The following is a 72,089-nucleotide window of genomic DNA, read 5'->3' on the forward strand; positions in this document are numbered from 1 at the left end:
TAAAATGTAAAGATGAAACTGCAATTTTCTCTCTACTGAAAATTCTTCTTCACTGCTCTGCCATTGGTAAATTCTGTTTGATTTTGAAAAAAAATAAGTGATTTTCGGTGGTGCAGCATTAGCCAGAGCAAACTAACATTGTTACTGTAAATACAAAATGGTTTCCTGACACTTCTCTGCAGTTGTTTTCACGCTAACACGTTTTTTGCGCTGGCTCCAGGTAAATGTATGATAGATTGCTCTCGGTCGGGTTGATCTACATTTTGTGCTGATGTGGTTTCACTTGCCTGGTGTTGCTGATGTTGTCTGTGGGTGAGGAGGATGTGTAACGACACACATGCACACACACGCTCGGCAGGGTCAAAAAGCCATCCACTACTAGGAGGCAGTTTTGCAATCCATGCATATTATTGTGCCTGCTGTGTGTTTCCATGATTAAGGATGCACTTGTACAAAGATCTTGTAAGGTTTCTCTTTCCATGTAAATGATCACATGTCAGTTTATACACATCCCACCAAATGAAACTAATATACAGTGTTACCCCCCCCCCCCACCCCCCCACGCACACACACACACACCCCACCCTCCATGCCAAATGATGTAGGCATGCAAATATACAGTGGTGGACCAATTCCTTTTTAGAATAACTATACAATAAAGTATGCAACAAATTGTGTAATTTTTCACTGGAATTAAAATTGTGTGGCACTTTATTTCGATTTAATGACCTTACACACACAGTAATGTGGTTGTTTTTTTTCAATCTCATGGCTACAAGGCAATATATTATATATACAAACAACCAAAAGAGATATTTCCTGTTTTTCTATTAATAACACTCATTCTTATCAGCCTTCTTCTTTCTCTCTCGCTCTCTCTCTCGGCCTCAGTGTAACTTGTCCTCCTCCTCCTCCTCCTCCTCCTCCTCCTCCTCCTCCTCCTCCTCCTCCTCCTCCTCCTCCTCCTCCTCCTCTGCTATTGAAAGCTTGATCATTGTGAAGGAAATTTTTCCCAGCTTCTCCTTCAACCGGGTGGTTTACAACCAATAAGCCTTAAAATGGCTTCATTTCCCATCAGCACCACCCGCCCCAGGGAGCATTTAGTGGAGCTGAAGGCCAATCAGGAGTCCAGGAGATCAGTAAAACCTTGGCCTGAAATCAATCCTCAGAGTTCATGAGCTCATGATTCTGGGGCACAAAGGGATTTCACTCGCTACTGATACATTCATTTTAACCAGGGTTCCTTCAGAAGGACCGACAACCTCCAATAAGTCGATATCTATTAAAAAGCCCATGATGTGACATAAATACCTACCGGAGTAAAATACTGTGAGTCCCTTTGTCTTCCAGGCAGAATCCTGTATTTTTGTCACGACTGCTGAGTTTCGGACTTCGGCTTCAATTGAGGATTATTTCCTTTACTTGGTGCGCTTGTTTTGTCTTTGATAAGAAAATAGGTTCGAACATCCAGAGGTAGATTAAAAAAATAAGGGAACAGTGTATATGAAGGCTCTTACCTGTTGCTTTAACTATATGGTAAATAATTAATGCACCCTATCAGCTGATTCAAAGCATTTCGGTGTGGGGTTCAGATCAAAAAGATAAACTGTATAAGAAGGAACGCTCCGGCCTTAAAATGGAAATTAAATTTCATGATCAGAGGTGGAGAATTGCAATGTAATATGCCGCAGGACATTCTAACCCCATCTCGGGCAAGCCACAATTTGACTCACACCTCTACCCCCGATGGTTACCCATAATCCCCTCTTGTGCGTTTGTCCATAGAAGCATAATGCTGGCATCACTTTAATTATATGTTCCACTGTGATTCAGAGGCGATTCAATGTGATTTGATTGAGATACAATGATGATGGTGATCTAGATTTATTTTGAATGAAGATAACATCATGAACACTATTGAACAATCACAGGAGCAGCTCAGTGTGAAGAGGCCAGGTGACTTGTCCTCCATCCTTGGCCACCATTTCACAAATTGGAAAATACACTGGCGGTTCTGCATCTTCCTTTATGGAGCCAAGATGGCGACCACTGGGGCGTGAGAGGTGTCCAATGTTTCACTTGACCACTTTGAGTACTGAGTCTGAGTACTCACAGTGATTGATTAATCCCATGTGAATGGACCTTATGCACTGATTTTAGTAAGTGGGACTATGAAAGGACACAAACGGAGTCACAGCAGCTGTCATTGTTGCTGGAGTGAGTGGCAGGCTTCACCACTGCTCAGCTGGATCACTGACACACTGTAAATGTCAGCATCTTCTTTTCGTGTCTACCCTGTCAAATGACCTGCAGAATAAAAAAAACAGTAACAGATCAACCTGTCTGTTACAATAATGAAGTTAAGGACTAACCTTCAGGTGAGGATACAGAAAGGTGACCGGTTTCTACATGGTCTTATGATCCTACTTCAATCAGCTATACTGTGTAACTCCCGCAGAGTCAAGTTGACTTGATATCATTCTCAGCCCTCTTAATGACTTGCTCAGTGTCTGTGTCACAACTCAATATAGAATCAATCATTCATGAGGAATAATTTTCTGGATCAGCATGGTGCCGCATGTTGAATTGGCCCTTGGACAAATCAAACTCAACCCGTGGCAGCCAGCTGAGACAGATCAGAGGAGAGTTGTGTCTCTCATTGCCGCATTCGGAGTCATTTTCGGCGACGACCCAGACATTTTCCTGACCTCGACCTTGTTCGGATAATCTCCTCTTGAATCACAGGCTTAAAGAAAGAGATTTCAACCGTGACTCCGTTAATGAGACACAGCTTCATAGAGCTGAGGTGGTTCTATGCCTGAATTGGTTTTGCACATCAATTGGTGATTCTATTAGTTTCTGACAGATGATGTTAGCTGAATATAAGCGTGACAAAATTAAAACCAAATATTTGGATAAATTATTTTTAGGGATAACTATCCTAGTGGAATATTTAAACTGTTTACAGGGTGGTTCAAATGCTCTGTTTTTCTACATAGACTAAAATACATTATTTTGGTTTACACTCCATCAGCAAAGATTCCTTTAGAAAAATACAGCTGTATCTTTTTTAATCAATCGCTAAGCCACTGGGCCTCGGGATCTATTCTCAAAAGACAGTAGATCAAACTGCTCCTTTCAATGGAAAAGACAAATCAGTGGTCGCTGAGAAGCAGGATCACCAGTTGATGCAGACCTTAGGGTCAAAGTTACAAGACTGGGTGTAAACAGATGCTGAATACATTGCATCGGGAATTTATTTTGTATTTAAGCCTCGTCGTTGAACAGCAATTTAAAAGTAATTTAAAAGTCTGATTTAGGAAGGTTTATTATAACTGAGACACATACAAAAAAAAACTGTATATCAAGGCTTTTGTTTCTGCATCTGCAATTAGCTGCATAACCATGACTTAAGACTAGGTATTTATTGCTGTGGATAATTTAACCTTTTAACGAATGAGATTGAAGAGCCATTTAAAACTACATTGCTGAAGTTGAAAGTATGAGAAATTGTTATCTAGACTTCAAAAATATACCAAGGTCTCAAGTAGATTCAACAACATTCAAGAAAGAACACTCTTGATATATATGTAGGTATGATTCCATGAGTACATGTAATCAGGCATCAGAAGATTCTTTGAGTTGTACTAATTCTACAATATTATAATTATTGAATAGCGAACACATGCTAATGCTGCTGAATGGCACAATAATAACACTGTTCAATGTTCTTTTCATTTATTTTTTTCATACATTTTACCATCCTCTGAACATTATTCATCAGAAAACATATATTCCAAATTACAAAAACACAAGAAAATCAACTTCACTGAGTCTTCAACCCGTTAACATATGGTAGCATCTGATCACATTAAGAGAGAAGAAGTATCATATATAGTACGAAGGCGTCAACAGATCTGTCACTGCTGAAACACACTGCATCAACTCAGCAAACTCCTGAGCCAGGACAGATTGATCATTTTTCTCAAATCATTAATAAGCTAACATTCTAAATGTCATCCACCACATATTAATGATGATTGAGGTCAGTGAACACGTGTGTGCTGCTGTCAGGTTTAGCAGCCATCAGTGCCGACCCTGCAGATGGACGGCCGTGAAGTAGTACAGACATTATTGTGCCAACCACCTGAAACAGAAAGAATGGGTTCATTAATGTTATGCTCAGATAATACAAGCCTGATTTCACTTGAAATGACAACCAGTGTTTTTTTTTAAAAAGCACATATGGTGTTAGCTGATGAAGAGTAAAGAATTGATGTGATTGATAGAAATGTTGTTGTACCTCTGCTGTACAAGACGATGCACTGGTATGCGCTGGTGCTGTGCACAGCGCTCCAGAAGTTGTAGTCGAAGGGGCTCTGGTCCACCCACCTCCAGCCCTGGACACACGTCACATTAAGTTTAACAACCAGCAGACTTTTATCAGACTTTTAACTGTGATGATGAATCATCTGTTTCTGGCTGTTTAGTGTAATAACCTGGAAGTAAAGTCCCCCCATCCAGGCATAGTCCTGTCCTGCCCTAAGGGCCAGCTGCTGCAGGAAGTTGTACTCAAACAAATCATGGGCAGAAGCCATGGTGGCTCCAAGACTATTGCAATGGGCCTGAAAGTGACACACAAACACACGTAGTATATATACAAGACATATATTATGTTAAGGTAATGAATGAATTTTTTTATGTTAAAGAAAGCCTGCTTGTCATTTGAGCAGCAGGTACACTCAGTTTTTTTGCTGTAAATGAATCTTTGAGTAAAGAATTTAAATAATTTTGATTAAACAATTCTATTTACCGCAGCAGCGCTCCAGGATTTGCCAGCGCTCACATACAGATAGCAGCTACTCTTGTGTCTGTCCCAACCAGCAGGACACAAGAAACGACCTACAGAGCAGAGAGAGGAGCAATGTGAAGTCATTACATTGTACAGACATAGTCTGCTTCAATGTTTCATTTGAAGACAACCAACCTTCGACTGAAGGACCCATCTCTCCAGCAGACAACATCTCAGGCTCTTGTGCTGAAGAGGAAAAACATGATCATATTATTTCACTATTAAACACAGAATATAATTATCCACTCATTCATTCATCTTTTTACCTTCAGGAACAAACTCTCCAGCTTCCTTTTCTGCCACTGCAACTGAAACAGAAAACAGGAGCTCTGTTACAGTTTGATCAGTCAAACACACAGTCGGTTGTTCAGTGCGTTTTCTATGTGAGAGCATCTTACCCAGGTTTTCCTCATGCAGCTCCGGTTTTCCTTCAACTGGTTCAACGGCTTCAACTAAGCAGAGAACAGAAGGAAATGGAAGCTTCACATCACTGGTCTATGATTTAATTTATTTACTTCATAACATATTCAAACACAAAGGTCTGCATCAGGGATTCATATGGGCTCCCTGTATCATCCTATAAACTATGGGGGGTCACAGAGGTCACGTTCATGAAAATTCCAATATGGATTCTGACCTTCAGAATAAAAGGGTTCTGTGAGGTCACATCTTGTTAATGTGATGTCAGTTGTTATTTATATACACTGAATTAATCATATGTGGATTTATAATCAGCATCATGAAAAGAGATTGATGCAACATATATCTATTCCTGCATGTTGAAAATAACACAGTAACAATCAGTAACTGATTATTAATGCTTCATATACTGTAAGATATTGTTCCCACAATAAAAAAAGGGCAAAGATAACATTTTCAATCTGTATACTGAAAAGTACTTTCACCACTTTTCCCACATTTTGTCCTCAACAATTGATTATCATTTCATTTACATCTACATTTCTGAAAAAAATTGACTTTCTGTTTATTTGAATTTTTAACTAATTTACTGTATTTATTCATATTTCATGTTGTGCAGTAAGTCATTTATCTGTTTACTTCTGATGACACGTGGAACTGCACAACTGTTTCAGAAGACATTAAACGGTGTGAAAAGTGAATCTGACCTGCTTTGGCTGTGACAGCAAGAACAACGCTGAGCACAACCGTGAGGAGGAGGAGGGTCTTCATGATGAAGATGTTGAGGACAATGAAGATTGATGAAGAGACTTAACTTCTGGAGGGAGTCAGAGACAATCAAACCAGTTAACAGGCAGAAAATAAAATAGACTTCTGTGGTATGAGACGAAGAAAGAGCAGGAGTCTTACCTGTGTGGTAGATGTGTGTTGAGGTTCTTCAGGTATCAGCTGATGCTGCAGTGATGAACAGGAGGCTGCTCTGCTCTTTATATACAAACCTGATCCTCGATAACCTTGAATCATAATAATAAAAGTTAAGCCAATAAGGAAATAGTGTTATCAACAATACTGATTGGACTGATAAAGTGATGACCGGACTGAGAGTGATAAAACATTTATGAGGCTGTGACCCAGAGAATTCCCGACAGCTCTTTCTGGAACATGTGATTGACAAAAAATAAAATTCTTACTTATGGCAAAGCATTTGACTGGGATTAAGTGTTAAGAAATTATACATTATTATGGTTCTAATAGTAATAATATTACTCTTGTTTTTTTGAAACAATAAACTTCATTCACTATTAATTGACTTTTCAAGAATATATATCCGACAATAATACTCGATAAACACGAATCAGAATCAGGTTTATAGACAAATAAGTCTAAAAATACTAGGAATTTGTGTTTGTGCAGGAATTAATATAAAAATATTACAAACACCATTGTGCATTCGGTGTAAATAAAGACTAGGGAATGAATCATGCAAAGTACAGTTATTCCTTCTTTGGCCACAGGAAGTTGAAGTGGGAGACAACAAAGGGTCCATGTGTGTGATGTGTGATACACTGTAAAAACCTTGATAAAGAAAGTGAACAGTACCAAAGTACAGTAGTAAAAACGAACCCTGATGATTCCTTTTCATCTTTAAAGTGTTTACAACCCATTTCTTCGTCATTTGTTAATTGTCTTATGTTCTCTCCCACAGTAAAACTTTACACACCAGAGCAGACACAATGACCAAACTGCAAAAGTAAAACTGTTTACTGCTTGTATTCAAGTTAATTATCTAACAAGGCTAAAGTGATAGAACAGTTTCAGTGAACGAACCAGTGCCCTAAAATATATATATAAAAAATATATAATAAAAAAGTTACAAGGAAAACTGCAAAAATTAACGTACACATGAACAAACAGTCAACTGGTGAACTGGAAATTCAATCATGAACTGAAATATACAAATTGCAGTAAATAGATACTGCAATTTGTATTGAGGTCAATCTATTTATTACAGACATGCATTCATTATGTCATTTTCTGATTATTTTAGCTGTTACACAACTGTTTTTGTGTAATGTCCTCTTCTTCTTTTAATGTTCTTATTTGTAATTACTGCATTTTTTCTTCAATTACCCTTGAAGAGCTAAAAACTATTTGTTTAGTTTTGTCTTTGTCACCATTTTGATCTGGTTATATATTTTATTATTGTTGCATTGTACTTGTATTCCTTTGTAATTCAATGTGCTGGACTGCAGATGTTGAAATGAAGACATGTTCTTAAGGGTAGTTAGAGGATTAATTCAGATTACAGAGGTTTAAGATCTGTGAATGACCGAGGCCAACTTTTGCCAAACACCTTTCTGCCAAATTTGCACGTAAAGACACTGAGCATCTTGAAATGTGTTCTTTAAAATATTATTACAACCGCATGGCTGAAGGTCGTCGACTCATCATTTTATAAAACACCTGAGCTGGTGCTGGATTTCCTGGCCAGGTTTGTTGCCATCATGCCTCCTGGAGCTCTGAGCGTCTCATTGCCGACAAATGATAGAAGCTTTGCAAAGACTGATTCATCATTTTTCAACTAATGGGAAACTGATGCTGTTGCACTCTTTGTATTTCAAAGTAACATCTCCCCCGCAGATGAGCGACGTTACGCTTTGACTAACTCTGAGCTGGCAAGCAGTTTGATTTGTTAAAAAGACGTACGAATGTAGTGAGTGGGGCGATCGTAGAGAAAAGCTGCAGCGTCACTGTGTGAGAAATAGTAGCTGGGAAATATTTTTGGGCACCGGCCAAATCTGAAGCTTTCTGACTGCGTCACTCGTCAACCTCTCACTGCCAGCAGATCGGTGGGCTGTGTACTGTTGAAGCCTGCTCAAGTTTTCACACAGACTTTTTAAAAACTCCTTGTGTTTTGACTGAATTCCTCTCTTCCCACTGTATCGCTCCTCTGACTGTGCTGCCGCCCGTCACCAGGACAGCTAATGGGGTTGTCAGCAGTTAACAGGCCTGTGATGCCGTTGTCGGGAACATTAACACAGCAACACCACCACAATTACGTGCTATCGGGCCTCGCCATGGCAACATGCAGACACAAATTAATGAATAGGACTTTAATGAGCCGGGCTGTCGCTGTGTTAGGGGAATTTTCTTTAGAATATTATTAAAGAGAATGAAAGGAAATGTATAACAGCCCAGTTGCTTTATGACAAGCATGCTGGTAGGATTGTCACCCCTTGGTCAAAAGCATATTCACAATCAGCAAAGCTACACGTATACAGCATTAATCATTAAACTTAACTATGAATATTCAAGATATCGTGAGATGTTTATGGCGGAAATGTCACAACCATGTTACACCTACATATTTCCAGCAATGTGCAATATAAACATCTATCTGTTCTGTTTATAAGCTTTAAAGCGGACGGCAAAATTGTTAGGCCCAGTGTTTTGGTAAATACCCAGACAAACATAAATGTGAATATAGGACACACACACACACATTGGGAGTATGTCAGACATTGGATTTCTTTTTTAAATGAAATCCCAGTGCTGTACACTGCATGTTTGTATTAAACCTGGTGTCAGGGAAGAGGACGACATGCTTGTGGCTCAGCCAGCTGCCGCCGCTCCTCAGTAATTTACAGGTCTGCCAGGGAGAGCTCACACAGCAAGAGGCGTACGAGTATTTAGAAATGTGGAATGAACTCCAGATCGGGAGATTGAGCCACCGGTGGATGTATGATTTGTTCCTGTTGACTTTACTGCAGGGTTTTTTTTTCTGTGGGGATATGAATATATTTGCTTTTCTAGATTTAGGACTTGGCAGAAAACCATGAGCCTGAGGTTTTTTGAGGTAGCTTATGCGTGCGTTTGTAGTAGGTGGGAGTATTTTCAGTGTTTTCATGCCTCGGAAATAATGTCTGGGTTTGTACTTTGCTCTGAGCAAATGTCATGTGCAGAATTCTTCATGCCTTTTGTGTAGCTTGTCAAGATGAACTTAGGTCAGGGTCACTGTTTATCACACTTCTGAGGATTTCATTACAGAATGCGGCAGACAGCCAACACGAATGGAAAAAGTGGGAGATAAAGTCAGAGGAATTGCACATGTTATCGTATGTTATAAAATATAATTGATATACACTTTAAGAGTAATAATAATAATAATAATAAGTAGTAGTGAAGAGCAGGAATAACCAATCAGGCTTGTAAAACATTCAAAGAGGTTTCATTATGAAGTGTAAACGATCAATAACAAGCTTAAATATTTGTGAAGAGCAGACAATAAGGATACAGAATATACCAGCAAAATATTCTGTTAAATGTCCAATTAAAATGTGAATAATTACGTTGGTCCTGAAGTCACATCACGACAAATAAGAATTTCTAATTTGTTGTCCAAAATAATTATATTATAATATAAATTATTATATTAATTATTATCAGTAGATGTGAGCTTCTGTTTCTAACCTGCAGCCACTAAGGTTCCACTCTTAACAAACAAAAAAAATCACAGCTTCCTCTGATATTTGTTGCATGTTTATTAAGTTTATGAATAAAGAGACTTTTATGTTTATCGTACTGATTAATTAGTAAGAGTTCCTGTGTCAGTTGAAGTGCCAGGAAGCCAGGCTGCAGAACCTGGCCAGCAGAGATTGAGCAAACAACAGCAGGAGGAGGAATGAGTCGTAAAAGTCAATATAAAGTCAGACTCACTTCAGGGTCACAGTGGCCTCAGCGCTACTTCTCTCGTGTGACAAAAAGCCGAATTTGAAACGACAGCAGAGATTACAAAGCTCTCATATCAATGAGGATTGAGTCATAAAAAAAGTCTGAGATCTGACAACCTTTAACTGTAATTCTGGTTTTGACCTTGGACCGTCCTTTAACCCGTCTAAATCAATGCACTTCTTCTCGTAGTAGCTGAATAAGGATCCCACAAGAGGATTTAAAATCTGACTTTTTTATTCCTCTGGTGAGTCTCTCTCCAGATGGGCCTGGTAACATGACCATGGACTCTAACTCGGCAATGACCACGTCAGACCCCAACATCTGGGCAGCAGCCATAAAAAAAATGGTGATGGGTCTGGTAAGCACAAGTGGAAGCAGCTCCTGCCAGGTAGAGAAAACCTGCCACATGCTGCCAAACAAGGTGCCACACAAAAGTGCATAGTATAATATGGTGTTGTTTTTTTTTACATATTCTACAGCCCACAATTTAGAAATACCGCATTGTGGTCGTTCTTGGTCATGAGAAGATAAAGGTATAGTAGCCTGCAGCTTTAAAGTTGGGAGAAATAGTCCCCTTAAAGGATATGGTGGCTTGCTTGAAATCACAGACCGGCTGGAAAAAATCTGTGTAGGAGCACAGATGAGTAAGAGCGGTTCCTCCCCCTCCGCTGCCCTCAAGTACCCTTGAGCAAGTCGGCCAGCATCACACCAGGCAGCTCCTGATGCGTCAGTGTTTGAATGTCTGGAGCCTCTTCTCCTCTGCATCTCCTCCCCCAGGCAGTTATAATTAAGATTGTGCTGTGAGTCTACCTTTCTGCTAAAGTAAAAACATGTTCCGAGGATGATTACATGCTTTTAAACCTGTCTGGGGCCCATTGGGGCAGTAAGTCATCCTCGTTTGACTTCACAGAGTCTAGCGCTGAAAGGTACAATATGTAACTCTACTACATTAAAATGTCTAAAACAAACTAGAAATATCTTGTATACTCGTTGAGTTGTGCACTTAAATTCTACATAGGTCACATGAGGTCATAGAACGTGTTTCTCGGCATAACAAATAGGCAAGGTTTACAGCAACGAGCTTTAGGAGAAGATAATGTTTCTTCATGCTGATCCCTTCTGTGTAACCAAGCTAACTTCGTGACGTGGAGAGATGTAAACACTTCCTCATCCATATAATCCCTTGCGTGCGTGGTTTTTCTAAAACTGTGGTTCACAACCCCGACTGAGACACCAGCTGACTTCTTTTGTTGAGGAGTGTGAGTCAGCGTGCACGTCCATGCACTGAAAACACAAATGCCACAGTTCAACGCAACAATACAAATTCAATAAAAGATGCAATTTATGCGAAAACCAGAAACTTTAGTGACCTACACAAGATAGATGTTTATGCTCCAGACTCTGATGTTTTCACAGAGAACATTTTATTGAAGTGAGAATACAGTTACCCTTGCTTTTGTTGTTAAATAAAAAACAACTTTTATTGTAATGATACAACTGGAATTTAAGTCTCCAAACTTGTATTTTCCAGGCAGGTTTTTACATTATGACTGAGCTGGGTGTTGACGGGAGCACAACATTGAAAAACTAAATGCTGAGCTGCCTCAAATGAGATATTTTAACAGCATTTAATTTAGAAGAGCTGGTATTATTCTCCAGTCAGGAGAAGTGTTTAAGCTACTCTGACTTTTTGTGGTGAAACACACCCTCAGGAGAAGACACACACACACACACACATAGACACTCACTGTTGTCTCTACATCCTACCAGCATTGATGAAAACATGTAAATCTTTCCAGCTGACGTTATAGTGAATTACAGACTGTATATCAAATGGAAGACATTTCTCCACTTCCTCCTGTTGTATAAAAATTAACTATGGTGCAGGTAATGTAATTTGGGGTCTTAGCCGTAGCGATGGAGCATTAAATAACAAATTAAAACCAAACTTGCAGGATAAATGAACACTTGGAGATACAACAGTCTGATTAGAACTACCTCAAGTGACAGAATCCATCTGAAAAAAGTATTTCTCTTGTACTTTGACTTGTTAGTTTGGCCCATGTCCCATCCACCGATATGGAGGAGGCAGGGTTTATGACCTATAATGCAGCCAGCCACCAGGGGGCAAACAAGATGATTCACTGTTGGGGAGCTGTCTGTTGTCCATCTTAATATTCACCCTATGGTTATAACAAATAAATTGTGACACCCTCCCGTCAAAGAATCAAGTGATTGAAATTCTAACCCCGCCTCAGTTTTGCTCATGTTGCAGTTGATCAAAGTTATGATGTGGAAAATACTCTGCCTCCTGCCTCTTCCTGTTTATTGTTTTCACATTATGTGCCTCATGAGAACAATGAACAATGGAAGGAAAAGCAAATCAAAGGGATGTGTCATTGACGCATAGTTAAGAGACCACACACCATCTGATCGGAATTACTTGAGCTCGACCAGCACAGATAAGACTTGATCCATATTGCTTTGAGAACACTAGATGAATATTTCATGATCTTTAAGATGAATGAAGCATTGGTGTGTGCGCCCATAAGTTTATTATTTTACAGTGTCATTACAGCCTCAGAGAGCACTTATATTTAAGTATCCTGTATTGGGAACATTACGTTCCGCCTTTAAAATTCCACTTTTCATTTATGACAGAAGGTTGGACTCCTCCGTTTTACTCCCCATCTGTGATTCATCTCCGCTACGTACATGCATAGAATTGCCTGGGAGTCCATATGCTTGTGGAAGTTGCTGCCATCCTCTACCACAATATTGAGTTTTTACTGCTCTCACTCAGAACAGCCTCCGCCAGCGCTCAGTTCAAGTGTATCATAAACATTACCCACAGAGAGTGGAGCTGTCCTGCATGATGGAGAGGGAGGGAAACACTCTTGTCCACGCATTAAAAGGAAGAGGTGTGTTGGGGGATTTGATCTGTGTGGCCACCGTTGGATTAAGCGATAGTTGAGGTAATAAATCTTCATTAAGGTCGTTTTGCTGAAGTGGATTGTGAAGCGTGTCGTAGCGATGAAGAGAGGGGAGGAGGAGGAGACAGAGAGGGAGGAGTCAGGTGGAGAGGACAGCTGTGTCTCCCCACATGGATCATCTGGAAAAGCAGCTGGTGCTTTCCTGTACCCTTGTCTCCTCCTTCCTCCTCTGTCCCTTTCTCTTCCTCCTTCTCTCCTTTCTCCCTCGCCACCCCAAATAACCTAACGTCTTCATTAACGTCTCATTACAGCTGAGTCAGCCCCTCTAACCCACTGCCACATTAGAGCGCACATTGCTCATTTGGTTTGTAGAGAGACGGGCAATTTCCCCAGTTTTAGTCTGCATTGAAACGCTCTAAATGCATGGGTGTAATTACCGGTGATCACTTTTGAAAATCCTCGTTTAATCTGCTCTGCTTATTACAACTTACAATTTAGTGTCAATATACCCACCCACTTTAATTGATTCATAATATATATAAATATTCACGACTACCCTTGTATAAGCTTGTGTTCAAACATAAGTACTTATCCATCGAGGGAATTAACAAAATAAACCTGCAGTGTCTCATTGTTAAATAACCTCAAGCTAGGAGGTCATGTTTTCGTCTGTGTCTGTTTTGTCATTATTTTTATTATTAAGCGAAAACTACTTGATGGATAACCACGAAACAAACAATTTGTATAATTTCTATGCTCATAATGTAATAAATGTGCTATTGTCAGTCATGGTCAGTATGATCCCTCTGCAGACGGACAGACGTTTCTGTTGGAGGTACTCGACCGGCCCATTTCCCTGTTACTCCACTCCAACCATCTACGTCTTCATCGCCCTTTAACCATTTATGGAGAGAAAACCTCAGGTCAACCAAAGTTTACTGCTAAGTGCAGTCTGAGTTACGACTCGGTCCATACTCCCTGATCTGCCTCCACTTAAACTGGCAGCTGAAAGGAGTCCTGCTAGTGGTAAACCTGACCTATGCTGAACTCCATCCATAATCCATAGGTCCAGTAGACTTTGGCAAGAGATGCACGGTCATATATTCCAATCTGTTAGTTTGAACCTCTCGAACTTTGAAAACTAGTCGGAACATCCTCAACAAAGCAAATGCCAACCTTCCTCCGGTGAATCTCGGACTGGAAGCGAGAGGAAACTACCAGCCTCTGTTTAGAGATACAGCTCCAATATGGTTTCAATAACATTTTGTGTCTTTAAATCTTATCATCATCACATCCATGATCGAGGTCTGCACCGGTCCAATGTCTGAAATATACCCAATGACTCTGAACCTGACCGGCATCTACTAATTTTCCAAAAGCTTAAAGAGATGATATGAACAAGACCGGATCCCAAGCCCAAGAATGATTTGACTCAACCTGAAATGTGATTTAATCATCTGTCAATCCACCTCCTGCTGCCTATCCAGGGTTGGGTCACCATGACAGCAGGTCAAGGAAAATAACCACGATGTTCCTGTTAACATTGTCTAGCTCCTCCTCGGGGCTCCTGAGGCTCGCACACCAGATAAGGTATATAATCTCCTCAGCGTGTTATAGGTTGAATCACACACACCTATAGAGCGATAGCAATACGTGTCTTGTGTAAAAATACACATTGATCTCATCTGATGGTTATGTAACAGCACATGGATGCAGCTTAGAGCAAATCCTCAGTGATTCACTTGGGCTTGAGACATAAAGACTGAAGATCCACAAGAATACACTCAATAAAGCGGATATGACTCTAGTCCTGCTTGGGTTTGTGTGTAAGAAACAAGAGGACATGTGAGGATTTCTACCTTATCTCCACTGAGGAGACTTTGTTTTCACCCTTGTCCTTTTGTTTTTTTTTACATTTTCACTGATATCCCAGGGAAACATTCATGAATCTTAGTGAAATAAACAAAGCATAATTAGGCGACTTAAATGTTTGCAAGTAGGTGCAGCTTGATTGAACTTTAGGGGGCTATTGGGCCTTGGCTCAGCTATGTGTTTTACCCAGTGCTATTCTACTTTGTTTGCTGGCTTGTTTGTTTGTTGGTCAGCAGGATTACCCCAAAACCACAGGACGTATTTCCACAAAACTCTGTGGAAGGATGGGACATGGGCCAAGAGAGAATCTATTACATTTTGGCGTGGATTCGGACAAAGGAGCTGATCCGGGTTTAGTTTTCTCTCTTTCTTTAAGTTTGTTACTTTTTTTCCAGGAAATGTTTCATGTATATTGATGAAAAATGTCTGTTATATTTAGGCCACTGATATCTCAGAGGGTGAGCGATTAGGAACAGCTTATGGCACTGCCTGGCCTTACCTGAGGCACTCCACAGAGCCATTCTAGTAATTACAGTAATGAAGGTGGGCAAAAAAGTTATGTTTTTTTTCCCCCAGCGATAAGTATACCCAGGCAAACTGGAATGTAAGGGACATGTCAGTCAATCAAAATCAGTCTGCACCCACACAGTCTTGAGCAAAGCTTTAATCAGGCACAATAACTCCTACCTGTGTGGGTTCACCGTGGCCGTGCACCTCCGGTAAACTCCACAACACTGACAGGACCACTGAGAAGCTGCACACAGCCAGTGGGTGAAGTAAAATACCTCTAATCCTGCATGTAACCGAACTGCTTATTACACTGTAGCACATTGCCTATACCTCCACCTACACATGTGAAATACACAAAGTGTGTGTGCATGTGACAGCTTTGTGGTTGATGAACATATGCTGGACCTGTCTGTGTGCTGAACAGACATAAATTCAATTAATATTAATCCTCTTATCAACTGCTGGCAGGACAACAAACAACTGTTTTTCCACAAAATGTTGCAGTTTTCCTTTAGCATCCTTTTCTTATCTAGTGGCATTTCTTCCCCCAGCTGCAGAACACAGTGTGAAGCATGTTGTCAGTGCTGCATTGAGATGTTTGACAAAGAAAAACGTATTAAATAATTCCTACAGTGGGCCACTGAAGTGTCACTAAAAATGCCTTAATTTAAATTAATTAATTATCTGTGAGTCATTTGTCATTCTGCAACATCTTATTTTTAGAATGAAACCTCCCTTTATAATGTGGCAGCGGATCAGCCTGCGTGTGTTTGCATGTCTGTTAATCGCGCCTGTCAAGATTTGCACGTCAATTGCATAACACATCTGAAAACGACTATGTACGAAATAAATGCATGAAAAATGAATAGGACTCATTTTGCTATGTTAGCTATGTACGATGAGCTGTCATAGTAAATAAGAAAAGCTACATTGATCAGTTTTGGCCGTATGTCCCAAAACATGAGAGGTGGCCTAGTTCTTATGACACTGATGTTTGTTCAAGTGCTAATTTTTCTGACAAGTTTGAATAAAATTCTTTTTTCGATGCTATAAAATCAGGGTGAAACGTCATGATTGTTGGTTGAGACTGACTCACGATTGGTCGAGCATGTGTATTCAATCGCTGCAGGATTAGACACACAATCCAAATGCACGAGGTAAGCTTTTCAATCGGTGATACTTTGGCTTCTCTTCTGGAGGAAGTTGCAATTTTGTCGTCCATCTTTATATATCGCCTACGCTATAATACAATACCGTACAACAGCACCAGGGACTACATCCTCCAAAATGATCGTCATCGACACTTTCAACACAAACTGAGTGACCCTGAGTGAAAATGGTTTGTTTTTGTATGACACTACTGCAGAGGTTGTGTGAGATAGTGGCGACTCCCTGTGGCCAGAGCAGAGGCGCTCTTGTACTTTCGAGTATGTTATTGAATTTAGGGCGAGTAAACCTCAGCCCAGTTTGAGCTGTGTGGACCATAAAGACGAGAGGTTCATCGATCTATATGTGATAGATACCTTTTATGGCCCCGAGTTGGTGAATGGAGGTTGTCTATGTTGGTGCAGTGTTATTATTGGGGTATTGAATGGAGGCTGTTATATCCCTGAGTCATACACCTACACTGTGATGACAGCAGAATATTGTGAAGGAGCCAGAGAAAAGTTTCTCCTCCGTCTCTCGCCTATCCGTCAAATATGATTACATCTGTCTCTCTCTCTTTCTCTCTCTCTCACACACACTCTCTCTTTCTCTCTCTGTGACCTTACAACCTCACAGGCTACCACTCATTATCTCCGACACTCTCATCTCTAAATCTGGCAGGATTTATTCACTCTGGCAGCGACGTCTAAGACGCTTTATCTCGGAGATATAATTTAGCTTTTTTATTTTCAAGAGTTTACAGAAAGACTTTGGCCGTCGTAACTCACAATCTCCTCCGAAGAAAGATTACGGCAGGTTTCTTTCGTTTTCTGTTTCAGATTACATCCCTGTCTCCTCTGGTCGACCTTGCCAACAAATTTACTGTCCCAACAGATAAAAATGCTATGGTACATAAAGGCCACGAAAACGACTTCAGCGATAAACTTGTCCTAAACTTTTATATATCAGTCATGTAATGTAATATGACCAACAGCAGTTAAATGCCTTTGTTTTCTATTCTGTCCGTCCATTACTCCGCCTAAATTTCTGTCTTTTTTTAAATGACCATGTGAAGAAAAGGTAGCTAACTTTATTACATCACCTCAGTCCACACAGTCTCAAATAAATGGAAATTACTCTACTTTCAGTATTTTGGGATTCAACTAAAAGCCTATGGAATCAAGGTTTAGGGCTTATATGGTAAAATCAGGGGCAGACTCAATAAAGCAAAAGTGATTTGCTGTTCATGAAGATTTCATAGAGTTTTCACAGGTACCACTGTCGCAGAACAAATGTGATATATATGTCGAAATACAGAGAATTAAATGAAGAATCATCTGTGGTTAATAGAAATGAAACAAATTTGGAGTGATATCCGAGGGAGAAATAGAGATGCAGATGGGGGCACACTTGGCAGGAGAGTGAAAGGCTTGGTTCCAGGAGGGTTGGGTCTGTCGGTTCATTAAAAAATATTACCCATATTACTCAGCATGCCTCACAGCGCCTGTTCACGTCCCCCTGGCTGCAACCCATCGTTGACTCTGCTGAGAGGGAACATTTTCTCGTCAAAAATCACAGTTTGAGATGGACGACAGGGCAGGAGAGGCGGAAAAGTGAATAAAACAACGATGTCCAGGAGCTTGTTGTAATCAACTTTATATTTTTCTCAAATCTAATTTCATTTCTGGGCCTCCCACACTAAGATGGACTGAAATACGATTGCATTCAACAAACCTCCGGGAAGGATTTTATCCTTAGAAATAAAGCCTCAGTGTGTAGTGTGTGAGTGTGCAGAGGCTGCAGAGCCGTGCCATGTACAGTAATGAAGGAGTACACAGAGAAATTGATTAAAAAATCTGAAAGAAAAACTCAGTCAAACAGTGCACGAGAGAAAAAGCGATCAGAGATAAACACACTGGTGTCTTGTGTGGGTGGACAGAGACTGTGAGGTTTCTCTTGATGTTTTTTTGTTTTTTTAGGGCTCTTTCATGATATCTAGGTCTCACAGGAGTTCCTCACTACAAGCACCTTCTTTGCACTGAATACACTCAAACACGGGGTCAAAGCACCGTTAGTGATGAAACATAAAACATGACTTCTGAACTGAGGCTCCACTGTTGCCATAGCTATGAGCGAGCGGGAGCAGCAGCTGAAAACCTCCAGGAAGAAGAGGCAGTAAATATTTCACTTGAATCTACTAATGTAAAACCTCATGTTGGTCCTGTATGGATGGACTGAGGATCACCAAAGCCATTGGGGTTCATCTTACGGGGAGCATGGTTGTGCTGGAAAGGTGCACTGACTAACATCTCAGGAGTTGTTCTCCAATTTTATGAAAATGCAACGAAACAACACACAAATTTCAGCTGGAGCTCTAACACAGGAGGACGCATTGTTATAAATTAAGCAAGTTGTTGAGTTTATATGTTTAAGTAGCACCATTAAAGTCGCTTGACTGTTTTTAATTCATCATCATTTAATGTAGTTTTCCAGTTGTCTGTAAACTTTTGCTGCTGACTGTCTGATATTTTCAGAATTGTCATGCGGCCCGTCTTCCATGTGTAAAAATGGGTTCCTGAAGAGAGTGAGAGGTTTTCTGTTTGTGAAAAAGTGTCAAACCTCAAACGCCTCAGGTCTCGTGTATTAAACCGAAACTACTGCAAGTGAAGAAATCTGTATTTCTCTGTCTTCTTTTATGGATTTTGATTGTATGATGTGTCCGTGTGATCGCTGTGTGTTGCTGGAGAAGAAAGAAGCCCTCAATCTCCGACTCTGACGGACGTGACACGACATGACAGCCCGCTTGATTTTTTGTTCTCTCTTCTTTAACTCCGCAGCTGCTCTGCTGGAGATGAAGTGTGTCAACAAGAAGTCACTGTGTCTGTTTTATCTACAGAAGAAAGAAAAACAACCAACAAAATATGCCCAGAAAATCCAATCTATTTCCCTACAACAGATTATACGTTCTTATTTATAATCTGGGTGCAATTTTACACGCAATACTTGTTTTTGTTGCCTTGTTTGTGATTATCATATTGACACATCAGTGAACTTTTCGTATTTTTGTTGTAATTGGATTAATTAGTTGATTAAAATACATCTTCATTACGTCTTCGGGCTTCAGTGAGGTGAGTGGGCTCTGCTCCTGATCAGATTAGTTCCTGCCCTCAATCTACATTTCAGTTGCGAAAAAATAGAACAAATAAACAGCATTGCTTGCCCGTCTTGTGCCTTTCTGATAGGATTAGCGAAAACAAACAAGCGACAAATGTGCAGGCGTAGAGGAAAAGAACATACATACACGGCAAGTGAACCCTGAGCCGTCAGAACGCGTGGGACCTGAGTTCATTGTGTAGAAGCTGGGGAAGCTGGGATATCACCCCCGCTGGTGACTGCTGGTCTGATCTCAGTGTTTTGTTGGGGCGAGATCGAAGCAATTTTTTATCCCGTGGACAAAAGCTACAGCAAACCACACCTGGTTTCATGTTTTGACATAGACCTGGTGGGTGAGAGAAAACTATTCATATTCATTCAGGCTGTTAACCTTACCCCCTTCACCAGTAGGAACTGTCAGAGATGGGGCAATCTCATGCGTGTACAGAGTAACAATAGCGTCTACTTTTTTACCCACTTTGCTCCCAGATGGTTTGAACACATTTCTGTTACAGAGGCTGCACTTTAGCTCTGACTGGACCGAGGCTCCTCTTTGTGTGCAGACCATGAACTGTATATAAAGATGGACAACACGTCTCCACCTTCTACTGACGGACAAAAAATGAGACCAAAAGATCCACGATACAGCTGCTGCTGTCTGATGCTTTAGAGCCTGAGTAGTGATTGTGTTGTCCAATCCATTCACAGGTCAGTCTCAGCTGCCAATTATCGCATCAAAAAAAAAACTAGCACCAAACTTACTTGGAAAACCGTGTAATGAGACCGGCCATGACAGACACATTCCATCCATCCATTATTTGTAATGGTCGTTCTTTGAAGGTCGTCAGGGGAGCTGGAGCCAATCCCAGCTGACATTTGACTAGAGGCGGGCTGCAGGTCGGCCGCAGGGCCAACACACACAGAGACAAACAGCCATTCACTCTCACAGTCACACCAACAGTCTACAATTAACCTCTAGTCCCCCACATGTCTTTGGACTGTAGGAGGAGACCGAGAGAAAACAACGTGCAAACTCCACACAGAAGTGGCCAGGCCGAATCTGGGAATCGAACCGGGAACCGTCTTCCTGTAACATGACAGAAATTGATTTAAGGTGTATTTTGACAATTTTTGCTTGGTCCATGTCCCATCCACTAACATGGCTGGATTTATGACCGCTAGTTGAGCCAGCCACCTGGGGACAATCAAGACACTTTGTCGTCCATCTTCATGTCCATTCTGTGGCGTGAACACATTCATGCTGCGGAGGGTCGCTTGAGTATTAAAGGCTTTTCTTTAACTTCCTTTTTAATTGTACGAGCGTGTGAAGACAAACAAATAGAATGGTGAGGACGTAACAAACAGTACTTATCATACGTCCTTGTGCCGATGAGACAAACTCAAACCCAGAAAGAAAATACAAATTTGAAAACATGGATATTGTGCAAATGATACATTGCATTACAGCGTTGATATCCATCAGACAGCTATTGTTTTGTTTTCTCTCTCGGCAAATACAGATAAAAAATGCAATTAGCATCGTCTGTGAGCAGCGCAGACAGATACACAGATACACTTTTAATGGAAAACAACACATTCCGGTGTGATGCTGTAATAATTGGATCAGATGCTGTACGACACTGTTTCTCTGTTGCTGCTTCACTTCTGCATCACTTATCTTTCCCCTTCCACGTTATCCATCGCTCCTCTCCTCGATCCTGAGGAAATCGTTCACCTGCCTCCTCTCCCTCTGCCACCTGGCTACAAAGACAGATGTTGGAGTGAGCAACAGGAGAGAGAGAGAGCCGCCGCGGTATCGCAGCGCTTCATCTTCATGGCCTATAGTTCAGCTGCATCGTGTCACTGATGACTTTTTTCAATTTCTCCCTCGGCTGCAAATAGTCCATCCAACTCTCTCTCTCTCTCTCTCATTCTGTTGACTCCTCCAGAAAAAGAAAAAAAAACTTCCTCTTGAGCTCACGTTGCATCAGTGTTCTGTCGTGTTCTCATTTCAGTTTTGTCTAAGTCAGGTTTTTGTCACTCACACAGGGATGGAGGCTTAATTGGCATGCACAGCATTACACACACACACACACACCAACAATGGCTTCGCCTCCTGTCTCTGATGCTGTCTTTTGTGTTTTCCTAAACTAGTTCAACATATTTAGGGCCTGAGCACCGAATGGTGAGAGGCCCTATTGAAACTGTAAGGATTATTATTGTGACTATTCTGAATTGGCTTTTTGAGGGCTTTAACATGCTGAACTTCTTACCAAACTTTGCAGAAAATTAGAAAGTGGTGACAATTTACGTATTCTGGAGTATTTGGAAATGGGCGTGGCAAAAAGGCTCAACAGCGCCACCTGGAACCCAGCCCCTAGGTTTCCACATAACCGATTTTCACCAAAATCGGGACACGGGTGTATCGTGACTAATCATTAAAAAAAGCCTCAAGGAGCATTATGAAAAAAACATTTTTTCAAAGTCAAAGTCCGCCATTTTCTATTTAGTGGCCATTTTGGCCATATTCCACATTTTTGCTTTGATGTACTTGTCCCAGGGCTTTAATCAGATCAACTTCAAATTCAGAGGAGTGTCATCACAACAAGATGGAGATAAAAACTGATTTAGAGATTGTTTTTTCGTCACACCATGTGACCCTGGCGTGGCGTCAAAGTTCATCAACTCGCCGTGAAACACGAAATTGCTGTAACTTCAGTGTTCATGGTTCTATCTCACTCAAACTACATGTGTGTAGCAACAGCCCCCCCCTGAAGATATTCATATGGTTTTAAGGCCGTGTGACCGTGGCGTCAAAGTTTGATTAAACGCCATCAAAACACGAGGTTCTGTATCTCGGACATATATTGTCCAATCGAGTCCAAACTAGACCTGTAAGACTAGAGTCGGCCTGATGACATCTACACAGAAATCATGACTTGAAATCACAGCGCCCCCTGGTGGATACAGGAAGTTGCATGTTTTATACTTTTATGAACTGCTCCTGGCTGCGTTACAATATACAGCTCAAAAGAGCTCAGTCAAGTCATTGGATCATGGTCAGAATTGTGACATTTCCTCAAAGCGTGTAAACATTGAGCTGCGGCGAAGGATCATCCTTCGCCAAAGGACACGATGTTGTCATAACTCCACTCTGCATTGTTCTATCACTACCAAACTTCTGTCACCTGATCAAAGTCCAAGCCTGAACAGCTCTATGTGTCAATATTTCCTCAGTGTCATAGCGCCAACTCCTGATTTGCCATGAAACAGGAAGTACTTTGTTAATCCACTCTGCATTATCCAACCGGCTCCGAACTACTGACCTATGATCACAATCCTGACCTGAACAGCTCCATGTATTAATATTAGTTCATAGTCATAGCGCCACCTACTGATCAGTGTGAAAATTAAGTTGTGGTAACATTGTCCAATTTAGTCAAAATTGCTCACGCTTCATCAGAGCCCCTACTTGAACAGATCCATATGTCTGTGCACAATAATAGTGATGGCGCCACCTACTGGCAACAGGCAGTAAGCTTTGTTTTACAACTATCATTCTACGTACATAAAATGTTCACAGTGTGATGTGCTGTTTGATAGCGTGGACCGTAATGAGCAATTAGCAGGCAAGAATCAACGTGTTTTATATATTCCTTCTTCTCGTCAGATGATATATTCATGAGTAGTTGATATAATGTGTTATTTATAAGCTGCTTGTATGTCACCGCTCTTCACACAAGTGTTGCTCTGCGCTCAGGGATGACGTACACAATGTAAGATGGAACATGAATCAGCCAGCGTGTAAAGCCAGTAAAGGTTATCTGTGGCCGGGAAGTGGAGGCACATTTTCCTCATGTTTGTCTGTTTTTTTTTTCGCCGCAGCTGCTGCGTCGCTGGACTCCAGACTTTTGACCCCTTGATGACAGAGAATGCCCCCCCCCCCCCCTACTGAATCCCATGATGCCCGGCCCGGCCTCTCGCAGGACCTTCCAGTTGCCAAGGAGATCATCGCTGCAAAATCCGCAAGCTGCTTCCTCACCACCCCAGTGAGTTATCGCCGCCGCTGAAACAGATAGAAGCATCACAGAAGTCAGCTGACCCATCTGCAGCGAGGGCCCGGCACATGTTTCATTTATCCATGAAGTTGTGTGCATTAACTACGACTTGTCCCTCTGTAGAGACACACGGACCCCCCCTCCGCCGGACATCGTGCCACCAAGGCAAAGAAGCGAGTCTCCTTTCTTAATGTCACCTCTAATACCTGTTATTACCGCGACCCAGCAGAGCGTAGCTGATTTGCATTTACGTCGCATCAGGACGGAGAAAAAGGAAGGTGGGGGGGGGGATTAAAAGGAGGATTTAGAGTGAGTATGTGTATCGTGTGGGATGTCAGCGGATGTGTAATTGGCGGAGTGACCTCTGTGAGGGCATGAAACACTGCAGCTGGCTTCAATACGACAGGTCGAGGAGGAGATGGACTCGGATCACCCCTGTCTCTCTTCTCAACTTCTCTCCACCAGCTCGCTCTACTTTAATACACATCTGTGATCATGTCTTGTTTGTCTCCGTTTCCATCTCCACCTCCTCTCCTGCCACCTTGTGAATTAAACAGTCAAATCCCGTTAATTACCAGATCACTTCTGTTACACAAACACAAACAAAAACACACTTGCTCAGAAACACATCCGTTACCCTCCATATTCTACACTTTAAATGTGTGTGCATCACTATCTGAACCACTTATCCTGTAACTATGTGGCAGAAACAACGTGAAGAGACAAACCATTCACACTTTTGGTGAATTTAAATTCTCCATTTAACCTAAAACCCAGCAAGAGGAAGCCGGAGGAGAAAATTCACACAGACACTGAGAATATGCACAGAAAGGGCCAAGACCTGGGGTTCTGAACCAAGAACCACTGTGTCGTCCGCTTCACAAAATGGGATATGAATTTAAAACACCAGTTAAGAACAGTTAAAATTAATCAATGCTCTTTATCATTTGATGCCCACTTTTTGTTTCAATCAGCTTTACAGTGACAGACTTGTTCTCTGCGGATCAGTTTAGGTCTTTAATTGTAATTAGGTTCATTTCTCCAACAGAGGTTACACAGAGAGAACACCTTCCGTATGCTCAGTAAAGGTTCTGTGACGACACCCTAAAGGGCCATTGTGACAAAAACACCCATTTTCATTACAGCTTCCATGTGGATATGAAGGACAAAGGAAATATTGTTTCATATTTCTTCACATTTTGAGCTGCAAGGGTCATTTAATCTAGTGTTCGCTCCTACCGGTGACAGATTAATTTAATTATACTCACGCCTTTGACATCTCTTATTGTTCTTATTGTTATCTAGCAGGATTACACCAAATAAATATACAGTTGACGGTCCCAGAAATGATTCTTTTCACTTTCTTTGTCATTGCGAGATGGGACAGTATTTAAGATTAAGATTAAGATACATTTACAGACATGCACAAGGAGGGAAATTTAACCTCTGCTTTTAACCCATCTGGTGCAGGACACACAGAGCAGTGGGCAGCAATGTACGGCGCCCGGGGAGCAGATGTTGGGGGAGTATGGTGCCTTTCTCAGGGGCACTAGACAGGGTAGGGAGAATCCTCTTGGATTTTTGGACAGATCAATCCAGGTTTGTCTTTTTGTTGTTTCTCCGTGGAGTCGAACCAGAGACCTTTTCTGCCCATAGTCCAAGTTTCTGCCACTAGTCCACCGCCTCTGATGTGTTCAGTTTGTCCTCAAGAGGAACATCTGGATTTAGTGAATCTACATGTGGCTTTATAAGGGGACTGCTGGCGGAGGTGTGCGTCCCACTAATTGCCTTTCTACTAGTTCATTATAAGGCTGAATTAGGAGTTGGCCTGTTCACTGCTCAGTGTTACTACACACTTCATCATGTTATTAACACTCCTCTCATGACCTTAACTAACTTCACACCCTTTCCCAGGGGGAGCACTTCCTTTTCTTCCTTTTTGTTTTTAAATGCAGGCACAGACTCAGAGCCCTGTCACTAAAAGGACCAGTCTTTAGAGTTCCAACCTTCACTTCACTTTCTTTTTCATTGTGTCTCTGACGAAACATGTGGTAAAAAAAGACAGAGCCTGAGATAGACTTTCTGTTTGTGATGAGGAAGGGTTTACATGCCAGCAGGTTAAGGAATCCATCTCCTGGGTCTCTCACACTAAAAACTTCATGCTACTTGTAAAGCCCTTTGGAATAAAGCATTCACCCACTGGCATGCTAGGATATAATGCGGCGCACCCATTAGGACGCCTGAACGATCCTTCACCCTAACCCCTCTCACCATCCTTTCTACACGTGTGAGTTGCGAAATCTTTTGCCACTATCCTCTCCTTCTTCACCTTTTTTATAATCTCATACCTGTCTCCTTTTTTCATCTGCTTCCCTTTATGTCAGCTTTAAAGTAAAACAGTGCGTCACGGACGAGCGTGGGTCAGGAAGTTAGTCTTCACAGGAAGCCAATTTGCTCCAGACATGAAAGGGTTGCACTGTTTTATTTCTCTGAAGAAGTGGGTGTGAGGAGGTTGGTGGCGGAGTTGAAGTTCGTCATGCACGACACCTCTCACCCCACCCCCCCACACAGGGCCTGTGGAGGCCCTGAGCAGCTCTTTGAGCGGCAGGTTGCACAAACACACTGTCGGAAGAAACGCTTCCGCCCTTTCTTCCCACTACTGTCAGACTCTACAACAGTTGTTCTCTTTCATCACAGTCAACTAAGGACTTGCATTATTGTGTTGACTTCTTTTATATAGAGTCTACCTCGTTCTGAGCTGTCTACTGCTGTAACAAGGGAATTTCCCCGGTGTGGGATCGGTAAAGTTTTATCTTATTTTAACTAATCTTAATTTAGCTTAAAAGGTGGTACTGCCTTGGCCTTCCGACCAAGAGGCTGTCAAAACTGCCCTTTGAAATCAATCACCTTTTTTTCAAAGCATCTAAATGACAAAATTTCCGTGAAGGACATTAACACAACAATCTATTTGCAGATATGCAGTGAGTTTCTTCCAGAACTGAACAGAGCTACTGTATGTTTTTATTTACTTGTGGTTCAATTGTGTGGGTTTCACACTGTAATTGAAAAAACGCTGGGGGTCGTTCCAAGAGGTTCACGGTTTGATAAAGCTCCACCTCAGGGGCCAACGCAGAGGCTGACATGCATATTTCTTTAAATGTATTTCTGAATATCATGGCTTGTGTGTGTGTGTGCGCGTCGTGAGTCACTGCTCAGTTTCGTACAGTATTTGTTTTGTGTCTGGCAGGCGATATCCGTGTGTGTGTGTTTGGTATGTGTGCTTGTGTGTGTGTGTGCTTGTGTGTGTGTGAGATGGGGATAGAGGGTAACAGGTTACATATGGTGGCTATCACAGGAAGCAGGACCCCCAGCTACCTTTCATGTAGCTTCCTCCTCATTGACCTTTAACGGTACATAAACTCTATCTCTCTGTCTCTCTTTCTCTCTGCAGGCTGCCTTTACAACTGAATCTCTATCGCTCTCTTCCTCTTTTTAAAGCTTTACAAATAAGTAAATTCATCAATTAGTTGATTCAAATAAATTAAATTGCATACATTTTTACAGTCAAATAATCATCTGAGTCTGACTCACTTCTTGCTTCTCCCTCCTGTCTGTGTCAGACTCAGATTTAATGCTGGCCTGGTGGATGTTTACTTTTGTACAAAACTGATGATTATTTCAAAAATATTGAATAATTGGATCCCTCTGATTATTTTAAAGTCATAATTCAGTATTTTTTTTGTCGAAATCCAAAAGATAATGAGTGTCAAATTATCGGCTGGATCACAGCGGCATCGTCTACCAATTATTCTCCTTCTCTCACCACAGGTGTCCCTTTGTTATTGCATTTCTCTTCATCGTGATTCCCACAGACACACATTCATTTTTGTCTCTGGCCTTTCAGGGCTGAAGACCAACTGTACATTCAATTTACTGCTTCAGGGAATTCCACGTTTTTAATGGTCATCATCTCCCCGGGCTCTTTTTCTTTTTACTTTTTCATCAGTCAGACCGGTCTGTCTGTAATTACCCCCAAGATAAAGGCCCCAGATGCCCTTCAGAACCCTCCTGTCTACGTGGCCATATTTCTAAAAATGAATAAAAGATCCCAGTGTGGATTTCATCCTCCCTTCAAAGCCAAACGTTTGGTGAGGCAATCACCTCTTGGACGTTTTCCTGTGAATGTTGTTGGTTTTAATGTCAACCCGAATGTCAGATTGTTACTGTGTTGTCCTTTTATATCGTCCTCCTTGTTCATCAGTCAAACTCTTGTCAGAAATTGTAATTTAATGCTGAATCGCACAATGAACCGCGTCATGTTTTAGCTGACTGCAAAGTAAAGATGGCCAGACGATCACCTTGGTGCTGTCCTGTAGTCGCTGTGTTTGCGTGTTTGTGTGTGTGGTTTGTGTGAATGGGAGAGCAGCCGTGTCCATGTTTCAGTTTTAATGACATCATCATCGGCAAGGTCAGTGGACGAAGGCGTTTGGGCCGTGTTCCACGGCGAGCTTCGACATGAGGATGAAGCCATAAAGCACGTTTGATGGGTTTTACCATAACTTTGCTCGGGGCTCTCCAGCACTAAAGCTACAGGATGGGATAATAGCTCCTCTTGGGCCTATAATTTAGAATTTCATGTCCCATCGTTTGAGTACTGAATGGAAAAATACACAGCACTTTTTTTCTCATTTAGGAGATGATTGATGGAAACTTGTGCGATTTAGGCCACAGCTTTACAGCCCTGGGAATCAATTTCGGCAACATGAATGAGTCCTATATCTCTGCTTCAAGTACTTTTCACATAACTGGTGCAGCCACTTTGTTCTCAGTGTCAGAAAATGTCACTGTACTTTTAAGACAGCTGCTGTAAAAGTAGGATTATATTTTCATATATAAATATATTTAAAATATGCTCGACAACAATGACCTTCAGTTCTGTGGAGAGGCATTGTCAAAGGATTCTTTGGCCAAGAATCTTTGAGCAGTTTGGCAGCCATGAGAAATATTCTTGTGTTAAGTTTTTAAACAAGCAAGTGCCCTTCTAGCCAATCGGAGAAGGCCAAAGTGAGGGGTAGGAGCTCATAGCTGTCAATCAGTGCATGAACTCAGTTCTATTCCACTTCTCCTTCACTGGTTTCACATTTGCAAAATTTTCCCAAAGTCTCGAGAAGATACTTTTTGTTACATCATCTCTACTCGGGTGAGCACACACATGTTCCAGTGGTAGAAACAATGATATGCATGAGCAGTGGGCTGAACATTGCCGGACCAATCCCAAAAGCAGGATCATTTTCATTAAAGTGACTGATGGGCATCTTTCAGACTGTTATGTAGTTCTTGTTGTGGCTGCCAAATCCATATTGGAAATTTGAGACCACAGGGACATCAAGGCGATGGATGATGGGGCAACTGGGAGAGGTAATTGTTTAAATAACTAAATGATCAGTTGAAGGAGTCTACTTTTCCGCTGCCGCAGAACTTGAGAGGTTTTGGATGAGACTGAAACTGCAATGAAATGACATGACAAACTGTATGTGGGGAAATTATTTCAGAAGAGTACTTTGCCTGGGCAAAGTCCTTGGAATTGAAAAAAATTCAATCCTTATGGCCTGGTTGAATTCATGCATCGGGCATTTGTCCATAGATTCAGCCCTTTTATACGCTCACAGCATTCATATAGTGCCTATACCTGCTTTACAATAAAAGACAATATGGGACCTTCAATATTGGTTTTGCATCATATCTCAGCTTTTTACATAAAACTCTGTGGATAAATGTGCCAGAAAAAACAGCTAAGATAGGAATTTGTTTCGGAAAAAAGGTATTTTCAAAATGAACTCAAAAGTGTAGCAATGTCATTCATTTGTTCACTAATACAAGAGACAACAAATGTTCAGCCCCAAAGCCCAAACTTTACCTAAGCACTCAGCGTTAAATGTTCAATCAACAGACAAAGAGGGGGGGGGGTATTTGAAGAGATATAGATATAGAGATTATTTAAAAGATTATTTGTGTTAATCTTTATTCCATCTTTTCTAGGTTAGACATCAAAACCCTCTGTGCAGACTTACCCACCCACTCACATCATCCATCGAAGCCCTGATCTGCGATAAGATCTGTCAACATTTATCTATGTTCAGTCAGTAACATCCTTCATGTTGCGGACCAACCTCCCTGGTGAGAGGGATTTGATTTTCATGCTAGCGATGGCATGACATGATTATTGCTGTGATATAAAAAACATTCCAGCATATTCTTTCCTGTTAGTGCTTTTTCTTCTATATTTCCATCATGATTCAATCACATAGAAATCTCAACCTTTCAGTATGAATTTATTGTTTTTTCAGCCTCTGTCATTATTAGGTGGGAAAAGATGTGGAACCAAATACTCTTCAAATGTCAAGAGGAAATTGTTTCAGTGGGAGATAATATGCAGTTTCATTTGGTTTCTCCTGTCATATTATTCCCATTATGTAGCTTGAATGCAATTTGTCAAGCACTCAGTTCATAGCCATGTTATGGTTTTATATCATGCACACACATTCATTGAGGGAGGACATACAACCTCTGCTGTTTCAGCCTCATACTTCAGTCTTGAATTCTTCGGCCGATTGTGTCGACGATCCCAAGACAGTGTTCTATTCAACTGATCGTAAGCAAAATTAAAACCACCACAACTCAAAATGGATCTTTGAAGACGCTTTTATTCAAAAAAGTAAAAAAATGACAAAGAGAATTGACTTCTCAGTAAGCAATGCAAAGATATCCCATCGCACCCGGTGGTATCATGTGGATTTATTCTGTATAACCTTCAAATATTCAGAAGGACGGTGGTTGTTCAATTTCAATATTCTTATAGCAAAGTTTCAACATAAAATAATTTCTCCTTGGTTTATTTCTGACAAACTTTATGACCAGTAACAGACACCGTACTTTCAGCCCTAGTTCTGAGAGAAGAATATTTGTGAGATATGACTAGGTATACGGAATTATGAGTGTTGTTCCCTCATCTCTGTTGCAAAACTCCTCTGGTATCAAAAGCGTGGAAAAGAAGAAAAGATGTACAGTTAGTATTTAATCCTTTAAAATGATACAGAGAGTCAGAATTTAAAAATCACTCAAATCTTTCAAATTGGCTTTTTTCTGTCTGTTTTATGAATTTAAACCTACGGGGTCTTTCCAGCTCATGCAGGCTTTTTGATAGATTTCCTGAAGATTAAACTTGTGCTGCATGAGGTTGAAACTAGCGTTATCATTCTCCTCTTTTCTTTCATTCCCCTTGTTTGACAGACCTTGCACCTCGAGCCGCGAGGGAACGCCCTCCAGGGTGTTAGTCGGTATTCGCCGGTGGTCCGCCTGAAAACTCCAACTGAGCAGCTCACCATGAAGCTCTTTGGACATCAGAGAGATCAGGACGAACTTCTCTCTTTTCAGATTTGCTGAGTACATCACTGTAGATAAGAGTTTGGTTTGGTGTCTTGACTTTAGAACCAATGTAAACTCTTATCTCCCACTCTCTCATGTAGAATTAGTCTGATAAGCCAGTCTCTCCCTTTTATAGTTTGTTGTGCTCTCACCAAATCCCCCACTCCTTCGCAAACCCTCAACAAACGCACAGCTCAGGTTTGTCTGGTTCTTATTGGTTTAAATTGGGCTTAAAGGTCAGAGGATTACAGTTTTCTTTCTTCGTCACCAAGGTAATATTGTATCTGTTGAAACTGCTCATATTGCTGGTCCACTGCCTTCAAACCGACTGACCCTCCCTCGCTCCCTCCTTCCCTTGGCACTCCTTCACCTCAGGTGGTTGAAGAATGATGAGCCGTTAACCTTTGCTGTGATGGAAATGAAATGGCTGATATCTATCACTCAGAACTACAACTCTCCAGCTTTGCACATTCACCCGGGACCGTTTGACAGATGGATAAACAGAGGGGGAGATGGATGGACGGGTAATGTTTGCTGTACTCCATACCGTTTGTTCAGAGGTGAATGACACTGGCCATAGAGTTGAAGAAACAAGAGCGTTGTGCAGGAAACAAGAGTTTAAGAGACTCCTGTGTTTATAGCAGTCAGAATGAATTTTTTTGTATGCATCTCTTACTGTATTTGAACGTGGGTGTTGTTTCGTTCATGACTATTTACCATTGTCATTAGCCTAACTAGTATTCTTGCAGATTTGTCAGTGAAACCTCATGTATCATATGGCTGTCCACATGTTTCCCTGTGTCCTTTACGTTTTCAGGGTTGTACAGAAAATGTTCTTCTAAACATCCGCTGTTATCCTCAGCCCGGAGCCGCGTTCACATTCACCACACACAGCGCAAAAGCTCCAAAACCTTTTTAAGCTTTCATGAGCCAAATGCTTCAATTGTGTAAAGGAAACACTGCATCTTTCATCCACTTAGACTTTGTGTGCCTCAAAATATTGCTTTGCTTTCAGTCTCAACCACATTATATTGGAAAACATCTCACTCCAACAACGATCATGATATGAGGCCCTTCAATCAAATATCTCCCCCTTTATAGTAGTAGTACAAATTGTCCTTAATTTTATATTATATTATTTGTCTTATCAGAATCAGAATATCACGCTATATAGTGTTGAATGTTGATTTTGGAAATTTTATTGTGTTGATTATTCAATTAAGGGATTCGCCACAGATTCAGTTTTTGCTTAGTATTCCTTTACATGGTCGCACCAGGAGACAAATGAATTTTGTCACATTTAAAATCCTCTGGCCGGTGGGGCATAGCTTTACGTGCTCTTATAGAGGAAAAGGTATTTCTGCTCATCATGTGACTCCAGCTTATAATTTATTTTATTTTATCTCCATCCGGCAGCTTCCCCTGCACAGATGCCTTAAATGTCTCTTTGTGAAATGCTGGCCATATATTCCCTCCTCACAAAGCTCATTTAAAAACACCAGCCACTGCAATAAGACCCTCTGTATTATTTAATGTGTGTGTGCGTGCGCGTGTGTCTGCGGGTGATTTCATCTACCTGTTCCCTGCAGGATGACTGGAGGTATAAACCCATATATTAACCACACGACAGACCTCTGAAGCCTCCTCATAAATACGATCTGTACGCTGTGGCCTCTTCTCCCAAAACACACACACACATGAACACACACAGCGAGAGGCCTGGGCCCACTAAGGTTTCCCTTCATGCGATATTGATGCAAACTGACAGCCTTAAGCACAGAGAGCAGACTCAAGAAACCGCCCAAAATTCACACTCATGTCTTTCGTCTACCGGCCCCCACATGTCCTTCTTTCTTTGACACATATGATGCTTTTTTCAGTTTTCAAATTATGTACAAGTCAATGTAATGTTTTGTGTATGTTTTTGTTTATGTATAGGTTCTGGAAGTTAAAAAACCTAAAGAGAAACACCCATCATAACAGAGTGGGCAAGCTGGCCAATCAGAGCAGACTCTTCATCGGGAGGGGGGGGGGGTCTTTAAGAGCCAGGAGCTAAATCCAAGTGTTTCAGACAGAGGCTGAAAAGACGAGCTGCAGTAGAGGACAATATGAGGAAAGTTGTTTTTCTGAACATTACAGCAATATCACCTGTGTCTTGTTAGCTTGTGTATTTTATCCCTTTGTGTCCACTTCCTGTTTGCCAGTTTGTTTGGGCAGTATCTCACCAGTTTTTCTGTGTTGTTTCCAGTGTTTTCTGTAGAGATTTGACCTTGTGTATTTTCCCTATTTTCTGGATTTCTTTAGGTGATCATCAAGTATTTGGGCTCCAGCCAATACACAAAAACAAGTATCAGCTGGATCAACATGAACTTCGGTGCGGCCAGAGATGACTTCTATGAGTAGGAGTGTCGGCATCGCACTTTGGCGAGAGAGAAAAATCCCTAACGCAAAATGAGGAGGGTCCCTCCTGTCAACCTCCCCCTCCGTCCATCATCCACAACTCTGAGCAAACGTGAAATGAGAATGGGGACGAGATCAAACACTTACATGAAACATTCATACATGTGAACTTGTGTATCGCAAGTATGAAATAAAGTGTCAAGCTGGACATGAAAGATTACTAATCGCTTACAGCTACAACTTCTTCTTCATAAACAATTCATCTTCAGATTCCTTCTCTAATGATTTCTTTTTTTACTGAAGGTCAGAATATAATGAACCAGAATAGTTATCAGAAGAGTGGGAATAAGTATATTTAAATTCAGTAGATCCTGATTATTGGATCCGCACCAAATTGTACACAGTCATGAATATAATTACCCCTAAAAATGTCTGTTTTTAAAGTAAAGATCCATGAATTATTCTCTGGGGAATAAATTAAAATGTTGGAAAACGCCTCACAATGTTAAAGAAAGTATAATAAGTTCTTCCCTGTCATAATAAATTCAGTTACCCTGCTGCAAACAATACAAAAAAAAAAGAAGAAAGAACAAGGGTGAAACATAACTGGAGGTAAAAGTTACCATCATGAGTCATCTTCGATTTGCTTGAGTTAAATTACCATGAATTATCATAGTTGTTTCAAAATGATGAATTGAACCTGTTCCAAAAACATTCAAATATGAAAGTCCATGCAGTACTGAGACACCTCTGCTTCCAAAGGCTTCAATGCCGACTTGAAACTCATTTTATCATTTTATTACTACAAGAAGATGCGTTAAATCTGGGTAGATGTTTAACTTTTCCTCCACAAATCTGACAAAATAGGAAAATTCTAACTAGACTTATTTGACAAAACACTGAGGATGACTTCAAAAGTAAATAAGAATTCCATTTCCAGCATGTTTGTTTTTTTTACAGCTGTTCTCTGAGCTCCTGGGGGATTGACAATGTTTACCCAATGACACACTTTGTGGCCTAATCGTACCATTTTTCATTTCTGGTGAGAATTATGACGTTCTGAATAATTTCCTGCACATTTAAACAGACTGTGCCATCTGGTCCTTGTCAGAATGGCTCTGACTTATGGATAAAAACAAAACTCTGAAGTTTTCAGCTTACTGGCTTTTTATATCTGATAAACAGAGCTTAATAAATTCTTATATTTGTGTATTCATGATCGGGTAATGTCTCAGCTAAAGACCCATCAAATGAGAATCCAAATCTCTGTGGCCTTTGTCATTGATCGAATACCTCTAATATTCCTCCAGATTGTCTATTAAAATTGTTGCTGCAGGGGAGAGCATGTGTGATGAGACTTGAGTCTGCCTATAAACAAATCCTCCAAGATTCAGGAGATAACACCTTGATTCAATAACTCTAGCTGTAATAGATCATCATTCACTCCAACCATCTGATGGACCTCACTGTGTGTGTGTGTGTGTGTGCCTGTGTGTGGCTGAGATCAACAGAGAAATGGAGAGCATCTGTACTACCTGGTTTAAATAAAAAAAAACCTCCCCGGCTGCTCAATCTGTAGAGATGCTAAGCAATGCGTGTGTGTGTGTGTGTGTTTGTGTGTGTGTGCGCGCCTCTGACTTGTACGTCGCACAGAACAACTACATTGGAACAACAATAGAAAACCATAAAGTATCATCTGAATATTCACCAGACAACACAGGACTGCAGCTCCAATTCGACAAACGTTGTTTACAAGAGATATTTATAGGAGGGATGGGAGCTCGTTGATGTTCCCCGAATCTGTTCTTCTTATTGAATCGTCTTATCTCTTACGTTCAGCGTATAGATGTGACATTTCCTTTAAAACTTCAATCATATATTTCATCCATTCTTTTTCATTTCCCGCCGAGATATTTTCATCTCATCTCATCGCATTCACGTCCACATTCCCTCGTCCCAGAAACACGTGCTTGTGACCTGCCGACGACCCAGCAAACAATTATAATATGCTGTTGCTAAGCCAGCGGCAATAAAACACAAAATAATGCACCAACATTGATTAAATTTGATTTTAGCTTCATGTAAATGAGAAGCCGAGAGTTGAGATGTCCATTTTTGTAGGAGGCTTTAATTGTTGCTACACTGTGAAATGTTCTTCTCAACTTCTTGCCTCCCGCGTGTTTCTGATCATCAAATAATGAGTGTGTTTGCAGAGGCAGCTTTTCCTCGCTGCTGGTGACCCGAACTCATTCCTTCTGTTCACGCTACAGACAGAACTCGAGTTGGCAGATCCTGTTCTGTTGGCGAACTTCTGGGGTATCGATTTTGGCCTCATATCTGTCTCCTTACTTTCTACTTTCCTCCTGTGTTGGAGTTTGTGAAGGCAGCACTTTTTTTACTTCACGGCTTATTTTCCTCCACTCTACCTCTAGCGGGAAACGACAGGAAAAATACTGAGGGTTATTTTGTTTAGTCTTGCTCACATTGACCCTGAATTGTTCTCTGCACCTTCTCTCCTCCCTGTTTCATCGATGACAATAAAAGCGTTTCAAGGAGTCTGGAGAATTTGGTCCGGACTTTTTTTTAGAGTTTGCATTTCTGACATGGCTCTGCTTTTTCATCCTGAGATATTTGTTTTCTTTTTGCGCCTGTCGTGTGCAGGAAACATCATCAGCAAATCCACTGGCTTGTGGTGAATCCTGCGGAGGATCTCCTGCTGTGTTCTCACATCAGCTCCTCCAGATATTCTGCAGAGATTGTACAAGCGGAGCTAGCTGTAGAAATTCAGACATTTGTACTCTCTCATAAAACTCCTTTGGAGAATGTCTACAGGTTCTCCGGAGTTCAGTGCAAGCATGACTTGGCTGCAACAGGGTGCATTTTCCGTAATGTTTAACCCTAATGTATCTGCAGACACTGAAGCGGTTCTGATCAGGAAATGTTGTTGCCAGTTGACCTGTGACGATAAGGCCAGAACAAAATCTCACAAGGTCCTAATTTTGCCCTAGTCATGGCAACAGGGAGAGGAACCAGCATATTTACAGATTAGGGAGCGCTCTCTGAGTGCGTCTCTCATGGTCACACATACATGCACTCGGTAAACAATTTATTCTCTGTCACGGCCCCCGGAGGATAACGCTGCATTCTACAGAATTTGCCATTTAAGTAAGTGCTATACTTGGGTAACGGGTGCAATCGAGCATGCTACGCTGCAGTAATTCCCTTGACACCCTTCAGTCTACTGCTTTATCGCAGGTCACCGCTCTGTACACGGCAAATCAAATGCTCAGATATCCGGTGAGAAATACCATGACATAAATACACCTGCACATTTCGCTTTCTCTTTTCTCCCTGTGTCTTTCTCACTGACAGCGAAAGCATCAACACAAAATTACATTGACAAATATGTTATTTCTATATTGTGCAACAAGATGATGGAACACGTATTTGCGAGAATTGGTGAATCTTAAAAGGGATTAATATTATATTGATATTTCTGATATTAGTATTTATTTTTCATTAAATTAGGCAGTTAAACATTTCCTATGTCTTTTTCAACATCAGAGACCTGAGAACAGGAGGCATCAAACACATACAACACAACAAGGAGTTAATAAACAAAAGCAACACAACAAGACGTTGATTGGAACAATTACAGGAAACATGAAAAACAGAGATTTAAAATCACCACAGGGGCTGTAAGACAGACTGCAGCTCACTCTATTCAAACTAGCAAAATACCTGAACCCGGTTCTGCTGTCATGAGTGTGATGTTAATATTCTGTTAAAATATTATGATTCTGTCTCTTTACTACAACATCATCGCTGAAAATTGTATTTACTCTGAATTATATACATATTTATGTTACATTTTTTCGTGAGGAATTTCAAGCTGAATTGGTTTTTGCAAATATTAATGATTTCAATGGCAAACTCCTGGGAAGGACCTTGAAAAGGCATTTAAATCAATGGAATATTAAAATACAGGTGTATGTATGAAGCATACTATTGTGTAGCATACATACATATTTAAGGCTGTATGATTCTTTTCCCTTTCATGTCCTGTATTAGTTTGAGATGTTTGCAGTAAACACCGTTCTTCTTTTTCCATTTACCTGATACATTATAATTTAAAACATTCAAATGAAATGGGGGGAAAATGAAAAAAGTAATAACAATCTATGAATATTTTAGCTGAATGGTGGAAAACAACAATGGTGAGGTTGTGTCGCCTGAGATCAGGTTGTCACTGTGCCGCTGTCGATGCATATTTATAAGCTTCTTGCATTGATACCTGCTTGTGTTGCATTGGTTTCAAAGGGCAGAAGGGAGTGGGTTACAACCTGCCAGGACTTTCTCTGTCTGTGCCTCTCACTCATTGTATGTGTCTATCGGCCAACGTCAGTCACACTCGCTCGCTCTGCTCTCTCTTTCTCTCTCATTACAGGCCCACCGCGTCCAACACAATAATCCATACAAACACTTATTTCTATTCATGAGTTTGTCTTCCGCCCGCTGTAGTTCCACCCATGCAAATGTCAACACTGTGATCGGTGTCCCATGAGGCAGTTTTCACACCTGTGAACAAAAGACACATCCATATTTACCAGCCTTCTCTTTTGTCAGAGTTCCAGACTGCCGTCCAAGGACACGTTATTGTGAGCATTCACACTCCTGTCACCTTGAATAGAATTATCTGTATTGAAAAGCCCTGGGAATTGTGCCCATTCTAGTCGGTGTGTCATTGTCCGCTGGACACGTGAGAGGAGGGTCCTGCTCGTGACTCAGACATGGACGTTTGACATGCCCGCTGTATTTTTTACCAAATACTGAATGTATATTTTTGCCGATATTTCTTTATAATCATCAAACAATCATGCATTCCATTTGTTATTGACTTTTTCTCTATATACAACTGGTGTTTTCGAGGTTTGTCGATTTCTTTTTCTTGTGCCGCTTATCCTTTGAGAGTCGCAGGGGTAGCCAGAGCCAATCCCAGCTCGCATTGGGAGAGCTGGCGTACACACTTGACAGTCTACCAGCGTATCACATGGCAGCTTCCAGAGACCAACAACCATTCACTTTCTCAGACTCCAATTAACCTCACCCCCAATCTGCATGTTTTTGGACCAGGAACCTTCTTGCAACAGTCGGAAAAGTGTGCTGTGTTAAGGCAGATTCATGGTTCTGCATTGAAGCTATGCTGTAGGTCGCCTAGATGCGTAATTCAATTTTGGCGCAAGGCTCATGAATTGGGCTTTACACACCTTTTTAATTGATTACCTTGACTTACCACTGAGCTGCAGTGACAGTTGGCTTTTTCACCCTGCCCTCCACTGTAGCTCTGCAGAGAAACACGTTTTACCTTCAGATGTATTTTCTCAAGCAAACTCCTGCCTAAATCAATCTTGGTATTCAGTCTACTGTAGAACAGACTGTTTGAAGATGCCCAGTTTCTGAATCGACCTCTAATCTGCTACAACATCCAGTGGACATGTGGGGTTGAATAGTAAAGTACTGGTGTTCTTGCATACAGTTAACCTGTCAAAGGGTTGCACACCTTGTCTTGATTTGTGCAGATGTCGCTTGCACTTCATCAAATGTATGAAAAGGACAAAATCCTTTATTGACAAGTGGGCCAGGTTGGATTTCCACCATTTCACGATTCACTGAGAACATTTCCCGCCCCAAAAATAACAGCAGACGAGCATGAACTAGCAGAGCAGTTGTAAATGCTGCCTTGACACCACCACATCTCTCACAGATCTACCACTGGGAGATGAAGTGCTGACTGCGTATTTCGCAATAACCGTTTCTGCTAACCGGTCAGGGAATACCAGACTTTAAGGCTGTGTCCTTCTTAGCAGGGGAAAAAAGAGAAATCTGACCTGGAGTGTTGTTACCACCGCGGGCTGTGTCTTAGCCCTAACCACATCTAGTTTCTGACATGTCTTGCTAAGCATGACTGCCTTTTATCAAAAACACAGCTGAGATCTCCTGGGTGCTTCGTTCTCACCAGGGAGATATTTTCACCGCTCAGTGCTTCCAGAGAAACGGAAGAAAACTCTTGTCTGAGACGAAGAATCTGCCGTGTGCTCACTTTGTTTGAGTTGGATTTTTTTTTTTGCCAAATGCTAGCTTCTTTATAGGCTTTTTAAAATGAAATATTTCAAACATCAAATGTTATATTGTCTCTGCTAGCTTGATAACATTTGATCTATTTCAGACAGTAAAATAAAGTCTTATGCTCACTCTGTAAAAATAAATATATAGTTAATCCTGCACATACAGTAGACTTATCATGTAGTATAATCTACCATACCCAAACCAAATTTTCATTCATTTCAACACCACTGTACATGTAACATGTATTTTATAAATATTTTGTCCACCTTTATATACAGTCTTTGGTCAAAACAATAACAATGAATGGACATATACTTAAATACAGCATATAGGTGGAACATCCGCATTTATCTAATGAAGAAACATGTTTTTTATTTATATATTTAATGTCTCGCTGTGATGAGGGCCAGTGATGGTGGAGACACAGCAGTAGATTGCGTGTAAAACTTGAGTGCTGTAAGAATAAATGTATTAATAATACTCACACCGAGTGGAACATACAAACACACTGACTTACAGTTAGACATTCCAAGGCTAAAGTGTACGGTCCAATATAAGAGCCTTTATATACAGCCATAACATAAAACAGACACCGTGGAGGGAAATTGCAATATCAATACACCGTAATCCAGCTCAGACCTGATGCAGTCTTAACCTTGAACATATCAATAGTATATATATATATATAGTTATTGCATTGGGAATTGGGGAAAATGTATCCAAATGTCTTCAACCTCAGATAGTCTCAGGTGGCCAGTCTGCAAAAAAAAAGAGTATATCTTTTAAATACCAAAGTGTTTATAGGGCGGCCATCACAGTTTGTAGCATTTGTTACAGGTGAGAAGAGCAATGACTGATGACTCTAAATCTACTTCAAATAACGTTTTTTTCTGTTTGTTGATAAGATTTAATAATGTTATTATTGTATTATATTATAAATCAAATGATTAAGATAGCATTGAAATAATTCAATCAAATAGAAAAATTAGAATAGAAATGATTTTTCTATTTAAGTTTTTAAATGCCAAATTTATATAATTGTTTTAAAGTTGCATCCGTCTCCAGTGTTTTCCCATTTCTCTTCTACAAGCCACATATGTCAATTAGTTTTGTTTTGTTACAGAAAGAGATTATTGATACATGCACACCCAACCGCAATATGTTTTTACTTTTGTTTAAAAATTACAATTCCATTTACTCATTATTTATGGAGGATGTTTTTCTCATTCCCCACAGGAAAAACAATGCACATGATGAAAGTGTATTTTTCCACCATTTTTTTGATTTTATGCACCATCTGCCAGAGCCAAAAGCCTTTTAAGCTTTAATAAAACTTCAGCCGGAAGAATAACATCCATATTACCGGGTTTATGCCATAAAACTGTCGCTGTTTGTGATGTTCCCTCCCTCTGAAAATTATCTCTTTTTTCTTGCTTTATTCTATTCACCTTGTGAGTATGTTGGATGTTTTACTTCTTTTCTTTGTCTAGTTTTTCCACTTCTGTGATTGTCTGCCCTGTGTGACCTCATGCCACTGATCTGTTCCCTGGAGTTTTCCCTTGTGTGTTTGCTCCCACATTTTTTTCGTCCCAGTGTCTTTTGACTTGGATTCCTCGTTTGTATCCGGAGCCTTAAGCCTGTTAAATTCACAATAAATTATTGTCACTGCCCTGCACCTACCTTCCATGTTGTGTTCTGCACTTGGGTCATGAAACCTTTATCCAGAACACTCAACAGCACTGAGGAAACCTGTAAATCTGCTGAAATGTGGAAACTGATTCAAAGACCTTTTTTGGAGTGTTTGACTGGAAGAGTTTATTACAATGAGTTTCAGTGGGGCCTCTGGTGTCGGCGGTGTATGTGTGGCCAATATTTTTACAGTTTTTCTTTTGCCCTTCCATACGTCTGTGCTCTCCCTTCCCATATCTGAACAGATGGTCTTTATGCCACACAGCTTCCAAACAAAAGGCAAGGGACCATTTCTCCAAAGCTCCACACCTAAACCTGGACATATGGCATAAGCAGGTTGAGATTGCTATTTTAACTGTTCTGCAAGATTGCTCAACTTGTATAACTGCTTACAAGAATGTGTATGGGTTTATAAATGACCATTAAGCAGTGATTTGATCAATATGTTTTGGATTTTGTAGTTAAGTCAAAAATGGTAAGATCTGTATTTCCCCCTTATTTGGTACAAAGGGGCCTAGAATTGAACCCTGAGGCACTTATACGGGTGGACATTGAAACTGTTATGTGCTGCACCTATAATAACAACTTATAAAATTTGCATAGTAAGTTTTAATTGCCACCTTAAATAGATGTAATAATTAGTCAGTTTTTCTGTCTCATAAAAACTTGTATTTAACACTTTCCCACTGTCTTCTTCAAGTTCCTACAGTAATATCTGTGATCTTATTTACACTTCATAATAACTTGCAAGATCAAGCTGTGAAAGCAGGGAAGGCGTTGTATTCACAATGCCTGAAAAATCAAAATATCAGAGTTATATTCATAACAGATGTGAAAGGTTGGTGAATGTATCTCATTATCCAGACATATATAGATCTGTAAACAGATTGCATGTTAATACACAGATGTGGTCTTAAAGTCGTGGTCTTCTAAATGAGGTTTTGAAATCATTTGAGGTTCTGATTCATCTCTGCTGCTCCAAACTGCTTCATCGTTTGCTGTTTGTGATAATTTGCGAATAGACAAAGTACAAAGTACATTGCGTAATTTGTCTGGGCAGGAAATTAAGGTTATCTGTGTTTTAAGAAATGGTCAGGGTTTGCTTTTTTCCATTGTTATTTACTGCCACATTAATTATGGTGAAGACTTGTGCAGCTTTAGGTGTAGATCTGATTGGATTTGATCTGAAGGGAGCCTCTTAAAGCCTGAGTTAGAGCTGTAATCAACGATATTTCCTCCGCAGACACACACACACACATACATTTATTCATGCACTCACCACACCACTGTGTATAATGTTGTAGAGCCATGCACAGAAAACACACATCATTGCAAATCAAGCTTTGTCACAGCATGTTGCTGGAACATTTTCTCTGTTGAATGTCAATGAGGCCCTATTGAATATTCATGTACAGTATCAAAAGGGAACAGTGTTCATTCTGCTCCATCCCCTGCAGAACTATGAAAATGCTAATAACGTTCCAGAAATAGACCTATGACATTAACAAGTATTCAAAACGGCTTCTGGGAGCTGTCCACATTACAATCTTATACATTAATCACACTTTACACTTTAACCCACGAATATTGATTTGCTGTTAGGCGGAGTCCCCTGCCTCTACACATTGCTGTTAACTCCCCGGTGTAATGGCAGTAGCCTTTGTTTCAGGGCTGGTAGCTCACACGATAACTGAACGCCCAGATCCCGATGTTTGTACCGGCTGCTGCTCAAAAGCCTCTTGTGTTCAACATGAGTGTAAATAAGCTCCTGGATCATTCTCTGTAAGGCTGGGTTACTGTATCTGTAATAAGACAAACTGATTTATAAAAGGTGAGTTGTTAGTTTTTGTTAAAAACTTCTGTCATGCTCAATGACACTCCCCAAAGATGAAGAAAATGCAAACAAGCTTTCGCATAAAAAAAATAGTAAGGTTGAACGCTCAAGGCTGGAGGAGAACTTGGATTCAGAGCTTTACACTCTTTACCAATGCTGCCCATCAGATTGACCATCCCTCAAGGGAATGTGGTTCAATCTGACACTTTGGTCCTGATTAAATTTCATTGGATCAATAGTTTCACTTATTAAATGTCAGAATTTAAATGTGTGCATGTTGTTGCTCATGCACAACGTCTTTTACTAAGCCGTATTTTGGTGAGTGCTATTAAGCACAAGGTACAACGCTGATACTCTAAAATGATAAACATTATAGCTACAAAACTTCAGCGGGTTAGGCTATATGGGTAACATTGTCCATTTGAGTGTGTTAGCATGCCTACATTAGCATTTAGCTCCGAGCCCCACTCTAATTGAAGCTATCTTCCAAGAAAAAAATAAGAGGGAATAAAAACACTCATTGGTTTTACAAGGCATAGACAAAGACTGTCAGCAGAAATACACCTCCTCAGGCAAAAATGAACACTTGGCTATTGAGGGGGTTTTCCATGTTAAAGGCAGAACACTGGGTTCATGATGGATTATATTGCTCTTTGAGCTTTGCTTCTTAAACATGACCAATAGCCTGTTTTAATCCCACTGTATTTTATCTGTCCCATATTTCCACACTGCATTAATCAGAGAAGAAAGGCCTTGTGTTTTATAACGTGATAATAGAGCTGGTGTGTGTGTGTTGTCTAAGTACTTCTTATGTTGTGTGGACATAAGTCTGTTTACGCACTCACATTATGGGGATTTGTTCTTCTTTGTCCATCTTAATAAAAGCGATTTGTTCCACATAAAATAAGTAGAAATCCACTCATACCCCATGTTGCATTTTCTCTATTATAAGACATCACTAGTTGACTATCACAGTGTCACAATCTCACACAACTTCATTTAATTTATGCATAGGATACTGACATTATTTTGAAGATTTTCTGAAAAACAAATGAGTGTGTGGAATTACCTGAACACAAAAACAAAATTTCTCCAGAGAAGATCAGCGTTTACCAACATTGTTATATTTAAGAGTGCACCTTAAAATGATAGCTAAAGCAGAAAGGCAGCTATTAGAAAAATTAATGTTTGACTTCTTGACATTTTCTGCAAAACGAGTAGAATGGTTTTAACACTGTTGTTATCAGCCAGTAAGACTGTGACTTTGTGACGAACTTCCCTTATTTCTATTCCCGTTGTGTGTGTGTGTGTGTGAGCGCGCACAAGGCAATAAATAACAAGGTAGGAGGTTGGTGTCTCTGCAGGTCAAACTGTAGCAGTCTAACAGTGTCAAGAGTGAAGGTCAGAGTATTTTCAATTTTTTAGAAAAATTTATATTTTATTCTCCTCAGAGCAACAAACAAGGTCAGTTCACTGAATTGAGGCAATTTGCAGAGTTGCTGTTTTGTCTCCTTGAACTTGGATCAGACACAGACTTGGACCTTAGATCTGGAGGATGAGTTAAGTAGCACTGATTTATTTAAGTAAGTAAGAGTTCAGCATCTCTTACTTCACAGAATGTTTTAGTATTGGCAAAAAATATTCGTTTTTCAAAGCCGCAATTGGATCTCTTAAACAAAGGCTTGACCTTTATACCACTGATTGATATACACAAAGATCAGAAAACGCAACTGGAAACAGACATTCAAAAGTATCATAGGAAGATAAAGTTTGCGGCATTTTTTCAAGGATCACAACATAAAGAGCTTCTGCCATACATGGCCCCTTCGGTTTGGACAGAAATGACACTCAAAACACATTTTAAAAGTCATAAGGACAAGTGTAATCTATCATATGACGAAGTAAAAGCGATTAGACAACTGAGTCATAATAAAAATATTGTTATTAATCCCGCTGATAAGGGAAGTGCTTTTGTAATATCAGGAAGAGATCATTATGTTATGGAGGCCCATAAGCAATTAGAGAATACTACACATACAAAAAACGTAACGAACAAACTATAAATAAAACCATACCTGTCGTTCACAGCATTTTAAATAATTTACACAAGTATAATTATATAAATAGTAGACAAAAAAATATTCAAAAGGGGAGAGCCAACCAAGGGCTAGCAGATTTTATATGCTCACAAAAAATTTATAAGGATCCAGAAAAATGGACTGCACCACTAGAAGTGACTCCAAGCAGGCTAATTGTATCTGACTGTGGAAGTGAAGCGTACCAAACAGCCGAATTGATCGATTATTATCTCAATCCATTGTCGGTTCGGGCCATCGCAAGAGGACAAGTCATGAGGTTAAGTGGTATTGTGGTGACTTTGAATTGGTCTTTGTCGGCACGTCACTGCAACATGACGTGGCGTTCATGCTTTCTCAGACGACTCAAATCAAAGTTTATTGTCACATGCACCAATGACAGCGTCATCGGAGCAGTGAAATTCTTGTGACCTGGCAGGCAACATCTACGCAGTAGTAGGGCTTTACAAAATAAAAAAATAACATACCATATAACATAGTAAAATGAAGCAGCAGTTTACAGGGTGAAGGAGTGGGGAATATTAAATTAAATAATATGAATATACATGTAGTAAGTATGTAGTAGAAGGGCTTTACAAAATAAAAAAATAACATACCATATGACATAGTAAAATGCCCCTCATAAATGTTGAGTGTAGTAATTGTAAGTCGCTTAGGACAAAAGCGTCAGCCAAATGACATGTCATGTAATGTAATGCAAAATGAAGCAGCAGTTTACAGTGTGAAGGAGTGGGGAATATTAAATTAAATAATATGAATATATGTAATAAGTGAGTAGTAACTGTGGTTGTATGAGTGGGGGATCATAATGTACATGGTAACTTGTTCAGTGGGTCATTGTTGCTGGTTCAAAAGCCTTACGGCCTGGGGGAAGAAGCTGTTTTTGAATCTGGTAGTCCGTGCTCGGATGCTCTGGTAACGTCTGCCAGACGTCAGCAGTGTGAGAATTCCACAGCCTGGGTGGGTGTGGTCTTTGATGATCTTCCGTGATTTTCTCAGGCGTCTTGTGTTGTAGATGACTTGCACGGAAGGGAGATGGCACGCTGATGATACACTCTGCTGTCTTCACCACTGTTGTGCAAAAGGAGTAGACTTGACGTTGGCTAATTATTAATAATCGTGAAATATGATTATTAAAATAATAAAAGATTATTTATTAAAAATAATTTAAAAAAATTGATAAGGCCATAACTTATCGTAGAGGGGCACCACCCTGGTTACAGGGACCAACGAAATCAAGCTATAAATATCAGTCTCATATGATATTGGTTAAATTAATAATCTTAATAGCTAATATTAACGATTACTTAATAAACAGTGAAGGCTTCTAAGTTCGAGCACAGGCAATCATAATCCAGCTGTATTCACACACTTATGCACAAATAATCACAGACTACAGATACTTTAATTACAAAAGCATTTATTAAAAAGGGGAAATACCGTTAATGTTATTTAATGATTCATCATTTTAACAGACTCCAATATTTCAAAGATAACCACAGCAGCAGCACTTATCACAATTCAGAAAATACATGTACAACCTGCGGTCTACCTATGTATGTCTGTCTCTGTGTGTGTGTGTCTGTGTCAAAGTGTCTCTCTGTGTGTGTATGTCTATGTGTGTGTATGTGAAATAAAGTTAGTGTTATTTAATGATTCATCATCTTAACAAACTCCAATACTTCAAAGATCACAACAGCAGCAGCACTTATCTCCATTTAGAAACACATATGTAACCTCTGGTCCATCTATGTGTCTATGTGTGTGTGTGTGTGTGTGGGTGGGTGTGTGTGTGTGTGTGAGAGAGCGAGAGAGAGAGAAAAAAAAGGGGGCGTGGCGATGACGCAGTAACGTGGTGACGTCACATCTAAAATGGCGGCCGATCATGATTCGTGGAATCAAGGCCTAAAAACTCTCAAAATGGTTGTGACTACAAAACAAGATGGCGGAGCCGTTATGAATTTAGAGCCAGAATGGAGGGCAGGTCTAGAGATGAATAATCTCCAATGGCCGCCGGACCACGTGTGAGACACAAGGAGGAGGCAGAACAAAAGGGTTCTTTGTTCTAGCTTAGTTTTGGCTTCAAAATGGCGGCCAGATGCGTTCAGGCCCTTTAAATATAGATTTAACTATGTTACATGAACTGTATTCTAAATACAGATCGGAACGGGTGTATAGGTCGGTTTAGAAGGAGCGAGAGAGAGAGAGAGAGAGAGAGAGCGCATGCAAGGAGAGAACGAACTCTTAAAAATATGCCGGAGATCAGTTAACAGTGGTTTCAACCCTCAGCCCTCAAGCGAACGTTGTGGGCTGAGGTTCTGATCGGTAAAATCACTGCAGACTCACACAGACGTTAACAGCGTGGCCGTAGGCTTTTCTCGCGCCGCTTATTCACTGTAACACAAAACATTGCCGTCAAACCGGAAACCAGAAGTAGCAGTTCGGAGTAGCCGGCTCGTCACGGCTAAAACAATGAAGAAACACGGAGGTTCCGCAAGCAAATAACAAAACGCTACGTATTAAAACTAACATCTGCCCAGACAGTTTAAGCCTCTTACTGTGACCGTGGTTTCATGGGGTGCATGCGCGTTCCGCGCGGATATCCCGGAAGTCCAGTGAACAAGCTCGTAGTCTCTTAGGCGAGCTCCCGCTGTTCCGCCTGGAGCAGCGGGCGTCGCGCAGGGCTGAAGATGAGCGGATTTTTTCGTGCTGCCTCGACGGGATGACCTCGTCCTTCTTCTTCAGGGATGTGCGGCTGCGTGGAGCCGGTTTAAGATCGTGTGGGAAAAATAATAAAAGTCCGTGTCTCACTCGTCTCGCGAGTGAGATTACTGTTTGGTCTTTTCAAGTTAAAACAGCAAAAAGTCCTATCAAAAATAAAACGTCGACTGAGATAACAGAATAAAGGAAATTAAATGAATAAAACAAACGTCTTATCTTCTCCATTAGATTGCTGGGTTAATTAGGAAAACCCCCAACACCACCTTATGCAGGGCCTTGCTGTTCTCTGAAGATACTGCTTCACAACATCGACAATAGTCGACACCTCTGCCATGCCGCCTTTACCTTCATACCCACACACTAACTTCTTAAATATGCAGGGGATTTCCACATATCCAAACTCTTTCAGCCTGGATACCTGCTGGGCTGTAATGGGATGCTGCCACATAGCTGTATTCATTGCAGTGCAGAAGAGGAGAGGTCGAGTGGTATCCCAGGCTCTCACCACACACGTCAGCAGATTATCACAAATGCCATTAGCAATCTTTCCAAGAGTGTTAGCATCCAGGGGAGCAATGAGAAGAAGGTCTGCCCAGCGCCTGAGCTCAATGTGGAGCACAGGGTCAGATCTCTGTGTCCACAGCTCCCACTCATCCTTGTCGCTGTAGATTTTTACAGAAATGTCTGCAGGGTTGAAGAAGTGCTTGGCATGCTCCGTTGTGACGACTCTTACTTCCACCCCAGAGAGCTGGAGAAGCTGGGAGACCAACAGAGGCAGCTTCAATGATGCGACGCTTCCGGTCACAGCAACAAGTACCCGGAATGTCCCGGGTGATTTCACCAAATCAGTAACTTGCCGACAACCGTGTTCCTCAGCCTGCATGTTGACTTTTAATCATCAACTCCTGGATTTTATTTAATTTACGAGTCAATTCAAAGAACTGTCGCCACATGAGAGACGTCAAAGGCAAAGATTCCTTTGATGTATGACCACTGACACGGCAGGAGTGGAGTTGTTTGTTTACGGCTCAGCATCAAAGGATTCATGGTCCATGTATTTCCGAGATACAAAACCTGTGTTTTAATGGCGTGTAGTCAAACTTTGACGCCACACCGTATGACAAAAAATGTATCTTTGAGTTAGTTTGTATCTCCATCTTGTTGTGATGACACTCACCTAAATTTTAAGTTGATCTGATGAAAGCTGTACGACAACTTTGTCAAAGTAAAAATGTGAAATAAATCCAAAGTGGTGGGCTTCCTGTTGCGTTTTTTCATAATGCTACTTGAGGCTTTTTTGTATGAATGGTCACGATACATCTGTATTCCGATTTTGGTGAAGCTCGGTGGTGTGGAAACCTAGGTGCTGCGTTCCAGGTGGCGCTGTTGAGCCACGCCCGTTTTCGAATACTCCAGAATACGTACATTTTCCCCACTTTCTAATTTACTGCCAACTTTAGAAGATTGTTCAGCACGTTGAAGCCCTAAAATCCCATTCATAAGAACATCCTTCCTCTGGGATCCAACAGCAGACACTGGAACAAGAGAGTCAGACAGACATAGTATATACAAACTTTAATTATATTCTCTGTAAATATCACAGATTAAAAAACAATACGTTGGAATTGTTATTTTATCAAAAGCTTATTTAGTGATATTTCTCCTGTGATAGGATTTTGTTGGAGGTTGGTTTTGCTGCATTGTAACTGCAGAAGATTCCCACCTGTCACCATGACACACTCGTGTCAGGGATTTGGGGAAGCAGTAAGCAGTAGGACCCAGACGCAGAGTATATACAAAAATAGTAATTTTAATTAAACAAGTTTCTTTAACAGACAAGACCACTATAGCACAAAAGGGAAAAACTGGATAAACACTAAACACACGGGAGAAAACGTAGGAGAAAACACATGAGGCTTACACGGGAAATGCAGAGGCCCAGGAGGACAGGACAAAGAGCAGGACAAGACATCACCTTGTTACAACAAACAATCCAACAAAGGGGAGCACAGAGACTTATATGCAGACACAGGGAAGGCAGGGGCAATTAGACACAGGTGCAACACATGAGGACTGGGGCAGACAATCACAGCCTCCTATGTTTTCTCCTACGTGTGTTTAGTGTTAATCCAGTTTTCCCCTTTTAGTGCCTGCGAGCAGAAGAAAACCTTGTGGCTGCGGCAACGAGATGACAGCTTAACAGACAGAGAGCGACCGCAGTCGCCTCAATGTTGCACCCAATGTGGAGGCTTGCTGCTGTGATTAATGCAGGATCCACAATCTCTGGCAGCTCCAAGTTATTTTGGCTTTTCATGACAAACTTCTGCAATGTCCGGACAATCTTGATATAGCTGGTGTTTGTCTCGGAAATACATCTATCCAAAAGCGATAACATAAGTTCCTGGTCCTGTTCCAAGATATTCATGCTTGCCAAGGATGAAATACGTCTTCTGTACGCCACCTGTTTGTTACTCGTGTCAACTCATGCATTTGTCACCGGGGGTTGCCCCTGTTTGAAAGGTCCACTCATGTAACCGTTGAGCCAAACTGAACTTGGTAAAGCCCTGGCGGCTCAGTATCTCTTCCCTTAATTTGTTATAGTCCTGCCCAATACTCGATTCTACATCCCGAAAAGCTTTAAGAGCCTCAACTGACAGAAAAGGAGCCACAAGCCCTAACCATTGTGTCTTCTCCCAACCCTCTCGAGCAGCTGTGGCCTCGAAGGCATGGAGGTAAGCTTCTACATCATCTGTCACTCCCAATTTAGAAATTAAATTACTTGCCCGGGGTGAGGACCTGGTTTGTTGAAGCTCCTGCTCTTAGAGTCGATTTGCCCTTACTTGTTGCAGCATCGCCGTGTTCATTTCTTGAGCCCTCTGGCCCTCCACCAGCATCTGAAACATTTGCTCCATTTTGCTTTGGGGTTCAGCTGTGTGATGTCCTGAAAAAAGTTCCACTTAGTCGGTGATTAGTGATTACTTCACTACTATGCTCATTTGCACCTATGCCCAGTGCCCACATACTCCACCACATGTGGTATCACCAGAGGTTTTACCATCAAGCAGGGTGTAGGGCAGTGCGTCACAGAAGGACATAGGCTTTTAAACAAAGGATCCGGTTTATTTAGTTAACAAAAATAATAACGAAAATAATTCTTCCAAGAAACACAACATATGAGTTCCTCCAAAATTAACAAAGGCGTTCTGGCAGGAAACCGACCAGTATATTTTGCTTTAGCCTTCAACAGATCTGTTAAAGGGGCAACAACAGAAGAAAAGTTCCTGCAAAAATTTTTTGGTAGTATCCCACCAAGCCCAAAAAACGCATGAGCTCCTTTTTGGTGGTGGGTACCCGGATAGTTTTGAATTGCAATTACCTTTGCCTGAATAGGCCGCACCCAGATAGGTAACAGTGGCCTTGGCAAACTCACACTTTGCCAAGTTGACAGTTAGGTTGGAATCACGCAGGCGGTCAAACAGCCTTTTAATATGGCAGACATGAACTTCCCAGCTATCACTATAAATCACCACATCATCAAGATAAACAGCACACCCCTCCAGCCCAGACACTACCATGTTCATTAGGCGCTGGAAAGTTGCCGGTGCAACTTGCATTACCTGGTCATCAAGGTTGTCAAGGAGGGCCTTTAAGTCCTTTGCTAGTGTCCCACTACAGCTTTATCAGCTGTGAGGCGTGTGCATTCAAAGATGTGAAGAATGTCTTCTTGAGATCCACTTGAGTGAATCGAAAAAACTCTGCACATATCTAAGAGAGGAGAAATAACAGTATTAGTGTTCATACAGACACCAATTACAGAAGGTTCCCACATAGTACAGTTATAAACTAAAAGGGTTTGCTACATCTGGAAGCTGAGCGGAATGACTGGTGGAATTGGTAGAACATTCAGGACATTACACATCACAAAAAATAAATCTCACCTATTCTTCCAAATACAATGCTGGCCACTTCTCCAAGACATCAGCAATAGGTGGTTCTTCTTCCACAATACCCTTCCTGCGTAGGGCAAAAGTAGCTTCCATTTTGGAGTCAATCAGGGTCTTGTTTGGAAGTCTTTTTAGAACTTCTTCCTGTACTGCTTTCCTTTCACTTTCTTGAAATTTGTCAGTTTGCCCTACTGCAGGGGGCCACCATCCTGACTAGAGAGTTATCTGCGGCCCACTGATGTGCCTACGCACGCGCGTGCCAAAGGAAGTTTTAACATTTGGTTTTCCATGTTGGTTTTATTTAAAAACCTCAAACAAATCTAGAAAAATCTGTGAAAAAACAACAAAAACGGTTGATTTTGAGTGCTTAAGAATTGAAAACAAAATTAAAATGCAGTTTGTAGTTGTACTGCATCTCAGAACCATATGTACATCAATATATAACTTTCATGACTTAAATGTACAGACATGTAGCTGACATGTTGAGAGAACGTTAAAGTAACGGTGATCAATAACAATCAACATAAACTGGGGCTACAACTGAAGAGGGAAGATGACAAAGTAATGCAGAATATGTCACAAATGAATATCACACAAACAATTGAGGCCTTCTTAAGTTTAACCTCATGATCACCAGCACCTTTATATTATTTTAGACATATTTTTCTTATTTTAGATATTTTTTACGATATTCAAGAGTAATCTGGAAATGTGTTGAAATATCAAAATGAATTTTGCGGACCCCCTGCAATGCCGTCGCGGACCACCAGGGGGCAGCAGACCCCCGGTTGAAAACCCCTGCCCTACTGGATTGTCTGGAAGAAAGTTCACCTCACATCTTCCTGCTACATCGGAACCATATATATACACACATCTTGAAGTCACATAATACTCCTGTATTTGGTGCTGTCCACTTCTGATCGAATTACATTTCATTTAGCTGATGCTTTTATCCAAAGCGACTTACAATAAGTGCATTCAACCATGAGTGTACAAACCCAGAACAACAAGAATCAAGAAAGTACAATTTCTTCAAAAAAAGCAAAACTACAAAGTGCCATTTAAGTGCTACTAAATCACGAGAAGAATGTTAATACCTGAATTATATGTGACAGTGCAGTACACTGAGCGTCTTGTCACTTTGGAAAAAATTGAATCGTGTTTTGCTTTGTTTTGCAATATTTGGTGCAATACAATTTAATAATTTATCAATTTACATTTCTAATTACATCTAAAGATTATCAAATAAGGTAGTTTTTGCACATAATTATGTTTAGAACACACATTGTTTCCTTTGTACCACTGAACCAGCATTTCAAACACAACTACAATTGGTAACATAATCTATCTTTCAGTGAAGGAGGAACTTCTTCAGGGGGATGATTATCTTTCCCCGAAAAGCATAAGAGGTTAGGGGAGTGTTATCATTCAGGTCTTCTTTAGGCCTGATGTTGGCAGAGCTTTGTTATGATTATTATTATTACAGTATTACGACTCCAGTGAATTTCTGCATTGATAAATCCGGTTTACCAACAAAAGAAACCTGTAAAGTTAAATGGGGAGTATTGCTGAAGTTGGCTGAAATGAAAATACGGGCTGCACTTTGTGGAATTTGATAAATTGCGTAGCTGGGTATGCAGAACACAATGTACACAGAAGTACAGAGGAACAGAAATATCAAGTTATTGACTGTCATCGCATACAGATTAATGGAGAATAAACTGTTCCGCTCCCAGCGCCTGTGTGTGTGTGCGTGCCGGTAGGTATACATATGTTTGTTAGTGCTGATAACTCTCCTCACTGGGGAAATTCAGGGCAAATACAGGGGAAATTGGATAGAGTCTGGCCAAACTCCTGGCTCTCCCTGGGCAGTGAGTTAATAAGACTTGATAAATACTATCCTCAGCCCTTCTTTTACCTCACTGGATACTGCAGGGAGAAAAACACACATGCTGAGGTATACATATCCATCTTTATACTTCCATAAAACAGTGATTAAATCCTGTTTCCACGTATGGAGAACTAAAAACATTAATTTCAAAGTATTTCTCAACATAATACATGATGGAAGTATTTTTCAAATCTTATTGATAGGGTTTTTTAATTAACACAATTTAGGATACAGTTAATATTTCCATTCTGGATGAAATATTATTTGTAATATATTTTGGTTCGATTTGAGAAGCCATTTTGGTTTTACGTAAATGTTAACAAAAACATGTTGAGTCAGTGTTCCTGGAAACTTTCTCTATAATTAAACCAGACAATGAGGTTTAACCTAAACTTCACCCAAACTGTGATTGTGGTTGAGAATTCATTAAGCCAATTTCAATTAGCATTTTACTGGTTTACTTAGATCACAATTTCTGTGATTTGAGCGTCACTAGAAAACGTAATGCAGTCGAAAGCATCCCTCAAAACTGAATCTATGTTGCACATTATTTTTGTATGAATAAAATCTTGAGAATCTTCAAGCCTGTTCACATCAACAAAGACACACATGTCTTTTTACTGAGTCTGAGGCTTTGTGAGGTGGTTCAGGTTACGATAGTGACTTTAACTTTAGCATTAAAGGTTAATGAACGGAGAATTTATCATAAATATGTAGTTAAGTGCTGTTTGAAAATGATTGAAGGTAAATCCTTTTTCATTTAACCCACTCAATGCAAATTTATAAGCTTATCTTATATCCGGTTCACATATGGAGCCAACACATAATCAAACATAAGATCAATGATATTTCAGATTTGTCACTGTACTAGAATTTTAAGCTCTGCAGTCAGATGAATCAAATTTCTCCAAAAAACGTAATGGGGGGGGGGAAATCAACAGCTCAGAGATAATAAGCCACTTTTCAGAAGGGATTTTATTTCAGCAGATTCATGGGAACATCCTTGCTTAAAGACTCTCATACTCAGAAATGTAAAAGGATCTCGCTAGTTTATCTCTACATTTCCTGTTATTGATATTTAACCAAGCAGATTTCATGACAGCAGCAGGAAATGTTTAGTTGTATTTTTAATGCTCCTGTGTGAAATAAAAGGAGAAGATTGTGATAGATTGAGTCTGTGGACTCAAGTGGATAATTGGAAAACTGTGTGTAAAATTCCCATGACTTTTTAACTGCTAGAATTTGTGCTAATTTGTAATATTAATAATAATATTATGCTTTGTTATATAATGTAGTTTTTACTGCAAAGCAAGTGCTGTATAAGTAAAATTGTAATTATCAGATATATCAGCTGTACCAGTTTTAGGTCTGCATTTCTGTGAAGATTGACTGGACTGGAGATCAAATTAGATTTTTAGGAATATTTATCACATACAGCTCATTAAATTTTCATTGTAAAATTGGATAAATCTGAAACCAGATAAGTTAATATCATCTTATTAAAACAAATCAATCCTGTCACTATATCCTCTGCCCTTCTTTAAAATAGGCCATTCCTTCTGTATTTTTGTTTTCTTTCCCTATAAAAACTAGAAAGTACCACCTATTCCCCATGTTGCATTTTCTGCTATGAGAATTTTTCTATAAAAACAGATCGATAATTGACGATCAGAGTGTCACAATTTCACAAAATGGATGGAATTACCTGAAGGCAGCTATTAGAAAATTTATATTTTCACTTCTTGACATTTTCTGCTAAACGAGTAGAATGGTTTTACCACTGCAGTTTAAATGGGATCAGTGGAAACAATGTGAAGATGGCGGAAAGAAGGAAATGTTTGTCAGATTGTAACTCAGAGATGTATGTGGTTGTGGTCATGCTAAGGTCAAAATTTAAGTAATGTCGTCTAAAAACAGCCAGTGAGACTGTGACATTGTGACAAACTTTCAGTATTTCTGCTTACGGTGTGTTTTTTTCCAGGAGCCAACTCAGACGATCATTAGTGCTCCTGCTGCACACCTGGCTTCCAGGTGTATTTGAAGGCTCTACATTTTCCCACGAGCGGTTTCATTCCTGCTGTCTGATTAGGCATCTGAACGGGTGGATGTAGGCCTGAGGTATGCTGGGAAATATGTGAGGTCACCAAACTCCATGTAGCAATTAGGATGACAAAGTGTTTGTCTTCCTGCCCTACAAAGGCAACATGAAAATAACATCAGTTACGCTCAGTTTGCACATGGTAAAAACAGGTAAATTAGGAGAAAACACCTGTGTGGGTGGACAATGGCTGTGGGAGGCTTTAAAGGTTCAATGTGTAAAGTTTAGTGACATCTAGTGGTGAAGTTCATGTCGCAGCTGAATACCCCTCACCTCACCCTCCCCTTCCAAACATGAAGGAGAACCTGTGGTAGCCTTCAGTTATCATACAAACTTAAAAGTTGTTTAGTTTGGGCAGTTTGGTTCTACTGTAAAAAAAAAAAGTCTATTCCGTAGAGAGGACACGTCCCCGATGTTAATATAAAGAATTTAAGTATAAAGGGACTATTCTGGGGTCAAGAAACTCCAATTTGTATCAATAACGTATCGGTCCATGTGTCTAATATGAGGGAATGGTTTGTATATTGGTCCTGTGATGGACTGGAGATCTGTAACATCTCTCGCGGCTGGGACCGGCCCCACCCCCCCAGCGACCCTCAAATGATGACCAGGAGAGATGATGAACGGATACATGTTTTTTATTGGAAACTGTGACGAGCATGTCTAACTTATTCTGACTATTTATTCTTTCTTTGCACAAAACATAGAAAATAACTGTCAAATGAATCGACTATGATTTATAACTCCCGCAGTAACACATGCATCCCATGTGTTAAACTTATACTCTCAGTGTATTATTTTAAAGTAACATCTGTAGTTGGGTTTAATTACTAGACCCTTTACTCAGGATCCCTGATGTCTGGTGGCTTCAGGTGTGTGTGTGTGTCCGTGCGCGTGTGTGCGATGGCCAGCATGTTAATCAATTTGTTGCTGTTTGATGGATGAAAATAGGTTGGCATTTAGTACAGAAATGACACCCTTTAAAGGACTTAAAAGGAAAAACAGCAGTGAGTCTTTGGGTCCTGGGGACAAACACTAAGAACCACAGCTTCAGGACATATTTAATAGAATATCACCCTCAGGAACGTTTAGTAAGTCACTCGCAAAAAGAAAACACATCCTCAGGCGGAAATCCACTGATCACCTGCTGTGTTGTCAAATAGCCCCGGCCTGCAGCTTCTCTTCCTTAAGGGAACAGATGTCATAGAAAGTATAGGCCCTTTTGTCGAGGCACTTTCTTCCTTCACACCTCCCTCTCATTTGTCACAGTGCTTTACAATTACGTTTGTGAAATGTGTCTCACCTGTAAATTAAAACATCAAGTGATAATTATTTTCTTTGCACGATAAAAAACTATGTCAGTGTGGTTAACAACTGTGTAATAACAGGCTGAGGAGGGAATACATCCAAAACATTCACAAAAAGAAAATCTTGATTTTATTGCATGTTTTCCTCTGTAATTATTTTTAAATAATGCATTTAAATCCCTGAAACTGCCTCAGTGTTTGAGTTTTATGTTGGATATCATTAAACCTGCCCTGCTTTGCCTTCTCCTTTTTAATTAGATGATTTAGTTATAGCCACTTTCTCACTGGACGGCCATTCACCATGTTGCCAGAGATGATTAGTCGATTTTTGCTGTTTGCACACCTCCTCGGCAAGGTGCATGCTAAAAATAATGCAAAAACAGACCATAACAATGCATAATTTAAAATATTAGGGTGTAATTAGATCAGTCATTATCCAGCAGGAATATGCAGAAAACATACTTGTTGTATAATATCCCAGAATGAATGAGAATGAGGCCCCAGATATGCAGAGGAGCTCATTATGTACTGACCAGCTGAATCACTCCTGGTTCCCTGTCTCCAGATCACTGCTTCCTTTTCACCTCGGTTGACTCGGGCTGCACAGCACCACAGTAACTGATGAATTGCTCATCATCACGTTAAAAAGAAGAGGCTGATGCTTGCTTTCTCCCCCCAAAAACAAGACTTTCTATCTTTTTGATTCTCCAGAGTAGAGATCTGGGGCCTCCTTGCCGCAGCCCTACATCCGTCACATGAACTTCTGCTCCCTTTAGAAACCGAGGAGGAGAGCGCCGGGAAAACATGGCTGACGCGATCTTCAGTGGGCAACTTGTCTTCGCCTTTGTGTTCAGCGACTTCTGAAAATGATAGAGGAGTTGAAGGGGGCGGGAGGCAGAGATTGAGCAGAGAGTGGAGGACAGAGTGTAGCTGAACAACAAAGTCCGTAACCTCGAGGCAGCACTGCACAAGCTACAGACCACACACTCACACACACAGGCAAGGTCAAGGAAACCCTTTGTTTTCAAGTGTTTGTTACTGCGCTTGAATGGAAATACTGACACTTTCAAAAAAAAGTGCCTCATTTGTGGCCTAGTTAGAAAGAAATTACTTCATAATGAGTTTCTGTGCATGACAAATATCGCACATTGGAAAAACGATTCAACGGCACTGCCCGTAATAGGAATTTGGTGAATTTAAAGTGGCATCTAATGATTTGTCCCCGACTCACCAGGGCACAGTAAATGAAAGGTGGAAGTTTGCCCTGAAGGATCTGATAATGAACAAGCAATCAAGATCCTCGGTGTTAACCATGACTTTACAAATGGAAAATTGAAAGCGACAGATCATTAAAAAGTACAGCGAAAAGACCAGGTCACGTGATTTAACGTGTAATCTAAGTTTGGAGACGGAAAATATAGGGATGGAGGAAAAGATTATTATTATTATAATCATGGTGGCAACTGCAAGTTTGGTGTAATCTTCTGACTCACTGGAAGTTCACTGTGGGTATGAACCTGATATTGAGTGTTCTCCTCCCATTCCTCTTCAGGTTTGTTACCTTTTCCCCCTTCACTACACGGGAAACAAAAAAACCCCTCTGAGTTGGTAACATGCACCGAAAATAACACGCTGTGGATTTGGAGCAACAGACCTGGTAATAACATCTGTCTCGGCCAATCCAATCACGATTTTCCCCCCATGGTCACACAGGTTATCACACAATTTGAACAGCAGTGGTTTGCAGTGACACAGCTCTGGGAGGGAAAAAAATAGCAAAGTGTGAGGCCAGAATCAGTTGCTGTGCTGGAGACTGAGATGAAGAAATCTGACCAGAGGAAAGGATACGTCCCTGTGTTTAAAATAAATTAATTTAAAGAGTAATTGAAACTGAAACAAGCAAAAATATATTCTACAAGAGAACTCAGCATCTCTACTGTTAAAATGCTTTAATAGTTGTGCGGTTGGAGCAGAGATCTGACAGCAGACCTGTTGCTTTGATACATGGATGTACAGGGTGTATCCAGGTTACTAGAGTGACTGTTAATGCCTTTTCTATTTAATTGTTTCCCTGAGTGTTGTTTAATTAAGTGCCTGACAATCTACTAAATGAGCTAAAATTACAAACTAGATTGCAAGATTGGATTATTTATGTGCATCGTTTCCTGCTGCATGTCGAGGCAATTTTGATCATATTTTGAAAATGTTTACGTCTTTGGGATTGAGTACAAAATTGGTATACGAGTGCCACCATCACTATCATATTGATATCATTCAAACCTCATGTACTTAAACAAAATGTTGAAAGGAAACAACATACATTTTGTGATTGTATTTTGCACAGCTTCAGACCACATGGGTCTGGGTCTGAACCGGCTCCCTGAGTATCTGTAGTGAAAAGTTGGAGCCCTTTTTAAAATCCTTCAATAAAGTGACATTGGGTGCTTTTGTTTCCATCTCTTCCATTTAGCTCTTGTAAAGCTGATGTCAGGGCATAAACGACCGGATGGATCCTTCTCTTCCTGGTTATTGAGATGTAGGAAGGTTTGGGACGTAAAAGAGACTAGAAGGAAACTACAGATTTTCGAGTGTGCACATTTTCTGTGTGTGTGTAATTATTTCTGTGTTTGAAGTGTGTGTCATCCGTTGCTTATCAGCGACCATAAAGGTGCCCTTGAGTGAGATACATACATGACAACCAGCTCTGATGAGGCTGCAGCAGGAAACACTGACAGACAACATGTGCTGCTTGTATCTATGTGAAGTAGTTTGTGACTTTCATTGGATTTTAGCACAAACGGAAGAACAAAAGAGACCAAACTGTCCAGAACTTCCTGAAACTCAATGTTTTCATCTCCACAGGCGGCAGGAACATTTTTCACGAGAGTACAAAGATGTCGTTTTCATTACAGGTCAGAAAGATGAGATCTTACTGGAGAGCCGATGTGCCGCCACCACCTCTTGTGTTTTCATTTCCTTAGCTCATGTCGGAGGATGAGCTTAGTGTTCAGTCAACGACATAATTGGATCATGATAACAGAACCGAGACGCTGTGTAAAAGTGCCTGACGACTCTTTTGGATCTCAGGTCATCTTCTGATCCACAGAGCTGCTCAGGTCAGTGAGCCGATGAGCGTCACTGTGCTGCAGATATTTGAACTGAGTGTATTCAATATTCTGTTTAAGAGGGTCATATGCACTACTGCGGTACACAGTGGTAGAATACCTGATGAAGGAGCCTCTCCTCTTCCTCCTCTGGTTCCTAAACAAACTGAGCACATTTGCAACAATTTTCCATTGCAGGGTGTCTCTGTGCAGCTTCCTTATTTTTGTGTCCAGAAGCGCTTTTTAAATTTTCTACAACTATCTTTCCCTGGTTTTAGGACAGCTCAGTTGTTTAGTTGGAGACACCCTGAGAGGAGCAGTTTCTAATCTAGAAACAAGTCACATCGAGTTCCATTTAACTTTAACTCCATTTAACGTGTTTTTATTACTTTGTCTTCCCCTACAACAACATTTAATAGGTTGACTTGCAATGAATCTATTATAGGGTTAGGCCAGCACACAGTAATCCATATTTGTTTGAGCATCTTTTGCATTCTGCATAACTACACTTTTGTCCCTTGGTCACAATTCCACCATATCCGCACAGTAGTTAAATGTTTTTCGTCCACCCTTGCACATCTTCTTTACTGTTGTACTACTGTCTTGTTCAGTTTAACTGTATATGCAGTAGGTGGGTTAATTTGGCTAGAGTCTTGTTGTCTATTGTTAATCATATATGTTTATCTGTGTAGTTACACCGAGCACAGTTACACCCGAGTCAATTCCCAGTCTGTGTTCACATACATAGCAAATAAAGTTGATTCTGACATAAAATTTAGCAAAGTTTCATGTTTTGTATTCATCTTATGATTAGCACCAAATTTCACTCGTAATTATCAAGATATTGACCCATGAAATTAAGTATTATCAATATTTCTATCACAAATGATGGTAGTTCAATTATCACTACTGCGTTTGAAAAGGTTTTTCCTTCTGTGACCAGGACTCAAGGCGGGAAGGAGAGATTTAGGGTTTAACTTGTCCCGCTTCACTCGTCTTCCTCTGAGGATTCCTTCTTAACTTTAGATTCTCAGTGAGGAGACTGTCCTCAGGTCGTGCTCAGGAGATGACCACACAGTATGGCTGGTCTTTCCCATGAGGCGATTTCACATTATTGCAGACAGTGTAGTAAATGTTTGTTTTTTTTGAAGAGCCTGAGAGGAGGGTGTGTGAAGAAGATGTCGAGGAACCAGTGAAGGTTTGTCGCTGACGAGTAGTAACATGAGAAACAAACATGTTGTGTGTCATGTGAAGCCTGTTGAGTCACTATTAAACACCCCCGCCCTCGTTTCACAGGACATGGAACAAAGTAGAAATCCTGATGTCATTTGTATTTGTCACGTGTATTGATTTGTAGACTCATAAAATCTCATCGCTCCGCTAATATCTGATGTTTTTATCTGCAGCCATTTTTCAACTCTTCAGTCATTTTAAAGCTTCAGTGGATATTTCAGTCACACGCTTCATACGTCGTGATTTTATTCACTAAATCTGTTTCCACTGCTCTGTCACATTCGGTTTGATTGATTCACCGACTGGTCCTCCTCAGCCAAGCACTAGAAGTGTATTGGCTCTTTTTCGATGTATTCTCACTGAGGGTTCTTCGGTGAGGAAACCTACTCATTATCCCCAACTGTCCAAATTACCTGCCGAGGACAAAACGACCTATGGTAACTGTCTCGGCTGAGCTGTGTGACCAATCATTTTTTCTAGTTTTCTCACATTTGAACCATTGGGAAACTACTCTTTCTTGTTTTGGATTTAACTTTGAGGTCAACTCGCGTGAAGGCATTTTTTTTTTTTCATGCAATATTGATTCACAGCGTCTGTGGTAAAGGCCCGGTGGGAAGATGGACATGAGTTTTTCACACACTGTTAAAATATCTGGGGCCTCTTGATCCAACCGTTTATTGCAATATTGTCAGATGTGCAGCAAACAGATCGAGTCTGACACATTACCTCTACCTCCAGTCACGATTAGAATCGAATCCCAGTTCAAGATTATGTAGATAAAGAGATATGTCTATCACAAATACTTTCTGATTGCTCAAAATGTATTATTTTAGAGCACAACCACTTAAGATCAACTATGAACTCTGGAGAATATCCACAGAATGGGGTTGGGACATTTATTTTTTCTTTTGCATATGAAGAGCGCGGCAGGAGATTCTGGATTCACAACAACATACAAACCTCTGCAGTGGTTGTTACATGTTCGTCTCACACAATATGACAGGATGAGTCAGTGCTTGCATTGGATGACAGATTGCATACAAAGCTTTGTTCACTGTGTGCGTGCCGCGTTGTTCCTTCACGCTGTGTGATGTAGTCACCGCATCTGCGCCGCAGTCTCCTAAATCTTCTCTCTGCAGATGTAGTCTTTCATCATCCACCTCTCCGCACATTATCACCAGCTCGGACCATGAAAGAGACGCTGCTCTGCTCCTTCTGAACACTGTGTCATCTGAACCAGCGTGTTTCAATTCAAATGCATTTAAAAGAGATAATATAACGATATGAAATATACGTTTTGTGCTCATTTATCGTTTGTGATTTTCACTCTACACATTCAATATTATTGATTGTTAATGAATTTTGAGCTTAAATACTCATTACTGCAGATAGTTGATTTTTATTATAAACACAAAAGTGGTCACTAAACAAAATGCATATTGTTCATCAAATCCAGTATTATGATAAAACATAATGCATTGTCAGTGTTTATTCACACAAACTGTCTGACTTGTTCTCCCAAACTTGAACAGAAAAGTCACTATGAAACTCGGCCTTGCTCATGCTGCTGCCGTGCATGCGTGTGCGTGTGTGCGTTTGTGTGTGTGTGTGTGTGTGATGGATGGTGAGTTTCTCTGTGTCTGACTGCATTAGTGGGTGACTTGTTTCTCATTGACGTTTCCTCTCATTTTTCTAATTGTCTGTGGTTGGAGACGTTGACGCAGGCTGACAGAGGGAGCGAGCAGAGTGCTAATCAAGTCAATGTAAGTGCGGGAGAAGAAAACCGAGCCCTCACTTTCCACAGTAAATGTTTGTCTTCCGCCTCTTTTCTTCTTGACTTTTCTTCCTCTTCCTCCTCCTCCTCCCCACTTTCTGCTCTGCTCCCTTAATTCTTCCACTGACATGACACATCATTACAGGCCAATCTTCACAGGGACTGAACTTGTCTCTGAATGAATCACTCAGACATAACTGGGTTAGGAGACGCGGGACCTGCACTGTAGCACAGACACAAACAGTAAACGTGCACACTCACATGCAACTTACATTATGTGAAGGCCACTGCGTTTCATGAAGTGTGGAGAGGAGGCCACATTGTGTGGCAGTGTACAGTAAACAACAGCTTGATCATAAGCATCATTAGCACTTTCTCTCTCATTTGGCCCCTTTGTTAGAACTCTGTAGCTCCTTCATCCTCTGCTCATTTGTCTTGTCCTTCTTTTTTTCTAGATGTTTTTGTGTTCTTTTTCTATTTTTTGCACTTGCTAACTGTGCAAACACTCTTCATGCTTACGTGCATGTTTTCTGTGCAGTTGCATCATTGAATTAATCAAATCTACACTCTCAAATGTTTAAGCAGATCCCTGTTTCTTTTTGTCAGCAGCACACGTGTTGGAATTTCTACACTTTCTGTCCATAGTGCTGTAAAAAGTTGGAAAACTGATTTTTTTCCTAACGATTATTTCAAAAACCCTGGAAAAGTCAAATGAGGTGACACAAAGACACAAATAAGCACATAAAAACACAAAATGTTCAGGCCTACGCAACACAAAACATTCATCATATACGAAAGCTGCACAGACATATTCATCTCAATATTTATTCAGCTAATGCACCTATCAAGTGTGCTCTGCTGAGACTAGGCTGGGAACCTTGGCAGGACTCACACCTGTTGATGGACACGTGAATATCGCTGTTGGGCCTGTTTGGATCGATAGTCTGCAAAATAAAGGTTAGAGTCAGAGTTGTATCCCAGAAGTGAAGCTATGAATGAGTTTTTTCATCTTTTATTTATTCAGTTTGACACTTTTAACTCTGGCAAACGATCCATCCATCGATTATCTATACCACTTATCCTTTGAGGGTGGCGGGGGGGCTAGAGCCGACCCCAGCTGACACTGGATGACACCCTATGTCTCCAGTCCGTCAGATAAACATTTTCCTTATTTTACAGTAATTCCTTCCAAGTCCAATCAGAAGTTTAAACCATGCCAACTCTATGGATGGCAAATTCTTAATCAATCCACTGCTTGGGTCAATTAACTTTCTGATTGATTATAATGAAGCTTGGTACAGATTCTATATTGTTACCTGACACTCTGAAATCATCAATTGCTCTTTCAAATGTGTAAATGTAAAAGGTTGAAAAATTATGCTAGCAGCTTTAAAGTTCTATTTTATTCTGTTGCTAATGGCAGATTGTTTTCATTAAGGAAATAAGTGAAGCCGAAAAGTTCCTGGATCTTCCTCTTTCTCAGACATGTTTTCCAAGTTTTGATCTAAATCCATTCCACAGTTTTTTTTAATGTTAAACTGTTGACAAACAAACAAACCAACCCAGCAACGGACTGGACAAATGAGTCCATGTCAGAGAAAAATAATCCTTAAAATGCCTGAAAAAGAAGATGCAGAAAATAACAAGAACACCTTGCAATAAAAATTAATCCACCAAAGCCAACAATTGTGTCCTGGAACTCAACAGGAATGAAATATTATCAGTCTCATAAACAAAGTACTTGTTATTAATTAGCTGTTGAATGGGATTGCATAATACCAGTAAGTGCTGTTCCATTTCTTTTACACTCCATCCCCTGTATAGCGTAACTACAGCGCACACTCCCGACACCACCTCTGCCACAGCTGGATGTTTCTGATTTGCTCTGCCTCGCTTTGAGGTAATAAGTATGCATAATTACGTCGGCATTCAAGCGAGCGAGGAGGAAGATACGAAGAGAGAAACATCACTCTACTCATTAGATTACATAACGCAATGTGACTATGATAATGGAAAATATGGCCAACATCTATTCCCCATGTGTATAATAAACTACATTATTTATAGAAGTAAACAAAGCCTCGTCCCATTTTTTTTTTTGCTGCTTGTTTTCCGGCGCTCTGCATTTTTGACATGTTAATTGTCAAGGACATCTGCCAGCTCTGAGCGTGAAAGATAAAACTTGCTACGCCCTGTAAAATAAAAAAGGATAATGCAAACTGAGTTTCCCAATTAATATCAGTATCTGAATCCGTCCGTCGGGGTCCAGCTCTGTGTTTCTTCCTGCAGCAGAAATACCTGACGTCCACCGTCTCCTCGCAGCAGAGAGGGACCGCCTGATTGGCTCAGAGGTAGTAAGGCAGTTAATGGTGCTTGTCCTTTCTTCAGACGCACTCTTGTAGTTTGCTGAGGCGCAGACAGATCACTGTTAAAGATCCTGCCACCTTCTTATGACAGAATCGCTCTATTTCGACGTTTTGTTTGATGCTCAGTCAAAGTAAAAAGAAATAGAGGAAGGGTGGGGGGGCAGTCGGCTCGTGGAGGGGAATGTTTCATCAGAAAACAAAGGGTTGAGTCTCTTTGCCTTTTTCTCTGCTTCCTCACCGTGAATGTGGAGGAAGTTGCATAATCTCTGAACTTTTTGCGCATGAAGAATGAGAAAAGGGAAAGTGTAGAAGATGAAAGAGGTTTTGTTTGCATTGTTGAGCTGAAAAGACTTTTTCAGGGTGAAAACTCTTGTTACTGTTAAAGTATAATTCAGCTTTATTCAAACTTGAGTCTTTGGCCAATGGTAGTTAACCGTTTGAGAAATGACGATTTTAGAAATACTGAGGTCATACGCAGCAGAACCCTGTCAGCGTACCGTATCTTTACCATCCCACCCACCGATTTGATCTCCCTGTAGTATGGTTAACATTTACTTCTTTACTTTCATTCTTATGCTGCCAGGTTGGCACATGTATATCTTACTCTTGCAGAATATACCACCTCACCGCACCACCCATTATATTAATAGGTGGACCGTGGCCGGGTCCACAGTCAAATGGTTTAAACTTTCTAGTAATTCTTTGTTTGCTTTTTTAGCCTGAAAGCAGTTAATTGCTCAAACCAGATTGTACAAATCCAAGGGCTTTGTTAAGTGTGAGTGTAAAACCAATTGTCATTATTTTTGATTAACTGGATTTTGGTGCCATAGGGAGAGGTGGAGGAGTTTCTTTCTCTCGTGGTGCGACCAGAGTGCTCAGAGCAGATGTTTTGGTCGAGTTTGGAGTTTCAGTGGCACTCAGCTTTGATGAGAGACAACGACATCAAAGTCATCATTAAACACTCTCTCTAATCTGCAGCCACGATCTACAAGAGCCTCTCTACGGTGTTGGGAGGCTGAGGAAAGCAACTTGACGCGTCCTCGATTGTTTTTTCACTTAATCAATGGGAGGAACAGAAGAAGATGATTTATCAACAGTCCAGCTGTCGTTTAGACTCGCATTTGACAAGAAATAGAAACTCCGAAGACTGGACGTTTGTGGACAAAGTGCGTCTTTGCAGTTTGACAGTTCAGTTAACGTCTCCCTGTGACCTCTTTGTTCAACCTCAGGGATCCTTTCAACCTTATTGCACGACAAGCAGTTTGGAACCAGCGTCGAGAACATCTGCTCCTACCTGCAGCGTTTGGACAAACACACACACACACACACACGCACACAGATGTCCTAGACATAGTGACATAGATTAAATCTACCTGCAGGACGGACATATGGGCTGCTGTATGCCAGGGTCCAGCTGTGCCATTTTAAATTCCTGGCACGAAAACAAGCCTCGAGTGCGGGTGAGGGCCATCGGTTACTTCTCTAGCTCTTATTTGTCTGAGCACAGTTGGGCAACACACACATACAAACACAAACAAACAGACTTAGCTAAAGAAACTCAGACGTGTGCACAGGTTCATGTTCGGCTCTCTGCAACATTCAGCAATGCCTAGATCAGTTTTTATCAGTTTTCATGTTCAGTGCAGAATAAAATGGGACTGATGTCACATTGTGCGTCACTTCAAATGAAATAAAATTTATATAATTTTTTTTTTTTTTTAAGGGTGTGTTTCAAATGCTTATCGTGACTTTACTATTCTACTGCATTCAGTTGGCAGCGAAACAAACAGATATTCTAGGAGTGTGACGCGTGTACAGATCATTTCTCACAACTTCCATCAATAGAAGCTGAATCCACTTCTCTATTTCATTCCAAAGATAAAAGTGTCCTTTATCTTTGGAACGGGTTGTCACACAGTCCCTTTGTCCGACCACATCCACGTTGGTGTGAAGAGCAGATCCTCGGTTGTTCTGTGAGCAGGTTTCCCACCAGGTGTTTCACTACTGAGGAGCACTTCAGACCTTCCCTGTGCACAAAACCTTCTCTGTCTCGATCGTTCAGGCCACAGCTGTTCCTCCTGTGTCAACAGCAGGAACCTTCGTATACATCGAGTTTGTATTTGCTGCATCCGCGCCTCCCAGTTTCAGAGCTGTTGCATTTACTGCCTTCTAATTTTAATCATACATCCCCACTTGCATGACTTACTGATGCATATATTCATGCTGTGCATCTGTCTGCTGCTGCCTGCCACTGCCAGCTTCAGTTGTTAGTCAGCCTGACTTCTTTGAACAACAAGACGTTGACCCCGATTCCCGGGTTTGTAAATGAGCTGAGCTGAGCCATCACTGTTCCGCAAAGCCTGCACTGGATTCCTGAAGGTGCTCTCATCAGCTCCTCTCTCTCACGTCGGACTGGCACGACTGACGAGAGCATCCAGCTCGTGCAGTTCTGTTAAAGCGATGATTTGAATGACTTGTTTCTCTTCATTTGGTAATCACAGTCGATGGGTTCTCACCAGACACTGTCAAGATGTCGCATCTAATAACTTCACATTTTTAATCATTTACAAATGTATGTGTTTTAAATACAGGGAAAAAAACTCATACTAACTCAGTCTATTATAGATAGATAGATAGATAGATAGATAGATAGATAGATAGATAGATAGATAGATAGATAGATAGATAGATAGATAGATAGATAGATAGATAGATAGATAGATAGATAGATAGATAGATAGATAGATAGATAGATAGATAGATAGATAGATAGATAGATAGATAGATAGATAGATAGATAGATAGATAGATAGATAGATAGATAGATAGATAGATAGATAGATGGATAGTATTCCTGAGAGAAAAACATTGATTCAACTCTGATATGTATGAAGTTACAACATGTCAGTTTGTGAACGGATTAAAAGAAATGAGATACCCGTTCATTAATGAGCTTCAGTCGTACGAGCAGTCAGACTGTTTCCCTCCGTCTCCTCGAGCTTCATGCTGCTGAACAGATCCCGGTGTAAAATCAATCTTCTATTCCAACTCACTGCATGAAAAGCCATGTTATATCCCAAACTGTCAAACCATTGATTCTGAACTTGTTTGTGAAATGCACGTGTAGGTGTGTGTGTTGTATGCGTTTAGCATGCTCTCTTCGAGTGACAGTCTGAGTGCAGCTGTTTGCCGTGTATCTGTTGTTTCAACACTGATTCCGCACATCAAGCAGCCCACAGAGTTCTGTCAATAGCACCGCCTGGACTGCCCAACAGCAACCAGCCCCAATCCTCTCTGCTTATCTGCCGCTCCACACTCACCCAGCTGCATTGTCTGTGATGACACACCAGTTTTATCTCCATGATGGACCTTAATGCATCCTGACATCAGCACAGGGCCCGAACAACCTGGACTTTAATGCAAGGCACTGTGGGTTGTCTGCAGCGGCTCGTACATCAGATTTCTGTCTCCGCTGACACCTTAGCCTTTCTGATTCTCCTCAGCCCACCAGCCCGTTGTGAGCTGGTGTAAATCCTGTCATCAGTCCTCCATGCTCGGCCTTTTCATCGGGTTGAAGCGAAGGTGTGAGAACCAAGTGTGAGCCCACTGCAAATGACGAACCCAGATAGGAGGGGGGGAGGTGTGAGAATGTGTGCGAAAGCAGTTTTGAGTGTCGTCTTATATTTGCCTGTAGTGTGTGTGTATGTGTGTTTGTGTGTGTGTGTTGAGGTTCTAACTTTACCTCCAGAGTTGGAGCAGTTCTGAAAAAACTCTCTGCATCAGGATACAGACTCTTCTGGTCACTTGGAGGAAAGAAGAAGAAAAAGTAGACTGGGGCTACCACCATGTTAAGTTTCTGTTTTTAAACTAAAACGATCTCTGTCGACACAAGAGTTCCTTATCAGTTTTTGCACGCACATACTAACTCACCTGAAAACATACATCCTATGACCCCTCCTATGTGTGCGCATGTGTGTGCCAGTGTAAACAGGACGGCATTATTTCATTGTATTATTGTAAAATGCAGAATTTTACTTCGCAGCAGTTTTTATCACTTAATCAATTATCGATTATCCATGTTGCGTTCTTCAAGGTGAGCTCAGGCTAATTCCGGTTGTTTTCTTTCGGAAGGGGGTCATGTGATAGGACACTGGTGAATGATACATTGTGACGGAAAGGTCCAATCAGCAAGAGGTTGTAAGTAAGTGTCTACATCACTGTTACCAAACATCTTGGTTTCCGCCAGTCCACACTAAAATGCAACACCGGAGTTTTCAAACTGAAATGGGACCAGCAGCTTTTCCAAACCTTTTCCAAACAACATTTTAGTGGTTGTAAATGTAGTAGTGTGGATATAGCATCTGAAACAGAGGGACACTCATGAGGACAGATAACTCAGATCAAGAAACTGTGCTCTGTGTAGGTGGCAGAGATGAATATACAGGTTCTTGTGAAGGCAAATTAATTTTCAGCAACTCTATAGTGACCAAGAGGTGGATGTATTTCTATGGTGACTGACACATCGTCTCCTTTTTTTTTCTACCCGTGGGTTTCAACAGAAAGTCTCAGCAGAGTCGTGGGATCGGCTCAGCGACCTGTAGCGTTCGTCGCCTTCCACATTCAACCTCAGAACTCTGAGGGGCAGCCGCTCTCATGCGAACGTGCAAAATCAATTCTCACACTGCATTCTGTCTCCGCTGTTGTAAGATGTAAGTAGTGATTTGGCCAATTTGTAGTAATTTTCTCTTCACATCTCTCACAGATGAATTATGCTCCTGTTTGGTGGCACATAATTGCACTGTCAGCTCTGAAATGAACAATGAACAGCAGAGATTAATCAAGCCCAAAGTGGGAAAACGCTGCATTTGTTCAAATACAAAGGCGAGACATGTTTTTTTTTCACAGTTGTTAAATAGTTTGACAAAAATGTTTTACTTATCTGATCATAACAGTGATTTTAATATTGAAGTCTTTCAAAGGATGTTTACACGGCACTTTTCAGGTCTGGTTCACTCTGCAAACACAGATTATTTCTTAAACTGAAAAATATAAATGACTGAATGTGAAACACCTCCTCCTGCTGCACTGAGCCAAACTGTCCACAAACAATAACCTGTTCACTGCTTGATTGTAGCATAATGTGAACAGGAACTTGCTTTTGTTTTGTATTCATTGAGCTTTTTTTTCCTGGAAATATATTCATCCGCACAATACAGAGAGTTAATACGGCCTGGAAACCTCTCCAGGAACTAGTTGATACATAAATAATAGGAAAACAATGTTGAGAGAGAAATATGAGTGAGACTTTTTCTGTTTATATTGTCAAACTAATCTTCTTAAGTTTTTTCCAGACATGAATCTAACTCTTTGTGTCTGTAATGTGCTTGTGAGTGCGCGTCTGCCGTCTCCAGAAGATGAGCTTCTACTGCCATCTATTGAAGGAACACAACACTGGTGATGTTACAGCCGTCCTCAGAGTTGTGTGTGTGATGCTGTGTGAGCAGGTGTCGTCCTGTTACTACAGTATTAATGAATGCAACACAACACATGTTGCATTGTTAATTATCTTTTGCTTTGAGAGTCACTGTGGTTCCAGAAAGTATTCAGACCCTCAGGAAGTATTCAGAGTTCTGTGTTTAATTGCAGAAGGTATAATTACCCCATAACCAGGGAAAACATATATTTAGATTTAATATTTATTTGCATTAGTATATTATTATCTATTTTTCAATAAAAATACAAAAACTCTAATCTGTCATTTACAGAGGTATTTAGATACTGTCTGGACACTTAACTTAGTTTTATGTATTATTGTAAACAGATCAAATAACCTGAAACCAGGTAAAAACACATTTAAATCTATTTGTGATAATTATTTATTTGATTGAAAAATTCAATCCGAAAAAATGCAAATGTCAAATTTTGGCATTTTTTGGATCATTTGCTGTTGGTCCAAGTTTTGCCGGGTACATCCTTTTCACTGAAACTGATTTGACAATAAACCCAACAGTCAGTCTAACAGAGCTGTAGAAGTCCTCTGCAGAGAAAGGAGAACCTGCTGGAAGGAACGCCATCTCCCAGCAGCACGCCATCAATCAGGCCTTTATGGAGGAGTGGCGTGTAAAAAGGTGACAGCCCCGTCTGGAGCTAATGCTAATGGCATATAAAGCACTGCAAGGGTGCGAGGGAAACGATTCTCTGCTCTGATGAGACCAAAACTGAACTCCAACCTCAGTGTCTGGAAAGCAGCAGACACCGCTCATCACCGGGTGAACCCCATCGCTGTGATGAAGGCGGTGGAGGCCGTGGAGAGGAGGCGGGACACCGGTTGAGAGAAGGGTGAATGCGTCCAAATACAGAGACGTACAAATGACCTGCTCCAAAGTGCACTTGACCTGAGCCTTTC

General features: G+C 40.7%; 2 protein-coding genes across 2 annotated transcripts; both read right to left on the reverse strand.

The window, feature by feature from the left end:
* Positions 1–4,076: 4,076 nt before the first annotated feature.
* Positions 4,077–31,124, reverse strand: LOC133011463 (ladderlectin-like). The gene is made up of 8 exons (XM_061079191.1): positions 30,968–31,124; positions 5,251–5,304; positions 5,119–5,160; positions 4,988–5,038; positions 4,814–4,902; positions 4,500–4,625; positions 4,304–4,400; positions 4,077–4,147 (listed from the first exon to the last, which is right to left on the reverse strand). Exons 1-8 carry the CDS (start codon positions 31,122–31,124, stop codon positions 4,077–4,079), a joined length of 687 nt encoding a protein of 228 aa, XP_060935174.1.
* A 16,692-nt stretch (positions 31,125–47,816) lies between these two features.
* On the reverse strand, positions 47,817–48,849 carry LOC133011464 (phosphopantothenoylcysteine decarboxylase-like). Its single transcript, XM_061079192.1, has 2 exons — positions 48,230–48,849; positions 47,817–48,000 (listed from the first exon to the last, which is right to left on the reverse strand). Exons 1-2 carry the CDS (start codon positions 48,847–48,849, stop codon positions 47,817–47,819), a joined length of 804 nt encoding a protein of 267 aa, XP_060935175.1.
* Positions 48,850–72,089: the final 23,240 nt, after the last annotated feature.

The sequence above is a fragment of the Limanda limanda genome, chromosome 10 (assembly GCF_963576545.1).
Source record: "Limanda limanda chromosome 10, fLimLim1.1, whole genome shotgun sequence".
NCBI lineage: Eukaryota > Metazoa > Chordata > Actinopteri > Pleuronectiformes > Pleuronectidae > Limanda > Limanda limanda.

Excerpts from the sequence above, each read along its gene's own strand:
- LOC133011464 (XM_061079192.1), bottom strand. The coding sequence starts at position 48,849 with ATGCAGGCTGAGGAACACGGTTGTCGGCAAGTTACTGATTTGGTGAAA. Across the intron at positions 48,001-48,229 it reads ACAGCAAGGCCCTGCATAAG|CCGCACATCCCTGAAGAAGA; the intron begins GTGGTGTTGGGG and ends GGCTCCACGCAG.
- LOC133011463 (XM_061079191.1), bottom strand. The coding sequence starts at position 31,124 with ATGTACTCAGCAAATCTGAAAAGAGAGAAGTTCGTCCTGATCTCTCTG. Across the intron at positions 5,039-5,118 it reads TGGAGAGTTTGTTCCTGAAG|CACAAGAGCCTGAGATGTTG; the intron begins GTAAAAAGATGA and ends TTTCCTCTTCAG. Across the intron at positions 4,148-4,303 it reads CATCGTCTTGTACAGCAGAG|GTGGTTGGCACAATAATGTC; the intron begins GTACAACAACAT and ends TTTCTGTTTCAG.